This window comes from Numenius arquata, chromosome 11 (genome assembly GCF_964106895.1).
Source record: "Numenius arquata chromosome 11, bNumArq3.hap1.1, whole genome shotgun sequence".
NCBI classification, from domain to species: Eukaryota; Metazoa; Chordata; class Aves; order Charadriiformes; family Scolopacidae; genus Numenius; species Numenius arquata.
In genome coordinates, this window is record NC_133586.1 from 1,623,230 (window position 1) to 1,684,177 (window position 60,948).

General features: G+C 52.3%; 1 protein-coding gene across 1 annotated transcript; it reads left to right on the forward strand.

Annotated features, from left to right (window-relative positions):
• Positions 1-11,742: 11,742 nt before the first annotated feature.
• On the forward strand, positions 11,743-60,654 carry ITGA11 (integrin subunit alpha 11). The gene is made up of 30 exons (XM_074155474.1): positions 11,743-11,883; positions 19,048-19,159; positions 32,066-32,175; positions 34,426-34,517; positions 34,728-34,842; positions 36,381-36,508; positions 37,160-37,308; positions 38,052-38,196; positions 38,946-39,111; positions 40,176-40,246; positions 41,035-41,179; positions 42,918-43,066; positions 43,360-43,500; positions 44,502-44,705; positions 45,167-45,297; positions 45,977-46,143; positions 47,590-47,732; positions 48,862-48,972; positions 49,205-49,290; positions 51,254-51,461; positions 53,147-53,245; positions 54,684-54,760; positions 55,467-55,556; positions 56,782-56,872; positions 56,997-57,110; positions 57,780-57,866; positions 58,081-58,191; positions 58,602-58,697; positions 59,840-59,953; positions 60,210-60,654. Exons 1-30 carry the CDS (start codon positions 11,832-11,834, stop codon positions 60,279-60,281), a joined length of 3,576 nt encoding a protein of 1,191 aa, XP_074011575.1. The 5' UTR covers positions 11,743-11,831; the 3' UTR covers positions 60,282-60,654.
• Positions 60,655-60,948: the final 294 nt, after the last annotated feature.

Below are 60,948 nucleotides of genomic sequence, written 5' to 3' on the forward strand. Positions count from 1 at the left end.
CCCAGCTTTTGGGACAGGCTTGCAGAGGACCAGCAGCAGCAGGACACGGCCACTTTGGGAGGTCCCAGCTGCAGGGGGAGATGGAGCGACGCAGACTGAGGGTGACACACAGCACCGTCTGCTGGAGGAGATGCTGGAGTTTGGTTTAAAACAGGCGAATTGCCAGGAATTTGGGCAGCCCTGGGAATTAAATAATCCCTGCTCTGTCCTCCCCAGTGAGTGCCAGCCGCTGGCATGTCCCTGGCGTGCGCTGGCAGGGAGTTTTCCCTGTTCCTAATCTGTCCCAGGCCCTGGGCTGCTTTGGGCTGAGAAACATCTTTTTCCTGTTACAAGCCAGGGCAGGTTTCTTGCTGATGCTGCGTCCTTCCCCGTGAGCTGGCATTTCTGTGACACTGACTCATCCCCGCCTGCTGAAATACAGTCCCTTCACCACTCCCTGCCTGGCCCTGGGGGCACCATCTGGGGATGGTCCTGGGGCTGTGACCCCCAAAACGGGCAGTGGAGAGTGGGTAGGGGACCACTGGGCAGTGGGGGCTCTGCTAGCCACAACCAGCCATTGCAGGCAGGGCTTCTGCACGTGTTGCAGCTTGGGAACTAATAATAATAATGCAGCTTGGCAACTAATAATAATGCAAAAATAACATGTGGGAAGAGCTAGAGGAAACTGTAGTTTTCCCTGCAGCAAAGGGGTGACTCTTCCTCTGTCCCATTTCATGGCAAAAGCCACGGAGGGAACCAGAATCCAAGCAAAAGGCAAGGAAAAAACTTAGCGATGCTGTCATATGATTTTTAAGCAAGTGGTAGAGTTAAACCTTCAGTGAATTCCCAGACAGAAGCAGGAGCAAGTGACTCTGATGCTGGTGTGGTTTCAGAGCAATCCTGTCCCTGAGACGGTTTTATGGACTGCAGGGAGGGAGAGAAACCACCCGCTCGTTGAGGTAGTCAGTTCCTTAGCCTGAAATATTTCTCGTGTGGATCTCCAGAACCCACGAGACATTTGTTTAGACATTGAGACTGTGTTTTGGGGAGAGCCAGGCTGATGGCTGCAGCGTTACACACTTTCACATTTCCCCTTTTCCCATTTTTCTGGGTTGCTTTCGTTGGATGCCTTTGTCTGCAGAGCAGGAAACACCATCCGATGCTGCATGGCAGAGCCGCCGGTGCTCCAGCCAGCAGCGGCAGCCAGGGGACGGCGAAAAGTAGGGTCAGCCTTCTCTATAAAGAACTGGCTTGCTTTATAGTGTCTTCAACCTCTTTTTTTATTATTATTTTTTCCAGAAAAAAAAAATAATCTGAGAATGTGCTGGCATCCAGCTTTGGAGCAAAACCTCTGGTTTCATTAACAAAGCAAGCACCTTCTTTTGGCTGATCTTGACTTTCAAAATTCTTCTTTGGCAGGAGCAGGAGACTTTGCACTAACTCTAGTATGAAATCCAAATGAGTGCAGAGTGAGAGAGACCTCCTTGAGGATGATGGGGGTCGTTCTGCCTTGCTCGTGGGGCTACATCTCTGCTGTCTCCAATACCCGACCGGGCACTGCTCTCCATGGTTTGGCCATGGCCAAGGTCACATCCAAGGTCAATGTGCATCCTCTCCGCTCTCATGGGAGCAGCAGGCAGGCAGGCTCGTCTCTTTTTATTTAAGCTAATTGCTGTTAAACAGCTGCATTCTCAATACATGGGCACAGATTGCGTTGTGCAAGAAAGCATTTTGGAAACTGGAGGTCCAATGCCATTGGCTTCGGAGGCAATGACCAAAGGGCCACCAAATGCAGCTGAGCTCACACCTCCATGCTTGAAACTCAAGGTTGTTGAAAAGCTTTTGACCTTCTGACAAACGGAAGGAGCACGAAGCCGCTTGCAAGTGGATTCACAAATGAAGAGCAGAGAAGAGACACTTTAAAAGCCCTAAAGGAGCATGTGTGAAGATGTTTGCTCTGTAACGCTAGTGGTGGGGAGGGACTAGAACATCTCTCTGCTGAGGAAAGGCTGAGGGGCTTGGGTCTGTTTAGCCTGGGGAAGAGAAGACTCGGGGGGGGGGGGGGGGGGGGGGGGCGGGAACTTACTGATGCTTATAAATACTTAAAGAGTGGGTGTCAGGGTGATGGGGCCAGTCTTTTTTCAGTGGTGCCCAGGGACAGGACAAGGGGCAACGGGCCCAAACTTGAAATGGGAAGTTCCGTCTCAACATGAGGAGGAACTTCTTTCCTGTGAGGGTGGCAGAGCCCTGGAAGAGGCTGCCCAGAGAGGTGGTGGAGTTTCCTTCTCTGGAGACATTCCAAACCCACCTGGACACGTTCCTGTGCAACCTGCTCTGGGTGGCCCTGCTCTGGCAGGGGGTTGGACTGGATGGTCTCCAGAGGTCCCTCCCAACTCGTGCTATTCTGTGAAAGAGTAGAGCAATTTGGCTTTCAGGAGAGGTCATGCTGAGGACATGAAGCACACCAGGATGCTCTCACAACAGGCAAAGCCCTCTCTGCTGGCTCCTTCACAGGGCAGCTGCTGCCGGACACCCCACTGGGAATAACCTCTCCATCAGAAGATGCTTCAGTTGGTGCAGGTGATGGATCATGGGGCAGCAGAGATCTGCCACTGGTCTCTATCTGTGGCAGAGGCAATATCCCAGGCTGCCACCTTGGCATGGGAATGCAGCCAGCTCCTGGACATCTGTGTCAGCAAGGCAGGGGACTGCAGCACTCAGGAAGGACATGGATCTGTTAAGAAGGACATGGACCTGTTGGAATGAGTCCAGCAGAGGGCCACAGAGACGCTGGGAAGGCTGGAGCCCCTTTGCTGTGAGGACAGGCTGAGAGAGTTGGGGGGGTTCAGCCTGGAGAAGAGAAGGCTCCGGGGAGACCTCAGAGCCCCTTCCAGTCCCTAAAGGGGCTCCAGGAAAGCTGGGGAGGAACTCTGGATCAGGGAGGGGAGCCCTAGGAGGAGGGGGAAGGGTTTGACACTGAAAGAGGGGAGATTGAGATGGGATCTGGGGAAGAACTTCTTTGCTGTGAGGGTGGTGAGAGCCTGGCCCAGGTTGCCCAGAGAAGCTGTGGCTGCCCCATCCCTGGAGGGGTTCAAGGCCAGGATGGAGGGGGCTTGGAGCAACCTGGTCTGGTGGGAGGTGTCCCTGCCCAGGGCAGGGGGTGGCACTGGTGTGGCTTTAAGGTCCCTTCCAACCCAAACCATTCTATGATCCTCTGCAGGAGCACTCGGCCAGTAATGGCCTTAGCAGAGCATGGACAGCAAAGCAGAGCACTCTCCAGGCACCTGGAATCTGTTAAATCTGCCTCCAGAGTCTAAAAAAGGAAGGACGAGCCATTTTTAGAGAGGGTTGTCTAGAAAATGCCAGCGCTGAGTGCCCTTGGAGTCAGGTGAATGGGGAGCTGGGATCTGATTTTGCTGCCTGATGGCATTTCTGGTTTGGAAAGGCATTTGAGCTGCTTGGAGGAAGTGTTTTGCAGAAGTATGAGGGCTTGTTATAGTAACCCAATTGTGTCCTGGAGTGGGTAACGTGCTTATTTTCTGCAGCAGACTGTTCTGGAGAAATAACCAAAAATATTCAATTCCTAACCTGCATCCAGAGGAGCAAGAATTCCCAATAAAAGCGATGTGAGGGCTGGGCTCACCCTTTTGATGCTGCTGGTCTGGAGGGTGGGTTTGAAGCTGGTGTGGAGGTGAGCAGCAGGGAGGAACTGGTGAGCCTCGTGCTGTGATGATCTCGAGCTTCAACCAGATCTCAGGTCAAATATGTATTTCCCTTTTCTGACATTTTTGAACCCCCTCAAAGCTTGTGCTTAGAGAGGCTGTTACATTGCTTTCCTTTGAGGAAAAAAGAAAATCACATTTTTGTTGTCAGTGCAGAAAAAATTCCCATCCCTTTCCTCAACCTGCTCTCAAGGTGTTCGGCAAAACCCCCTGAGCTCTGCAGGAGCTGGCTGGGTGATGCTGTCAGGGCACCATCCCCACCTGGAGCCCATCAGCTATTTTCTTTCTCCCACCCTCTCTAATTAACCCAATTTCCCCCTTTGGTAGGGCCAGTGAAGCATGAAGTTGTGAGGGTGCAAGTGATTCCCCTTCTTCAACCCCCAGGGGAACGTGGGGGGCTCAAGCAGATGGTACAGGGGAGATGGAGGCAGCACCTTTCTCCTGGCTGTCCCCCCCCTTTTCCACACTTTATGGAGGAAAGCAGGTTTGAAAAGTGGTGTGGGTTTTTTTTTTCCTCCTTTGCAAATTATTTTGTGCCCAGAGTTACTTTTACTGTTGCATATTTTCCCCTCCAGGAGGTTCAACAGTGTATTAATCAAGCTTTCCTCTGATGTTGTGATTTTTATGGACTGCCAACTGCACATGGCCAGTTTGGCATCTTCTCTGACAAACCAAGGTTTTTAATGGCTTTACCATTTGTGTTTAGGGCTTAGCTGCGTGTGTCACTTCAGCAGAATTAAACTGGAAAAAAAAAAACCCAACAAAACCCAACCAGAATTCATATTGCGCAGCGATTGCCTCCAGACAGGGAAGAATTGCTACGGACGGGCAAATGGAGGTAGCAGAACCCTAGTGCTGTGGGGCAGGAGATAAAATAGTATTCATAATAGATAGTTCAGAATAGTGATGTAAAAAGGGTTTTTTTTTCTTCTGCAACGGAAAATTTCCCAGGGGAAAGAATCTGTTTTGATCAGGGAGGTATTTAATTTCTTTCTCTGGTTTGAGAGAAGGTCAAGTGCTTGGGGTGCAAGGGCTTTCTCTGGGGTGATGCACGGGGATCCAGCCAACCCTGGACACTTGAGCCTTCCTTAGAGGGAGGAAAAAACCCCAATCATAGGATTTTTTTTTATTTTTTTTTTTTGGCGGGGGGGTGGAAGAGATGTGAGCAGGATCTGAGCTGCGGTACCTGGAAACTCGTCTAGACAGCGTGTGCCACGGGTCAGCCAGGGAATTTGGACCACAGTTACTCAGTATGAGCTCTGCCCCAGGGGATTCATCCTAATAATACATTATCTGGGCAGGGTGGATGTTTCTTCATTCGAAGTAAGAAATAAACAGGGAGAGACTAAATAAATAGGAAAAAAAAAAAAATAATAATGCTAGCTAAGTAAACAAAGAAATTCCTCAGTAGCAAACACTTCTTTTATGGTTAGTGGTCTGTAAATACAGCACTGGGAAAGCTGCTTGAATCATGAAGTCACTGCGGCAGCACCAGGCACCTGGAGAACCTTGGACCCAGGGTCCAGCTGGGAGAGGAGTGACCTTAAATATAGACCCATCTCTCCAGCTCCTTCCTCACCCCCCTGGGGACACTGTGGCTCTCGCAGCTCCCTGCCCTCTCTGTTGGGTCCTGGGGCTCCGGCCACCCTTTTTGAGGGTTTTTAGCACACTTCAGAAAGCAGCTTTCAAAAGTGTAAAGTCATCTGTTCGGAGGTGGATGTTTATAGCTGGGTGACAATTGCCAAGATGTTAAGAAACACCCGAGGAGGAACGCCTCGGCTATTGGATTTTGTATATATTTTTGAAAAATATTGCTGGCCAGGGCTTTGTTGCCTCCCTCAGCCCAGCATCCCTGAGCCCCTGTGAGCCCTGGTTCGGCTACGAAAGCGTTTGGCCCCAGCACGAGCTTGGTGGCATGGAAGGAGAGAAGTGTTTTGGTGAGGGCTAATAAATACAGCTTATGCTAATTGAGTGCTGGGAGCTAAGGGCCAAAGTTCTTCCAAACATGGTGGGGGTGCCAAGTCTCTGCTTTCCGGAGGCTAAATTACTTTCCTCTTTTTTTAAAAAAATAAAACAAAAAAGCCAATTGGTCTCTGCAGCATCACTTCACCAGAGGAGTTTCTCTTGGGTTAGTGTATATTTTATTCCCTGACATTTCTTCTGGAGCTGGGTGTTGCTTGTGGCTGCCTCTTCCTTAGTTCCTCCAGAGAACAGGGTGGATGGGGGGGGTCTGTGCCCGCCAGGGAGGGTGAGTTTGGGTGGAAGGACCCTGCAGATGATGTGGGATGCTGAGAGCAGGAACCCCAAACTGTGCTGCCGAGGAGGCATCGATCTTGTAGCATAACTCAGGATTTTCCTGCTCCCATGGGGAACACTCTGGGTCCTGGCTCAACATCTTCCCCTCCTTTCCCAGGCTCCGTCCCCCCTCCACTCCCCTGGACCAGGCTTTACCCAGGGCAATCCCAGCTGGGACATTGCTCTTGTCCTTGGGGTAGGGGAGACCCTGGGCCACAGAAATAGCCCTGGAGCATCCCAAAGTGGGAAAACTTCAGATTTCTCCCCCCGGGTGTTGTGCTGGCAGGGTGGGGGAGGCTCTCACCTCCCTGGTCTTGTGCCTCTGTAAAGACATAACGTGTCCTGGCTTCGCAGGAAGCTGATAATCTCCGGGAGAGGCTGGCTTTCTGTTTACATCAGCTTTTGTTTTGGACAACCAAGTCTCCAGAGCCCTGAGCTCAGCGGGGCTGTGGGACGGCCAGGCGTGACGGCACCACGTGCTCTGCTGGCCCGCGCTGCCCCTCGGCAGATGGCTTTGAGCTGCTCCCCATCACCCAAGGGTGACAAATCTGTCATACAATCTCTGCGACAAATCATGCCCGCCCAGGGGGTCTGAGCATGTCAAGCTGCTGGTGGTCCGGCTTCTTCCTGCCTTTTCCCTTCCTGCTTGTGGGTGTAATCCTGACCCCAGACCCAGGTGCTGGGTAGAGTTTGGCGCTCCTGAGCTGGGGAAATGTGTAGCCTGGGCATCCTTCCCCTGAAACTGTGGGAGAAGCACCACTGGGAGCATCACCCTGGGAGCATCCGGGACCCTCTGCATCACCATCACCCCGAGGCAGCTCGCGATTAAATCCCCGTCAGCCCTTCCTCCGTTTATACTAGAGAATTAGGGATTTTGTTTTCATTCCTGGCCTCTGTTTACATTCCTTGTATCCTAGCTTAATTCTTCCAAAACTCCAGAAGCAATAGCATCCAATACATGACACCCTCCCAAAGGTCAGGCACAAAGAGGCATCTGCTGCGGAGAAAAGGCTGAAGTTTGGAAAAAATGACCACACGTGGGAAAAACCTGCAGTGAACTGTTGGGATGGCTTCAAAACATAGGGGAGGAAGGTCAGGAGGCTGGTGAGTCGGTAGCACGAGCTCGTGTAGGGTTTGCTTTCAGCTCTGGAGGTGTCAGGGCAAGAGCTTGAGCTGGGACTTGGATGCATGGGTGGAAGTTAAAGTTACTCATAGGTTTTCCTCTTGAAAAGATGCATGAAGGCTTGCCTGGTTCATCCCAGCAGCTTGGGGTCATCCTCGTGCAAGCTGCAAGGGCACGGTCAGTGCAATATTCTCCTTATCCAGACTTTTATAAGAAGCCCATCCAAGGATCTTAATTTGGGGAAGACACGAGATCTTCCCTTTGGGAACAGCTCAGGAATGGCTTGTGTAATTCCCTGACCGGATCAGCAGCCAGATGAACTTGCTGCCTGGGTTGAAACCATCCCTGCCTGCTTTCTCCTTGCCTTTTTTTCCGACTTGCACTGGCATTTGCAGGAAGTACTGATGGTCAGGAAGGTAAAAAGCTTTGCCGGGGGCTCAGGTGCAGGGTTCAGCTCCAAGGTTTTGCTTCTGCTGAAGCGGCGGGGTGGTTTAAGCCCAGTGGTGTTTGGCCACGGAGCATGGATGGTCTCCAGTGTGCACAAACCTTAGTTTGCACCTTGACACTTTTCTTGGAAACTGTCAGGCTTGTAGAGAAAATTCGAGGGTTTTTTGGTCACAAACTTCTGGCATCTGAGCCACGAGCAGAAACTCTTCTCAGGAGCCAGGCTTTTCCAGGGTCGGAAGCTGAAGGCTGCCCTTCCCCACCAAAAGCTGCTTCTTTGATCTGCTTTCAGGAGAAAACTGTTTTGTTTCTCACTTTTTCCACCAATTTATTCCTGGAGGGCTCGATGCCGCTCTCATGGGGTTGTTTTTGCAGCACGGTGGGATGGAACCTGCAAAGCGCAGCATCCTGGCTCGCAGCATCCCTTACTCCTACAGCAAAAAAAAAACCCCAACATAAAGAAAACCATCCCGAGGGCTTGCTGAGAGCCAGGCAGAGCTCACAGCAAATCTTTTCCTACTGCCTTTCCAAGCGCCTGTGTGGGGACCGGCTGTTTGTTTGCAGCAGCAAAATAGAGATATTGGAGATGTTGGCCCTGAGAGGGCCGGTCCTCGTCCCACAAAGATGCTCGCACACGAAACTGCTCCCCTTGCTGCGTCCATTTCAGCCAGCAGCTGGGAGATGGGGGGCAAAAAAAAATTAAAAATAAAAAAAAATAACCCTCCTTCAGCTGCCTGAGCTTGCGTTTCGCCCTGTGGCAGCGTGTGTGGGTCTCCCCGGCTGCCCCTGTCTCCGTGCAGCTGCAGGCAGAGGTTTTTTTGGAAAGTGCTGCACGGGCTGGATGAAACAGCACAGAAAGCGGAGCGGGATCCAAAAATGAAGTGGGAAGGCAGCCCTTAATATGCGCCCAGCTCTTTCCTTTTTACAGGATTAATATCATATGATGGATACATGAAAATTGTTATCTGTAGGCTTTTTTAGATATTGAGTCCTGCTGCTGAGTTTTCTGCTGGATGTCCTGGGGTGTCCCCATAACAACTTTTTGATAGGGACTGAAATACTATTATTTCCTTGGGGTTTTTTTTTTGTTTTCCCATCCATCATTTCCGCTGATGGCTGTTTACATTTTGGAAGTATTACATCAATATTATCACAGCGCAGCTCCTCTCCTTTGAACTCTTGGCATTTCTTGCTCCGGCGAAGAGGCTCGGTCTGACGGGGAGGGCTGATAACTCAGCAGAGGAGGGGTCTGCAGAGCCATGGGAGGGACTGCGGAGTTTAAACCAGTTTTGCAGAAGACCAGTCAGATAAGACCCTGTTCCCCTGCCATCCCCATCAGGTCCAATTTAGACTAACGAGAAACCCCCAGGGACTCGCAATCTCCTTGCAGGTAAAGGGCGATGAAGCAGGAGGGGTTTGATGGACGTTGCTCATGAACCCAAAGCATCTCCCGGGGTTTCTCCTTTTGCTTTGCCCCACAAGAACCATGCCCCGTGCGGAGAAACCTCTCGTGGCCAGTCCTTTGGCAGGAGGGGAAAAGCGAATCCCTGTAAATCCAACTTTCCACTGGTTTCCAGGTCAGGGAGTCTGAGGCAGGAGGCAGCTGCTGTTGCTCAGTTTTCCATGGAGTTTTTCAGCTTCTGAAGTGTTGTGCTTGAGACCCCACTTGCTCAGTTTGGGGAGGGAGAGTCAACACGAGGCCCAGCATCCTTTCTCTGGTGTGATTCCCCCCATCTTTCCTCCAAAACCTGTCAAGCCAGCTGGTTCCAGCGCTCTGCTTCCAAACAACGTCTCCGAAAACTCAATCAAGATGCAAATTTCAAGGTTATATAGGCCTTTTGTAAATTTATTTTATTTTTTTAACACATAAAACTGCTTTGGCTTCCAACTGCATGGGAGAGTTTCATTCCCAGCAAGGGATTTCCCCTCGCGTGCCCCGCCTGCAGCCCCGGGTTGGGAGAAGGAGGAGTGAGGCTACGACTTCTGCTCAGAGTCTCCACTTCTCGGGGATCCCTCCCTCTGTGCTCTCTCTGGTTTCTCTGCTTTAAATTTCATCTGCGCTTCCGGCCCAAGCTTCTTAATATTTCCTTTTATTCCCTAAAAACTCCTTTTTAACTCTCACCAAGCCAGAAATGCGTTTTGTTCCCTTCAGCTGTTGCCGTCCCCTGATATTCTGCTTTTTCCTCCAGAGTTTTACGGGGGGGGAACAGCTGGGAGACGTAGTTAAGAACTGAGAATATCTGTCAAGCAGTGTTTTGCTGGTGGAAGGAGCACTGTACAAACAAGGCACAGAGCATCCGTGTCTCTGCGCCGTTTCGGATCCTACAGCTGCTTTGATCTCCGTTCCAGACATGTGTCCTCTCCTGCCTACAGACCCCAAACGTATATTTTCAGGAGGGAAGAGGGGAGAATGAAAAGAAACTGGATCTCCCAGACACTCTGTTTCATCCGAGAGTGTCTCCAGAGGAGCTTATCTCCCTCCTGCAGACCCCAAACTGTCTGACAAACACTCAGTAGACAGAGACATCGGCGTTTGGAACCATCTCAAAAGATCTTTGCTCTTGGCTGGGTGGGAAGAGGGACAAAAAGCCCATCTAAGACCTTTGCTTTCTCCTCTGCTTTGAGGTGAGGAGAGCTGGTATCGTGGCAGTGGCTGCAGTGGGTAGGTCACTCTGGCTTTGCTTTTCTCCTGGCTGCGATGGACGGTCTCGAGGAGCTTGGTCACTGCAGGTAGCAACTGCACATGGAGATGCTCCTCTTGGCAAACAGGGCTTGGGCTGGAGGGAGGGTGGGGAAGGACTTCCAGGGTCACATCTGCTGTCTGAAAGCAAACCGAAGACTGGATTTATCTTTTCTGCTTGGAAAAGGGGAAGCAAGGCAGTGGCTGGTCCTACCTACCCCAACGGGGCTACATGGTCTGTCCGTGGGTGCTCAGAGCTGTGTCCCAGCCCCAAAGCCTCACCATGGTTGGAGCTGAGCCCCTGCTGGAACCGCCTTCTGGGCACCTCCTCCAAAGGGTGTCCCCAGCCCAGGGAGGAAGAGGATGGAGGAAGAAAAGCCCACCCTGGGGACACTGCTATGCTTCGGGTGCTTTGGGCTACATAGCCCAGCCCAGAGGTGACAGGGCCCTAAATGACAGCGCTGGCTGTTGTGGGGGCATTGGGGATATTGGCCCAGGAGCTGTGTACAGTGGGGACACCCCATCATGCCTGAGGACAACCCTCAGAGAGGAGAAGAAAACACTCATTAGAAGTTTTCCTTCTGCTCCTTTGCTTTTTGCTTCCTAGCCAGGCTCTCCTGGGTGCCCGTGCCAGCCTGGGTAGGTGCTGGGGAAACTAAATGGTGTGACTGGGTGCCCCAGCACTGCATGGTGCCCTGTGGCCTCCTCGGTGCTGTGAGCATCCCCTCCACCCTGGGGGGTGGCATCTGTGCAGAGGTGACACCTGAGCAGAGGTGGTACCTAGCTGGAGGTGGCATCTGAGCAGATGTAACACCCAAGCTTAGGTGGCATCTGAGACAAGGTAGTGCCCAAGCAAAAGTGGCACCCAAGTGGAGGTGGCACCCAGGGAGAAGTGGCAACCAAATAGAATCACAGAATGGTTTGGGTTGGAAGAGACCTTAAAGATCATCTAGTTCCAACCTGCCCTGGGCAGGGACACCTCCCACCAGACCAGGTTGCTCCAAGCCCCCTCCAACCTGGCCTTGAACCCCTCCAGGGATGGGGCAGCCACAGCTTCTCTGGGCAACCTGAGCCGGTGTGTGTCTCACCACCCTCAGGGTGAAAAATTTCTTCTTAGTATCTAATCTAAATCTCCCCTCTCTCAGTTCGATAGAGGTGGCACTTGAGTGGAGCTGGCACCAGAGCAGCAATGGTCAGACATGGCACCCCACAACCATCAGTGACCCCATGCAGTTCCATCACCAGTCCCCGAGAGGGAGAGGAGTCCCCGGGGGATCCCAGCAGGGTGCCACAGGGAGAAGACCGGGGTGCTGCTCAGGCTTGAAGTTCTCAGCCATCACAGCCCTGCTGGGAAGCCGATCCCTAAAGGGTGCCGCGGCCGTGCGAAGGCTGTCCCCTCTCCCGTCCTCTCCTGCTGTACCTCCTACAAGTTTCGCTTGTCCCTCCCACTCCCTCCCAATGCTCGCCTTCTGTCAGGGAGCCGGGAAAGGCTGGGGATAAGGAAAGGGCTCTACGAGTGAGGCTACCAGTCTGGCTGGCTGCCTCCCGCGGATGCTCGGGGCCGGGGAGCAGGGCAGCCAGCGTTCCCATGGACCTCCCCAGCGGGATGCTCCTCGCTTGCTCCCTCTGCCTCCTGCCCGGTAAGCACCCGCTCCCTCTCCTGCGCCCACCCCAATTCCCCAGCCGAGGGGGAAAGCAACCGGGAATAACTTTTTTGCTTATTTGGGAAAGGTGCTGTTGAAAGCCCAGGGTTGTTAAGGCTGATGGAAAAGTTCTTCCCGGGAGCAGGAGGGAGGGAGCGAGGCGGGCGAAGGGGAGTTGAAAGGGATGGAGATCTTTGATGGGCTCCCAGGAATGAGGGAGCAGCGCGGCGAGTTCCCAGCCCCCCTCCTTGGCTGGGCTGCAGTTGGAATGGGATTCGTTAGTGTTTTCCTGAAGCATCAGAGGGTGAGGGGGGAAAAAAGCCCCCCCCAGAATAAAGCCAGACCCTTTTACCTACTGTTAACTTTTGTGACCCACAGGTGGTTTGTCCTGTTGCACATGAGGGGGCTGTGCAGAAGAAAATTGCTTGGGGTTAAATGAGTTAAGAGAGGTTTTAGGGAAGTGTTTGGTTTTGGGAGGCGAGCCTGCAGCTTCCCCCATATGGCTCAATGCGTGCGGGACGAGCCCTGCCGGGGGCTGGGGAGGGCTGGGGGGGATTTATGCTTCTTGCTGGCCCCTGGCCGGCGTGCTCGGGCTCGGCTTCTTGTGGAAAGAGACTCCCCGGCAGCGGTCATTTCTGCTGCAGTTACATCTGGCATCCTCCCGCAGGCAGCCCAGGCTCAGAGCAGCCAGGCTGGGACCCCTCCGTGCTGCGAATGGGGAAATAAAAGAGTTTTTCCCCACTACCAGAAGCAGTGCCACCGGCTCAAGCCTCCCCGCTGGCCAGCACTGCAAACATATTTAAACATCCTGATGGAAAAGCACACGAGGGTTTTGATTTGGTTTTACTTTTTACTGCTTTTTTAAATTTTTTTTTCCCCTTTCTAATTGCACTGTTGCTCGATCCTTTAAAGCCAGCTGCGGCGGAGCTGCCTTTCTTTGCTTTAATAGGGAACATGTGTCTGCGCCCTGCATGGCGGCGGCGAGCGTGGTGGGGCGAGGGGCTGCCTGCGTGCAGCCACCGTGGCCCATCGTGCCACCACGGGGACGGTGGCACAAGCCCCGGCCCTGCTTACGTGGGCCACCGAGCCCGTGGGGCGACCTCCCCTCCTGGGTCTATGTCGCTTATGGTGGAGCATAGTTGGGGGATGTGGCAAATCGGAGACTCCGCCTCGGGATGAACAGAAACCCTCCACGCCAGCATTTCTGCCCACAGGGATCCCTGCCCATGGGGGTTTCTCCCTGTACCTGGAAGGGACCAGCAATGGCATCGCTGCCGTAGCCAACACGAGCCATGTGCCGGCAGGAAGGGTTAATTCTTCCAGCACTCCATGGTGGTCTCCAGACCAGGATGCGTTGTGGCTACCGGTCGATATATTTTGCTGAGGACTAACGCTGGTGTTTTGCCATCTGGACTAAAAGCAAGTTTGCACAATGTGTGGGACACCACCCCCCCCACCCCGAGGCCCTGGGCTGAGCTGAGGGTGCCAGGTTGGGATGTGCACCCTTGGGAATGGTCCCTTCGCCGTGTGGGCAGCGCTGCCTGTCCTGGTGTGTGCCCTGGGGTGCCTTGCCCGAGGTAAACCCCCCTCCTGGCTCTCTCCAGCGGCCCCAGGGCAACCTCCTGCACTCGGCCTCTGTCCTCGCTCTTGCATCGTCCCCTGGGTTGGGAGGTCCTGGAGGCACCGTGGAATCTCTGGCACTTCCTTGGCTACTACTTGTCACCAGCAATAGAGCCAAGGGAGGAGGCAGGAGATGCCAGTCCCCTTCTAGCTGGCACCTTGCAGGGCTGGGGACCCCAACGCCATGCCTCTGTGCACAGCCCATCTTGGGCACAACCCAAGGTGTCCCAAAACTTCGGATCAGGCGAGCTCCTCTTCCCCAAGGCTTCAGTGCAAGCAGGGTGCAGGTCTGAGCCAAAAGTGGGCGAGCCTGGGCAAGGGGTGCTGAGCCGTGGATTGTCCAGGTGGCCTCCCAAAGGACCCTCCAGGCCAGGCTTTGATGGTGGGTACTTAATTTTGGGTGGCTGCACAGCCCCAGCAGTGGGGCTGAGGGACCCCACCTACCAGTTGTCCATCCATCCAAGGCTTGGCCAGGGCAGATCTATTAAACAGCCCCCCGCACCGAGGTTCCGAGAAGCCAACAACCCCCATCCCCCCCCACAACCGACCACTTTCCTGGCATCTCCCAGGGAAAGGGGTGATCAGAGACTGTCCACTATTTATTCCTGATGCCACGTGCATTATCGCTAATGAACGTGTTGCAAATGAATGATCAACACATTCCTCAGCGCTGCAAAATGTGGCCACCAGACAGCTCCCCCCCTGGCTTTTGGGGGGCCAGAATGCTGGAATTATGGAAGCACAAGGTACTTGTGTAGCTAACGCCCCGGGGCTGTTTGTCAGAGATTTTGTGGGTAACCAGGAATGTTACAAGACACGAGCCGGTGATGACTGATCCTCTGTTCATCCTCAGTATTCCCTGGCTCCCCGTCCACCGCTGCAGCAGCCACCAAACCCCAGCTTGCTTCCTAATAGCTGATGACAAACGCTGGCTTTGAGATAGCGACCTGAAGAGGAATTTGATGCTTTCAGCATCTCATTCGGCAAAAAACGCTTGATGGGAATTAGAGGGAAGTGTGAGGACACGTGGGCCACCCTGCTCCTTCTCGGGGCCTGCTAGCTTTTGCCCAAATACCCTATATCAAGTTTAAAGATTTTCTAGTTAAGCTAAATATTTCAATCCTAAGAGAAGAAACAGTAATGTGCGTGGCAGATGGGTTGCAGAGGGGCATCCGATGCCACCAAAGCCCATGTGGTGGTAGGGATGGGGTCACAGGAGCAGAGCCCAGCGCTGGGTGGCCAGAGGCATCCCCAGGGATGCTGAGGATGCAGGAGTTGCAGTGGCGATGCCGGGGTCCACGGACCCGCTGCCCCATCGCAGACATCACCTCTCCTGCCTGGGCTGGAGCGATGAGAGAGGAAGCGGGAGTGAGAACAACATCAAGGCGAGTTTCAAAGTGCCAGACTGAGCCGCTTGACCCCGGCACGCTCCAGGTTTTTGGCAGATGTGAGTTTTCCCCTGGCCACATGCTCCCGGGCTCCTCCAGCAGCTCTCTCGTCCCTGCAAGAAAGCAACATTGCCCATCATGGCATATGCTCTTCTCATGTCCCATCCACACCTTTTTCCTCGAGTCACATGTAGCACCCCCAAATCCCTTATCTCCTCCCTGGGGACCTGCAGCAGCCCAGGAGAAGGCAAACTGGAGAATTTGGCAAGAAGAGCCCGTGCGGATCCAGACACAGGTTCCCATGAGCCCGACTCAGCCGCAGCCTTTGAGATGCTTCTCCCACCCATGTCACTGCACTGTGTCAGCTCGACCTCTTCCTAAAAACACTGTCCCAAGCTGTGACAGTGCCAGAAGCCAGCAAAACAGGCTGGGTTTGCACGATGCAATCAAAAACATTGACTGTATTTTCCTCGCAGTCCAGAAAAAAAAAAAAAAAAAAAATTTTTCCAGCAGCTCCACTGCCCGGCTTGTATGTCCTTAAATTGTAAGGGTTTGGAGGAAAGACAGGGAGCTGAAGCCTCAGACCTCTCATGGCAGCAGAAGCAGCCTTGGGGCATCACAACAAGGGCCACTGGGGTCCCTTTGCCGGTGGTGAATCCCGTTGCCAGCCCGAAGGATGCAGGCAGGAGGCACGGGCAGAGGTGAGGATGGTGCTGGGGCCCCGGGAGCATCCCCCTCCCGAAGGTTTCCCTTACAGGGAGGAATTATTTTTATTCTTTTTGGCAGAAAAGGTGGCTTTTATTCCCAGTATTGTTTCCCGAATGTGTTCTGGTGTGTTTTGTGTGTTTTTTTTCTTTTCAATATTTGATCTGACAAGAATCAAAAGTTTGGACTCGACAGAAACTCCAGTTCGGAAAAGAGGTATTTGAGGCTTCCTGCCTTGGCTGCATCGCAAGCAAAACATGTGGCTTTTGGTCACTTATTTATGACAGTGATGTCACTCCTGACAAGAAAATGAGAGTCGGTTCTTCGGGTTGCTAAATCTCCTTGACAACCTCTCAAAAAGCTCCCATTAGTTTAAGCCAGTTTAAATATCTTCTATTTTTTGGGTTTGTGTTTTGGGTTTTTTTTTTCTTTTCTTTCTGCCTCGAATGCACTCACATCTGCCGGCTTTCTGAAATTCCTCTCCTCTGCCATCCATTGCCTGGAAACTTGGATCATTTTGTTTTTCCAGCCCCATCACCTCCCCCAGTCCCCACTACCTGCCCCAAGTGGGATGCTCCGACACGGTGAGCGGCACGAGCCCCCGATTCAGAGACCTTGGCACTTAATGAAGAATTCGTGCTATTTATTTGGGGGTTTATATGTTGCTTTTCGTGACCAGCCTGGCCGCCTTTTGCAAGAGGCTACAGCTGCACTATGGGGTCCTAAAGCAAGGAGCCATAGGATGGGGGTCCGTGACTTGTCCCAGCATTCCTGCCCCCCTAAAACCTCTGCTTGGGGTTCTGCAGTGGAAAATCAGAGAAACTCTGCTGAACACAAAAAAAAAAATCAGAAGAAAACCCGTCACATCTTCTCTGACACTTGCTCTGCACTCAAGTGATGAGGATGCCTCTGCATCACCTGGAATTGAACCTTGCTCGAAATACTTCTAAAAAAACCCTCCCCAAAGGACCCCCCCTCTTCCAGCCAGGTCCGGGGTGTCATCCCAACTTGCTGGTGGCAGTGATGTGACACCCCAGGGCGCTCCCAGCTCCCCACAACCTCCCCTCCTCCCCTTCCCCATCACTCCTCCCAATGGCCAGTCCTGGCCTCTGTTTCTCCACTGGGTAACAGTTAACTCAGAGGAGATTTTAATTTGTTTTGTAATGTTAAATAAGGTCAGTCTACCACAAAATATGCTGGCTCTCATCCCTCCTGTCTCCTTCCCCCCGCACACTCCCCACCCCCTGCTTTCTAGAATTTCTCTTTGTAGCATTTTAAAGCTCCTTACCTCAGCTCTCCTTGGCGAGACTCCGGCGTTCTCCGCTGACGGAGCCAAACTTGCAGATTTGGTCCTTTGACTGCAAAAAAAAAAATAAAAAAAAATTCAGGTTTATTCCTAACATTCCTACCTATAAAAACACTTTCCATCCTGACTTTTTCTGCCTGGGAAGCGGCATTCCCAGCCTCTCCTGTTGACAACCCCTTTATACTCCTATAAATACCAAACGTGATCCTTCTGCTGTTTTTAAAGCACTCCTCACTAGGAACGCCAGGATCTTTTATTTGCAACCGCGGCTACTTTTCTGCCCAAAGGTGAACAAAGAGCTGGGATATCCTGGCTATGGCATATCCTTCCCTGCAGCACCGTCTCCCATCCAGTTGTTCCTTTTGCTGGGACCTGGGCCGTGCCCCTCTGTGCTTAAGCAAATCTGTGGGGAAAATAATATCATAAATTAAAAAAACACCTCCCTGGAGAAGCCCTTGCACCCACAGAGGGTTTGAACGTGGTGCTGGTCTGAGCTAAAGTGTATGTGTCTCTAAAGATATGCAGGAGGATATTGTGGGCTGATACCTTCTGGCTATGGGACATGGACCGTGGGACGTGGGACATGGGTGGCTGCAGTGTTTTGCAGCCACCAGCAATAGAGGCCCTGGGCACAATTAGTGCTCGTCCCCCCCACCTGGGGTGGTCTTTGCCCCCAGCCAATTTCTCCATCGAAGGCACCCAGGAGGAATGTGGGCACAATTCGTGGCAGGTCCTGCACCCGTGGATAGAGAAAGGGGCATCTCCAAGAGCCCTGAGACACCCCGGTTGTGGGGAGACTCGTTTGATCCCCTGTCTGCACACCCTGCTGCTGGGGCCAGCTCCTGGCAGAGAGGTGGAGCTGCCAGAGTCACCCCCCAGAATTTGCTCCCTGGCAAGCAACCTGCTCTTGGAGGTTGACCCACTCAGGCCGTGAACATCAGGATCCCCAAAGCTGGAATTCTGTGGCCAAGGATCCTGCTCCCGCTGTCCTGCAGGAAGGGCCATCCTCCAGAGCAGCCCTGGGGAGAGGATTTAGCCCAAAAATCACCCAATTCAGGTCTAAGCATCCATCCTTGGGGACATCCCTCTCCAGAGCCACTTCTCCCTTGCAAGCCCCCACGGCTTTTTCTCCCATGGGAAAAGCGAATCCCATGTCTCTTTGGTCCTCAAAACCCTTGGGGATGGCAGGAGGTGGCCCATGGGGACAGCTGGGATGGGTGATGGGCTCCAAACCAGGCACATCTGGTATGGCCACACATTTCCTATGTACTCCTGGCCCGTGGTCCCTCCTGGGGTGTGTGGGGACATGGTGGTGGCCATCTCCACCACAGGCAGCTGCTGCTCCACGGCTGGAGGAGCAAAGTGTTGCAGAGCAGTGCCACCCATCACAGGGGGCTTCAGGAGATGCCAAATGTCCCCATGCCCGCCCTGACAGCCCAACCTTCAGCTGATTCACTCTTACAGTGGTCTAGAAGGAAAAATACTTGTTCCTTTATGAACCATAAACACACTTTTGCTTTGGTAGCAGTGGTGGGCACCAGTTCTGAGGAGCACGTTGGTGCCTGCTGGGGCGAAGCCCCTTTGCAGGTGTGCTGGGGAAGGGGGCTGCCCCCCAGGGCTTGTGCAGCTGTGGCCCCTCAACCCTAATTAAACCTGCTTAAAGCTACAGCCCCAGGGCTGGCTGCTTCCTTGGGGGCTCAGTGCTGGAGAGAGAAGTGCTGGGTGGCTGCAGGTAAGCTGGAGCTGGTGTGCTTTGGCTATTGTAGCCTCCTGTCCCTCATGGAATTCCCTCATGTGGGAATGCTGTGCCACAGAGCTGCTGGTATGGGGTAAAACCACCCCTGTCTTGCCTAGGACCTTCCTGGGGCAGGTTGTGCATTTTGAAGGAGCAGTATTCCTAGGAGGGTTGAGGTTGGAGGCACCTCTCGAGATCATCTAGTCCAAGTCCTGCTCAAGCTGGGTCACCCAGAGCAGGTTGTCTAGGGCTATATTTAGTTGGGGTTTGAATATCTCCATGGGTGGAGACTGTGCAGCCTCTTGGGGTGACCTGTTCAGTGTGTGACCACCCTTAGAATTAAAAAAAAGTCTCTTCTTCTGCTGCCCAGCGCTGTGGTTGATGGGATCCTTCTTCTCTCTTCCCAGGGTTCAGTGACACCTTCAACATAGACACCAAGAGGCCTAAAATCATAGCTGGCTCCAAGGAAGCGTATTTTGGCTACACAGTGCAGCAGCATGACATCGGGGGGAAGAAATGGTAAGTGAGCTCTGCGCCGGGCTCTGAAGAGGAGGGGGATCCAAAGCAGCCCACCCAAAACACCGAATATCTCCTCCTTCTCCAAAGGACAAGTTTGGGGTGGGCAGTGCTCCAGCTCTAAGACAAACCAAGTTTGTTCTTGGTGATGCTGGTGCAAAGCAAGCCTGGGCAAAGTAGAGGATAGAAACCCTCTTCCTTTCAAAGCGAGGAGTTTTAGGTGAAGGATAACGGTATGTTTCGTATTTGAGAAGTGTGAGTGTGTGGATGGTGCTGTGCTCTGGGTCCTGCCCGGCTGCCTCTCGGTAGCAGGTGCCGTGTGTGGGGCTTTGCTCCAGGCAGGTTCATGGTTCCCTGGGGCCCCTCGGCTTCTGACGCTTGCTGGAAACCCATCTGGGTTTTGGGTGGAGGCCATCCTATTTTATATAGTTTCCACCGAGGAGCCGCCATCTGCAGAAGCGCTCAGACCTGCCTGCGGCTGTCGTGAGCGCAAGATGAGACTCGGATGGGCTTTGCTCAGGTTTTGGGTTTCACAGCAGGTTTTGCTCCTCGCCAGGGCTGGTCCCCACTGGGGGATCCCGCACAGATGTTGGCGGAGACCCTCGGTGCTCTCCAAGAGCACATCTGGATGCTGGAGTGATGAGGGCAGCTCCAAAGCCAATTGAATTCCCTGCACCTTGAAGGATCTGCCCCACGGGGAGATCCAGGCTTAAGGCAGCAAGCAAATGTGTAATTAATGCAGATGGATACCTTTGAAATCCAAAATTCAGACCTGTGCTGCCTTTGCATGATCTTTACTGGTGCTGGAGGGGGATATGAGGCTGGACCCTGTCCTGTGCCCTCAAGCTGAGGTGGCATTTCACTGTAAGGAGGAACAGGGTGGTTTGGCTTTAACCTTGGTCTCCTCAGATGCCATCAGCATGGCCTGAAACCTCCCCGCTTCCCTTCTGCTTAATGGAGGGTCAGGGCCAGCTGCCCAGGCACACTGCGGGGAGCCTTTCCGCTGGCTCCAGGCCCTGGTTTCCCACAGGATTGCATGCTTTTCCCAAAAACTGTGCCCCCAGTTAATGGCGTGATGCTGATGTTGTGGTCCCCGTGACATATGGGGGCTGTGGGGGCCATCCAGGTGCCGGTGCTCCCAACTGCATCTCTGGGAGCCATTTGCAATTAGATCCACACTCAGGGTCACTGTTTCCTTCTGCTGTCCAGCAGAAACCCAAGTTAATATTCATAAAGCTTTGAATGGTGGGATAAGGTTCAGCTTGTGCTCTGGGATGGACTGGGAAGGGAGGAGGAGGTTGCCTGGGAGTGCAGCCCATGAAGCTGCCTCTGCCCCATTGCAGAGATGGGTCCTGAGCAGGTATTTTAGCACCCATTGTCCCCTCTGAAGGTCAGAGTCTCACATCTGCATGGCAGCGATGAGCTTTTTCTGCTGCTTCAGCTCAAGACCGAGCACAGGGCTGGTTGTGGACAGGCTGAGTCTCCCCAGCAGAGCATCCTTGCAGGGGGACATCCCTGTGGTCCATGAGCAGGTCTGCACAGAGCAGACAGGAAGCGTTCTTCTGGAGCCGACTCTGCCTGGGGCTGTGCCAGGGATCAGGTGGTCTCTTGGGATCCTTTTCGTCCTCCCTGTCCATGAACCTGTGCTATGGGACTGTTTCCCAAGCAGCCAGCTTACAGTTAACAAGCCAGAAGCCAGAAACATCTGGCATGGGGCACAGCCCTCCACCCTTTCTTTGCTTGAGAATGTGGATATTTACCGAAAGAAATGCTTTTTTTTGGGAGGTAAAGAATTTTGGGCAGCCTGACAGCACAACTGGTTGTGGCCAAAGCCACCGGAGCATGGCATAAACACGGCTGTTGAGTAGTTCCAGCAAATTCCTTCCACATCCCCTGCTTGAGACTTGGGTGGGGGATGGATGATGTTAATGGAGGAAGCCACTTTGCTTGGCATGAAGTCTACCATCCTCATCTCCCTCCAGGTGATGCTGGAGCACATCTGGGCTGCACAGTGTGCTTAATTTCTAAGGGAACATCAGCCCAGCCTGGTGTCTCCATCCTTTACCTGCCCACGGGCAAGGCCTAGACATGTCTGTGAGATGGTGGGATGGGGACCGTGCTCTCCAGGGTGGCTGACCTGATGCTTCAGAGCACGTGAACTCTGCATTTGCACAGACCTCTGCTGTGAAATATTTTTCTCTCAGGAATGGATCCAAAACACCAAGAATTTGGTGGTATTTGCACTGGCCCCTGCAAGAGCCTGTGGCTCCGCAGAGGTGTCTCCCAGGTCAGGGCTAAGCCTAGGAAAGGCTCTTTGGAGATCGTGGTTCTCCGAAGCAGATAAAGAGCAGGAACTGAGTGTCTCTGCCATCACATTCCTCCCTGCCTCTGCTTCTGGAGACTATCCCTTTTCCGTATCTCATTTCATCCTAAACATGCCAAAAATCTCCCCTTGGAGGAGAGCAGTGTAACCAGGTGCGAATGGCACGCAGGTGCCTTGCTCTGAGGTGCTCATGGGCTGCTGTGCTCCTTAAATGACAAAATGACATCATTTTGTGGTGGAAAATCCTCCTGGGACCACACCTGAGCCTTGCTCCAGGGGATGGACCCTTCTTGCCTGCCCCTGGGACATGGATGGACATGGAGGACATGGATGTGGTGGAACCTGTCCCATCCCTTGGCCCATCTTGCAGAGGTCCTGGCCAAGGCATTTATACACACGTGCAATTCCCCCCTGCTCCTCAGGGTTTGGTTTCCCCGCCAGGCAGGGACAGCAGCAGTACACAATCTCTGCTGATCTGCAGAGATTTCTGCCCAAAGCAAGCTCTCTGAGGGAGAGACCCTGAAGAGATTGGTGGAAAACACCCTTTTTTCAGTATTTTCAGCCCAATTGTAGCTAGAGATGTTGGTTTAGGCATGATCCTGGCTGCACCCCAGCCCAGGAACTGCAATTCCCATGCCGTTTGGGGCATCTTATGCTTTTTTTCTCATGCCTTTGAGCTGCCACCGTCACCGATGGGGTGGTCAAGGGCTGGCTTCCCTGGGGACCAGTGAAGGGAGGATTTTGCCTCCTTTCCCGGTAGGACACTGGAGCAAAGACCAGCCCTGGCTCCTTTGGGCCCTTCTCGCATCTCTCCTGCCAACATTAGGCAGGACACAGCTGTAGTTTTCTCCTCTGCATGAAAAAATGGATGTTCTCCGCACAGAATGAGTGTACGTACGTACATAAGTACAGCGTGTGTTTGAATATGCAATTATGTAGTATAAAATGTCTATTAAATATGCGTACACAGTTAAAAAATGAAGCCACCATGACTCACTCTGGTTAAAGGATAAATGACTGAACAAACAAAACATCTATAGTATAAACCAAGGACATACAGAGAGAGGAGGATAATAATCGTGCCGAGCCTCAGCCAGCCCCAGGAGCTGGCAGGAGGCAGAAGAAATGGAGATGATGCTAAGACGAAACCAGTTGCTGGTAAGGCAGGAGCCAGACGAGCATCCTTCAATGCCATCCCAGAGGAGTCCAACAAAACCTGTTAAAATGCAGAAGAGCTCAGAGAAATTAATGGTTATTTCAGGAGTGGGGTTCTTATAGGAGCGATGGTTATAGCAACGTGCAGGGACCCGGCTGCCAAATACCAAATGTGGAATCTGAGGACTTTGGCACCTATCTTTCAGTCTGAGTCTTCTAATGCTGCTTTTGGCTAGTGTGGATGGTTTCAGAAGGGTTTCAAAGCAGCTTTTATATATATATATATATGTGTGTGTGTGTAAGCATTTTTGAGTGTATACAAACTTCTATATAATATTCTCTAGGTATATTTTTGGGTGTGACTGCTTCCCTTTTTCTAACCTTTCAGGGAGGGAGACGGATCATTTGCATACGGGAGCTGTAACTGCAACCTTGATAGTGGAAAATCTGGGAGGAAAGAATTCAAATTATTAAACGCCGGGGCCGGGGGGGGAGGGTGGAACCCAAACTCTTGGATATATACTGCTCGAAAAGCTCATCAGTTTGTGGGGTGGCTTTTCTCTGCTCACCATCTTCCCGAGCAGCGAGTGGCTTTCAGAACTCCCTCTCAACACTTTCTCTCTCTTTTTCATTAAGCTGGAGGTGCAACCCGAGTGTCTCCTCCAGGTCTGTGAATGGAAAAAATGACAGCAGGTTACCGAAACTCATCCCAACGCGCAACAAAGCTCCGTACAGCAGCAGTCGGGCAGCGTTCCTGGTACAGGCAGGGCAAGCGGTACCCGGCATTACAGGGTCTGAGCATCCCCAGTCCCCAGGGCTGTGCATCTCGGGGGAAATCTGGGGGAAATGGGAGCGCCTGTGCAGCTGTGCTGGGGGTAAAGTGTCTGACAGGAGTTTTGGTAGGAGAGGGAGTTACTGTAAGAGCAGAGATGATCGTGGTGTTGACCTGAAGGGGTGACTTGGCTTGGAGCTGTTCCTCTGCCCCAACTTCATGTCATTTTGGGGGTATTTAAGGTACGAATCGCGTGAGTTCGGGCATGCTTGTTGCTGCAGATGGATTTTTCTTTGGGCAAAGTACTTGCTTGCAAACATGGACAGAGTTTCCACAAATGCACGTGGGACTTATGTCCCTCAAACATGGAAACTCCCATCCCCATGGGTGCTCTCCTCATGCTATATGTGGAAGTTTGTGGCAAAAACAGCCTGGAATCTTGAGTTTGGGGAGAAAATATTCTTAGAGGTCCAAAATTGGGTTAAAAAGGGAAAAATTCCCTCCATCTTTCATCACCCCTCTCCCATTTGGTTTTCCTGATGGCTGCCCATCATCCCATGAGCTGGAGCTGTGTCACTCCCTAAGGAAGGGCAAGAGGACCCATTCCTTCCTCCCACACATACACAGAAGGACACACCACCCACCAGCCTCTGCTTTCCATTGCCACCAGACACCCCAGTACAGGAGCAGGAGGTGGAAAGAGGCCCGGGGGACAGGGGGGGTGGTTGTGCCCCCATGGGGCAGACGGCAGCAGCTGTGATGCTCCACACTGGGATTGCTGCCCCATGCCGGCTTCTGTCTGCGGATTGAAAGCTTCCAGCTATGCAAAAAATGAAGCTTGAGAAGAACTGGCTGTGGAAGGAAAGCCCTGGGAATAAACATCCATTAGCCTTCAGAAGCCGTAAAAATAATAAATATAGCATTCCCCAGCTGGCTGAGGCCAGGGCTTCGCTGATGCTGCTGGCAAGGTGGCACAGCTGGGGAGTGGGTCGCTGGCCACGCTGGCAACCGGGTGGCCTTCAAGGGCTGTGGGTATAATATTTGGGGTGCTGGATGCTCTCTAGCTGGTCTCTCCCTCCTGAGCTCATGTCCCATGCTGTCCCAACCCCGCTTTGCACCAAAGGGGTGCTGTGAAGCCTCGGTGAAGGGTTTGACCCTCCTTGGACCACCTCATACACAGTTCCCCACTGCCCTCCAAGAGCTCATCCTCCTGAGCACCCCAGGGCTAACCCCCTCACCTCCCAAGGGTGCCGGGAGGGGGGCAGCCCCGAGCCCCCATCCCCACGGCTGCCCCAGGCACAGACATGACGTTTCCAGTCTGAGCACGGCCAAAGGGAAAAAGGAGGAGGGAGAAGAGAGAAAAATCTGCTGGGTGGATTTAAAGCTATAATTGTGCTGATCTGGAAAAACAGTTAAAGGGTTTGCTATTTCCCTACTACTGCGAGAGGCTTTCTTGGCTGTAATTCTCCTGTGGTTTGGCCGGTACCCGAGCGCTCGGATTATTTTGGTGAAAGGGTACATAACTGCAAAGCATTCCTCCGGCGCGGGGATAATGTCTGCTCCCGGCGCTCCCTCCCACTGCGCCGGGGCTGCAGGGTGCAGGATGCTGTAGCACCCCATCTCCCATCTTCAGGGGTTGTTCCTTTTTTTTTTTTTTGGCACAGTATGGCCTTTTTTTCCCCAGAAAATCCCATGGGCTTTGCTGTTGGCATCGCTGGGCTCTTAGGGGCTGCTCTGCAGGTTGGTTTGCCCCTGTCTGGCATCTTCTCTGGGCACCTTGGAGGACATGGGGCAGTTGGCATCGCTGGGGCAGATCTTCCTTGCCATAAAGCGGCGTGGTTATCACAGATTCTGGGGTCAGTTTGAACCAGCTGCAAGGTTAGGCCCTTTCTTTTTTAATTTTTTTTTTTTTTTTTAAAGAAAGCATTTAGTCTAATTGGGAAAAGAGATGTGGTCTCGTGTTATTGCTGTAGGGCTTGCAGAAGAGAGGGGCTGGCAGGAGGATGTCCCCTTGCAGATAGACCTGGGTTGTGCTCCACTGATGCACTCTTTCAGCCTGCTGCCAACCAAAAAGAGGAAGGAAAAGGTCTGCCACCCCGTCCAGCACAAAAAGCAAAACTGCACTTGGTATTCTAGTTCCGCAAGGGAACCGATGGGAGGTTGCATGACAAACCAGCCAGCGGCTGCCCTGCAGCTTCTCGGCTCCCGGGCATCCCAGCATCTCCATCTTGCCTTCCCCACCTTGAGAGCCTGAAAATTTCCTCTGTCCCAACCCTGCAGGTTTACCCAGGGCTTTCCAAACCGCTGTGGCAGGAGCAGCATTCCCATACCTGCCTTTACTTGCCATGATGCAGGGGTGGGCTTCCTTCTCTGAGGTGAACTTTAGGAAGACACAGGGGAAGCCCATCAACCATGAGCTTTGGCAGCCAGGCCCTTGGTGTAAAGAGGAAAATCATCTCCTTGGAGGTGTTTGGTTTTTTTTAAAGCATCCTTATTGCACCATAGTGTTAGCCTCAGGTGCAGCACCAAGACCCCAGCACCCTTCCCTCTGTGACACCAGGGGAGGCTGGAGGCGGATGGACACCAAGTCCTGCCTGTGCCACCACAATATATGTATGCTGCGAAATATCTATAGCCTCATTTATGAAGATTTCTATGGAGGAAGGGGGTCTTGCTCCTTCCCATCCCCTATTGCTCACCCGTAAAAAGGCCTTTGCAACCACATCTTCATTACTTAGGGTTGGGGGCTTGGTGCCCTGGTCTCAGAGCACCAAAAGAAAGCTGGATGGAGCTGTGATATTGCGGCCAGTGACCCAACAGTGCCTTCAACACAGAAATGCATGGGTGGGGGAACCCCCCCAAATGCCGTTAGCTGGTGATAATGGGTGCCTGGGGAAAGCAAGAGGCACCTGGTGAGAACCAGAGTCACAGATCAATGTTTGCTTTGGAAACCTCCAGAAGAAAGCCAGAGACGGGTCCTGATGGCCACGTGCAGCCGGCAGAGAGCATCCGCCAGCAGCTCCAAAGGCTGCCGTGGAAACCCCCATCCGGGCCAAGAATCACTGTCGGGCCTCGCCTGTAAACACCTCTTTATTACAATATCCCCAAGTAAAAGGGAAAAAATTACACCAGGAAAAATAAGAAAGTATCATTACTGCTGACCACAATATTCTGCGAGCTCCTCAGCCGTGTTTTGCAACGCACCCGTCATCCGCTATTTTAAGGAAGAGCGCTGGTAATTTTGCTTTCTGCCGCGGCCGTGTAGTTGCTGCAGCAGCACGAGGCGCTCGGACCCTTCTTCCCTCCCTCTCCGGTCCCATCTCCTGCTCCCGGGTCCCCTGGGGGCTGTTCCCGTGACGTGGCCGCTTGGCGTTGGGGGGAGATGGCCGGCGGGGTCCTGCCCGGCCACGGGAGGGGTTTGCAGCCCGCGCTGTGGTGGGAACAGGCTGTGTAATTAGGAGCATCCATTCCCGGCTCGGCGCGGAACAGCTGGGTAAATTACAGCCGTGTTTGTGTTTCGTTTTGCAATGAGAGGGTTTGTCATAAAGCAGAGAAAACCTCGATCAGCCTTTAAAAAAAAAAAAAAAAACCAAAACAAACCCAAACAACCCTCGAGGGTGCTTGTGTGCCTCGGTGGGAGATGGACACCATCCTGCAGGGACAGGGATGGGGACCAAGCTCTTGCCCAGGAGCGGGTCTGAGTCTGGACCTGCACTGGGCACTGTGAGGTCAGTGGGACCCAAACCCCAAAACAAGGAGGTCGTGTGAGAGAAATCCCCTAAAACTCACCAAACGTGAGCGGATGGAGCACTGTGACTATTCTGCCGTTAGTAGGTTGTTTATTAATTAGGATGATAGGGGAGACTTGGGAGTGAGGGAGAGGGTCCAATGCCTCCACCAGGAATGCTTCTGCCGAGGGTTGATTTTGGAGGTATTCACCGGGCAAAAAGGTCTCGCAAAGGGTGTAACACTCCCCTGCAATCACTGCTAAATAACGAGCCCGAATGACTCGTCAGTAATGAGTCAGCCAAAAGCTGAGCGCTGAAGAAGAGCCCCTATAGAGCTGCATGAAGGATGTGGGCCCAGAAGCAGTGTGAGGGCTGGAGATGGTCGGGAATGCATTGGGATGAGACCGTGTTCCATGGAGGAGAGAAAGGTGTGGGTGAAACAGCCGTGGCCAGGAGGAGAATGCTCCCCTGGGTGGAGAGGATCATCAGCAGTGCCCAGGGACATTGTCCCTCACCACTGAACTCCCTCTCTGAGTCCATGTTGGAGGTCACCTGGCGCTCGGCCACAGTTGTCTGTCCCAGGTGCATTTTTGTGGTGGCCTTTGGTCACCAACATATGGGTTTTATCTGCTCACGGTGAGCAGAACTGGCCAGGACACCAGTCTGCCCACTGCTGCCCTTGCAATGTGATGGGGTCACCACCCCCAGAGCCATCCTGCGTTGCCTGTGCTCTTCAGTGGAGCTGTCTCATATTTAAAGATGAAAAAATCACCGTAGATTGATAAAATGATTTGCCAGAGGCCACACAGAAAGCTGCTGTCAGATCAAGGACTCTTTTTCAGGTCCCACATCCTCCTGTGCCCCCATCTCCTTGACTCCTCCGCAGTTTCTGCCTCTCCTTGGACTCCCACTAGGTATTTTTTTCCACCGTTGCCAACGTGGAGAAAAACATTTCAAAGTCCATTCCTCTGTCACACTCCCTCCAAAGAGCCCCGATCCCATTTAAAGTTTTCCACAGCTGAACTTTCCCTTTCCTGAACCTCCTTAATCACTTCTTCATCCAGTTCCATCTTGAATAAATTAACCGCGAGTGAATTTGCCTTGCAGGAGATTAAGTGTCCCATTGATTGAAAAATCCTGTGAAAAGCATAGCTGCTTCTCCATTCCTCCCTAATCCCCCGCATTCCCGCATCACCAGCTAGACATACCTTCCTTTCCTGATTTCTTTCCATTTAATCAAAATATTTTAAGGCTCAAAATGAGCTTTGCAACCTCTCCGCAATGTACCCAGGGAGCCTGCTGTGCCAGGCAGGGGGTTATTCCCTTAAAAAGTCAGGAATTTGCTGGATGCAAAAAGGCTGAGGGGTCTCTGGGGGCTGGGATCACGGTGTGTATGGGGCAAGGGGCTGGGGAAAAGATGCTGGTTAGTAAAGTGCAGGTAAAAGCCAACAGCACTTCAGGGGCAATAGGGAGAATTTAAAAGTTATGCAATAGAGAATAATAAATGAAGATAAATTGGGACTAAATAAACGAAGCAGAACCAGACCCAGGACTGTCGCAGGTGGCTTGATGGTGGTAGTAGACTCCTCTGGGAGGGGATGCTGGGGACGGGCACGTCCCTTTGGATCAGCGCAGGAGCCTACAGGTACATCCAAATGGCCACCAATTTTTAAGCGCTGAACTCTCTGAGAAATTTCCCAGGGAAACGCTGGCTCCTCCATCGCCTGATGCCTTCAAATCAAGGACGGATGTTGTTCTGGGAGATGTGTGCTCCAGCCAAACGCCATTTATTGGGTTTAGCAGCGAGACAACTGGCAGGAATTAATTTCTGTGACACAGGGAATTTCACCCGACAATGTTTTAACTATGGGGGAAAAAATAAAAATACCCCAATAATTCAATCGCTGCCGAGAAGCTGTGACTGTAATTGCTTCAGACACTGAAGCACGGCAGCGTTTGGGGGTTTATGTTGCCCTGCCGTGCTAGAAGCACTGTGCAGGCCACTTGTGCACGTGTAATGAAATAAAAAAAAAAAAAATTGCAAACTGAGCTTGACACATCGTTTTGGGGTTTGCTGTGAGCCTGCGGTGACAGAGAGAGTCATCCCGTCCCCAGCCCGGGCAGGACACGGGGGAGCAGGACCCAGCCCGGCTGCGGATGCCGGTTTGCTGGCAAAGCAGAAATTCAGTTTCCACTCCCCTCACTGCACAGGCAGAGCGGAGGCTCCTCGGGTATTTCCACCAACAGCCTGGTTTTCCTTTTTTTTTTTTTTTTTTTTTTTGTGGTGTTGTTTTTTCCCAGGATGAAAGTTAAAAATATGTCCTCAGACATGTTGCTCTGAGCAGTCTGCGCTTTTCACATTTAATCCCTTTGCTTTGCTTTTGTTTTCTCCATAAGGAGCACATGAAAAGGAAGGCGAGGGCGGGCTTGTTTGGTTCTTATTTTCTTTTAAAGCTTCATTTATTAGCCAAGCCGTGACGCAAGGGCCTGCCGCTACGCTCTTTGCAGAGGGCTTTGCTTGTGGCCGGAGGGGGTGGGGGAATTGCAACCCTCCGGGGAGGGCTGGGGGGGAGATTTGGGGTGACCCAAGGGTGCACGGGGAGGGAGAAAGCTGGGATGGAACAGGGGGTGGCTCCCTGGAGGATGCTCCAATTGGATTTGGGTGATTTGGGATGGGACTTTTTTTTTTTTTCAGGGAAAACCAAACCAAACTATTTAGCGCGCAGGTTTATAGACCACAAAGTAAAGGAAGGGGTTTGTAAGCAACCTGTGAGCAGCATCTCTGAGAGCCGATGTCAGGGAACACTTCACACATCCCTGCGACCGGCACCTTTCAAACAGCTGGAAAAGCCCTTTCCCGAGCTGCCAAGTTTCCATGAGAATTTGACAGCTCCAGCTAACTAATCATTTAAATTTAACCGAAAAGGGAAAACAATGCCATTGTCTCTGGGAAACAAAAATTCTGTTTTCTTGAGCTTCACAACCCCTCTGCATTCGTGGCAGAGTCTGTAAATATTTGGGCTTTTCTTTGAGCTTCCAGCCCTGACGTAGGGCAGGGGAATTGGGGGAATGGGTGGTTCATCCTCGTCATCGTCTCGCCTTTGAAAGAGATTCCCCTGATGTCGGGAATATTAATGGCTGGTGTGATAGTATTAATATGTGAATATTAATTAATGGGAAAGTCTCCGCTGGGATTTTCCTGCTGTGGGGGATAATCAAAGCGGAAGGGGGGGATTAAAGTGGAGCTGCACTGAGAATTTCATGTTAAATTCTGTCTGAGTTAAATTCTTCAATTGGAATGAAGAATTTAAAAATGAGAACGTCATCTCCTGAGATGTCACAACCTTTATTTCTTTTAACTTTCGAAGTCTTTTTCTCTCCCCCTCCCACACCCTTTCACATCCCCCACAGTCCCCCCCCGTCTCTGACCACGAGCGAATGGGCATCGATAGTGTGGCAGAGGCAGAGGGACACGAGAAAACTCCTTGTACAGGTCAGGGAGAAGGTACCAAATTTCCCTGAGCTTCTGGATGCTATTGAGGACCATTCCAGATGGTTATTATTTTCCCCTAATTAATCTCCTTGTTAGCAATGAAGCTGTAAGACAGGAAGTATTTCCATGAGAATCTTTAAACGCTGCTTAGATTTTCGGAGGTTTTAATTTGGTGAGCAATTCCGTTTTATAGCGATGGAATAAAAGAAAGAGTGTTTAGTGCCTTTGCAGAAGCAGCGTTTTTTTTTTTTTTAAAAAAAAAAAAAAAGACCATTTCTGGTGTAACAGGGAACATCTGTGCCGGGGATGGTCGCTTTGCCGGGTCGGGGCGGTGCAGAACTAAGGAGCTCCTGTTTATCTGCCGATCCGGACTTGGATGGTTGCATCCACCGATAGGACTTTGGTGCAGATTTATTTTGGGCTAACACATTGGGAGCAGAAGACGCCAATAACCCGTGGTTCGGAGTATTTTTGAACTAGCCTGTAAGGAATGGTCACATTCCTCAGGTCCTGCTCTCTTCCTCCTTTGGTTTGCTGTTTTGTACTATTCTGGTCAAATCCGCAAGAAAAAGTGAGAAAAATGCTTGCAATGTCCCAGATACATCTCAACTAGTGGCCTGCACCCTTGGTGGGTGTATGTGGGTTTTTATCAGCTCCTCTTATTTGAAAGAACAGATAGATGCCCAACATCCTCACTCACCGCTGAGCTGGGGGTCAAAATGTATGGCTCTGGGCTGCTTATAAGAGAAAACCCACATTGGAGCAAAACTGGAAATTCACTTTTTCAGCCTTTTGGTGGGGAAAAGTCCTTGTGGATCCCAGTGTGATTTGCAGTTACTGCTGTGCCAGCTCCTAGGTATTCCTTGGGGAATTGTCCTTCTTACACATCCATGTCCTGAAGATACTCTTGGCATGAAAAGGTTCCTACCTCAAGGTTCCTACCTTGAGGGGGGGGGCACCTCTGTCCCCCCTTCCCAGGGGCAGCCGTGGGGACCTCAGATGGATGCTGAGGGTTTCTGTGCCATCCTGGTGAGGTGCCAGCCGTGAGCTGACGCGGTGATGGGGGTCCCCCACTCCTCCCCGTGCTGCCAGATGGTTTTGGAGACTTTGCTCACTGCCAGGCATTCGTTCGCCCCCATTCCATCTGATGGCCATTACCTCTAAGCAGCAGTGAGTCATCATCCCTGGCTTATTGCTGCCTGCTGTCGTGGGAAGGGGAAGTCAAAATAGTCAAAATAGTGGTTTTGTTGCTTGCACTGAGTCAGGTCGGGGGAATGATGGTGTCCTCCCAGCAAGAGACCCTCTCCTGACACCTCCTGACCCACGTACCGGGAGCTTGGGCTGGGAATCATTTTATTCCCCACCAGCAATGGCTGTGGGTTTGCTTCCACACCTCCCATCCAGCCTCTGGGCACTGACGGACCCCTCTTTCCTGCAGGCTGGTGGTGGGAGCTCCCTACGAAACCAACGGCCAGCAGAAGACGGGAGATGTCTACAAGTGCCCGGTGACCAGCGACACCCACAGCAACTGCACCAAACTCAACCTAGGTACCGCACACCCCCGGGGCAGCCAGGGGAACCGGGCATTTTTAACGCGGTGTTTTTTATCACTGCTTCAGTCTGTAAAGAGGCACCCTCTCGTATTGTCCAGATTGTCCCCAGAAGCACGAGGACTGCATGTTTTGGGAGAATTTTTAGTTAAGGAATTATTTCAGGTGTTCACGCTACTCCCAGTGCTGAGCTTTAAGCAACGTTCAGGTAAATCAAGTGAATTGGAAGTAAAAAAATTATTTTTTTAATAGAGCTTGAATTGGTTTGTTAAATGATCAGGATAAACTTATTGATGGATAATGGTCCCGCTAGGAAATACCTGACTCCGGTCTGGCAGACTTCCCAATCCCATCTCCCTGGATGGAGGGAGCGAGCTCTTTCTCAGGGTTTCTCGTGCTGGTCCAGCCCCAACCGTGCCAACAGCACAATATCACGATATCTGGACGTGCCCTCCCTGGGTTGGGGTAATGCAAAGCACAGGGGGGACAAGTCCCCTTTGCTGCTCAAGGTGGGACACCCGATGGGTACATCCCTGTCTCAGCAGGGAACGTGAGAGATAGGGACTTTCTCATGGTCCTGAGGAGCATCGCTGGGATTTGGGGGCAAGGTCTAGAATTTTTCAACACTGGAGCATCTGGAGCAGCTGTTCTCACTTTATTTTTCATCATTATGAATCTGAACTGTCCTGGGTTTCTATAAGAGCTGATAAGAGAGGAGGAACTTTGGATGAGCTGCAATGTTTGATTGATTGGCTCCAAATATTTTCTTTTTTTTTTTTAACATTGTTTTCTTTTTTCCTTTTTTTTTTTTGTTTGTTATTTGCTGTGAGAACATTGAGATTCTTCAAGGAAATAAATTTCCTGTGTGTGTAAATTTGAATCTTGCTAAAAAGCAATCTTTTTTCCATTGGAAACGAGTTTCAGATGAAAAGATCAGTGCCACAAGCACATCCTATTTCATTTTTTTTTTTCCCCTAATTAACTTGTCTAGTTAGCACAATCCACTGAGGCCCTTTGAGTAAAACCAGACGCGCAGCTGCCCTGGGGGATGTCAAGCTGACAGCGAGCCTGCGGCAGAGATGACCGTGGCGTGGAGAAGGATGAGCTGTCGTGGGACCCGGGGCTCTGCCCCTGCCCTTCCCACACCGAGGGGGCAGTGGATGCAGGAGTTGGCGGGGAGCATCCTGCTCCCCATCCCAGGGCCACGGGTGCAAGGTGTAGCCTACTGGGTACCAGAGCAGGACAGCGGGGTGTCAGCATCCGCAGCCGGCATCCTGGAGAGTTTATAAAGTGGGATAAAGCCCCTTTTTCTCAGGCTTTGCATGGAGACAGGAGGTCAGGGCAAGCTCAGGGTGCGTGGGTGAGAGGGGGCTGCAGGGGGAGAAGCGAGGGGCTGCTGGAGGCTGCTCAGCATCAGGCTGGGCTCCCTCAAGCTCCGACTTGTGGATCTGGGTTTACACCTGGGGGCTGAGCTTCCCTTCAGTTTAAACCTCAGCAAGAAACTTCCCAAGGCCATAGGCAGAGAAACCAACACCCCAATTTTACCATTTACTGCCCAATGTCCCCTTTCTCGGTTTGATTCTCGGTCAGGACAGCAAAAGGGGAGCCCTGGGTTGTGGGGAGCTGCATTGCCTAGAACCCTGAAGCAGGGAGAGGGTGGCTGGGGGTTGGCATGGCTGGACCCCCCCAGGCAGAGGGAGATTTGATGCCCTCATGGAGCTGAGCTGGAGGAACGAAGGGCTTAAGCAGCGTTTGTGTCACAGCTAAAGGATATTAGCATTATTAGCACTAACAGAAAGACAGGGCTGCCCCGGGGACCGTTCCTGGTCTCTGGGCTGACATGGGAAATGAAAGATAAATCAGCCACTAAATGCCTGCTGGCCTGGCAATAAAAGATGAGATGCTGGAGCTGCTCAGAGGGGTTTCTTCCTAAATATTGACTGTGTAAGAGATGCTGTCTCTGACTCACAGCTCCAGTCCCCAGCAGACGTTCCTCTTTATTGGTTGAAAGAAAGAAACCATTGTCGGTTGGTAAGAAAAAAAACCCAATTCTCATCTTGACAGCTCTTTCCAAAAAAACCCAAAAGCACAAATTCTGCAGCATAAGCATGCCCAGACAGCTCTCCTCTGGTGTTGAGCTGGGTTCCCTCTTGCTCCAGAGATGCCGAGGGGCAAGATGGGGACATGGCGAGGGGGTGGCTGGCATCCCCTCCCAGCGGCTGTCTCTAACCACATCCTTTCTCTAAAGGACGGGTGACGCTCTCCAACGTCTCCGAGAGGAAGGACAACATGCGTCTCGGCCTCAGCCTGGCCACTAACCCCAAGGACAACAGCTTTCTGGTGAGAAACAGGGGGCTTTTGGCACAGCCGGCATACAAATACCCCTCTCTGTGTATTTGTATATATGCTGTGTGCACAGCAGGGCTCAGAAACCTCACCTTCCATGGGGAAAAAGATGCCAAAGGAGAGGAGAGCCCTTGCAAAGCAACAATTAAAAAGTGGCAATTTTAGTCTCATCCCTGATGGTTGATTTTTCTTCCCCCCCCCCAGGCCTGCAGCCCTCTCTGGTCCCACGAGTGCGGGAGCTCCTACTACACCACGGGCATGTGCTCCCGGGTCAACTCCAACTTCAGGTTCTCCAAGACGGTGGCTCCGGCTCTGCAGAGTAGGGGAAACAATCTGCCCTGCAGCTCTAACCCCGCCTTTGAAGTCGGAGGGAATTTCTGTTCTCTAATCGCTTCAGTCCCATTGAGAAAACAAAGCGATGTCAGTGTTTGAGCGAAGGCAAGAGAGCAGAGGAAATGGTTGCAGGGAAGTGATTCAAAGGGGGTTACGTACACAGACATCTGGTAAACATTTTCCTTTTGACTGACACCCAGGGAGGACAAAAAATACCTTATTCTTCCAAAACCAGAAAGAAAAGTATCCAGAATATTTTATCAGCACAGCTAGGAAGGCAAAATAGGGAAAGAATTCAGACCTTGGCCACAGAAAAGAAAGAGCTCATTGATGGAAAGCTAAATATTTTGGCCCGAATTTGTAAATTCGGGTACGTGCTTTTATTTTGAGGTATTAAATAAGCTTCCTGGCTTCCCTGTAGGTGGTAAGTAATTGCAGAAGCCTCTCCTGCCCCATCAGGGCTACCAGAAGCTCCTTGGCCTAGCCGGGCACAGGGTGCGATGCCCCAGCTCCATCACCCTTTTGCTGTTGATTAATTCTCACAACATGGAGCAGGGCATGTGAAAAGGGGACTTTTGGGGGGCAGAGGCAGCAAAGGCAGAGCCCACCACAGAATTCTCAGTGTGCTTTCCCTCTTTATGGCCGGGAGATGCTTTTAACCCTCACTGCAAAGGGTAATTGTTTTTTTTTAGAGAGAAGCTGACTAACGAGCCGAGTGTTATCATTCAGCAAGTGGGATGTGGGATGGATGCTCCTCTCCCTGGGTCCCGGGGTGAGCGGGGGATCGAGGTGGTGGCACACAGATGAGGACCACAGTGATGGAGAGACTCATGTGAGACCCCAGTCCATGGATGCCTAACCCGTAAAAGACTATAGAAGGTGGAAAGAGCAACCAATAGATATTTCTCACTGGAAAATTCAGCATCTTCTGGTTTTCTGCAACTTTTCTAAATTATGTTATAAAATATAAGCAAGCTAGAGAGGTGATGCTGAGCAATTTTCAATGCTGAAAACCAGTTGACTGCCTGAATCCTTCATGGCTCGTGCTGTGGAGCTGAGTCCTGGGGTCCCCGCTGGGGTTCTTGGCTGCCTCGTCGCTGGAGGATTTAACGGGAAAGGGGAGGAAATGCGTTATATGGTGAGTACAGGCAGGGCTGAGGAGTGACTCAGGGGTAAAGCATGGCTCTGCGGGAGGACCGGAGGCTGGATCCTGCCTGCAGCGGGCCACTCTTTGAAGTATGCAACTATATTAGACCAGATAAAGGTCCAAATCTGAATCAGAAAAGACCTCGCTGAGTGTTATTCTTAGAAAGTTATCCGGTCTTTTCTCGGCAGAGAGGATGCTTGTGGCTTCTCTCCACCTTGTTGAAGACCAAAGGTCTTTATGAATGATTGAAATGAGATATATTTTTTTTTCAAAGAAATCATAAGAGCACGTACCTGACTGTGAGGAATGAAGCCATAAATCTCCCCTTTACAAGCGTTGCCAAGAGCTTTCAATAACACACTGCATATTTTTCACAGGATGCCAGACGTACATGGACATAATCATAGTTCTGGATGGATCAAACAGCATATATCCTTGGGTTGAAGTGCAGCACTTCCTGATCAACATCTTGAAAAAATTTTATATTGGCCCCGGCCAGATACAAGTAAGACCCTGCACAACTCGTGGGTCCCCCCGTGTCGGGCAGAGTCCCCTGGCCACGCTCACGGGGTTGTTTTAGCATCCCTTTTCTGCCAATATGCTGGAATTTGGCACCCTGCTTGTTCGTAATAAACTTTCGGTGTGTGGATTTTAAAGCTGAGCCCATGGAAATAACACTCACATTAATGCCCCTAAAGGAGGGATGGAGAGAGCAGCACCCGCACCCCGAGCAGGCACGGGGAGGATGAAATCATACGGAAATATAGAAATATTGCCGTGTTCTGAAGCAGCTTGTTGCAGCTGTGAAGAGCTCTCCATCCTCTCCCTATTAATAACCGTGGGGTGATTTGGGCAGGGATTTGGGCAGGGGTATCCTCAACAATTTGCACAAATAACCCCCGTTGGGTCCCGTCTCGAGATGCTGTGGGCTCAGCATGTCTGTGTCACCCCAAAACCTTTATAGCAGGGCAGGGGTGAGAGCTGTCAGAAAATAGAATCAAAACTGAGCATTATCAGTGGTCTCATAGAGGGAAAACTGGGGCAAATCGGGACAGAGTGATTGATTTAATTCTTAATTTTCAATGCTCATTGTGTCGCAGGCCCCGGCTACGCGGCGGGTTGCTGGTGTCCTTTGTGATATTCCTTTAATCCCTAGGTCGGAGTTGTTCAGTACGGAGAGGACGTCGTCCACGAGTTTCATTTAAATGACTACAGGTCTGTAAAAGATGTGGTAGCGGCTGCCAGTCACATAGAGCAAAGAGGAGGTACAGAAACCAGGACAGCTTACGGGATAGAGTTTGCTCGGTAAAAATCCCTCACCTTCCTCTTCCTCTTGATAACAAGTTTAAAATCGCTGGGGTTTTTTTTTGGTGGTTTTTTTTTTTCCTTTCCTCTCCTCCCCTCCATTTTCTCTCACTGCTTAGAAAGCAGGGGATACCGCCAGGCTAAAAATGCTTTTTTCAAAACCGCTTGGTCTTTAATTGTTGCTTTACAAACCATGCTTCGTAAGAACCGCTGGGTCCTCGGCGGCGGCTGGACCAGAAGGAGGGCGCGGAGACGGGCTCTGAAAATGTTATCTTCTTGCTGAAAGCAGCCAAAGCTGAGGTCTCAGCCCCCAAATGCTACCCCAGATGCCACCTAGCCCAGGCTACCACCGCTCAGCCCCCCCGTTGGGTCCCAGGGAGCTCGGCACAGACCCCACTCACACCTTCAGCTCCTCCGTTATCTGGGATGAGCCCCCGCTCCTGTCCATTTTTACAGCAGCCCAACCTGCTGCAGATTTAGGGCGTTTTGCTGAATTCAAGTCCCCTCTCCTGCAAGGCTCCGTCAGTGGAAAAAAACCCTTTTAAAGCCCTAAAATGTTTCCCGAGGGTCCTGCACCCCCTTGCACCTCCCCAAGGGCTGGTAGCCCACCCGATGCCACTTGGGGCTTTATGGTGTGGGTGATGGGACTTGTGGCGGTGGGAAACGGGGTGGGTTTGGCGGTGGGAGCTGGGACCGGACCCCTTGGCGAGGCTGAGCAGCCCAGGGCATCTCTTCAATTACAGCTCGGAAGCGTTTCAGAAAGGTGGCCGGAAAGGGGCAAAGAGAGTAATGATTGTAATCACAGATGGAGAGTCGCACGACAGCCCAGACCTGGAGAAGGTGATCGAGGACAGCGAGAAGGACAATGTCACCAGATACGCGGTGGCGGTACGTCTCGGGGGGGAGCATTTCAACAGCCAAACGGCTGCAAAAGCCGTGCAGAGCTCAGCTCCCAGCGTGTTCACAGGGGTCCTCGCTGCTGGTTCTGCTTTTGCAGGAGGCGGGGGGATGCTCGGCTGTGGCTGGGGACAGGCAGGACCCTGCATTGCGCCAGGCACCTGAATTCCATGAGGGGAGCCCAGCCTGGGCTGCCTGGAGGAATTACGGCAAATCCTGGTTTGCTCCCGCAATGGGGTGTCAGAGGCCAAGGCTGTCAGGCTCCTTCCACATGACAGGCTGAGAGAGTTGGGGGGGTTCAGCCTGGAGAAGAAAAGGCTCCGGGGAGAGGCCCTAAAGGGGCTCCAGGAAAGCTGGGGAGGGACTCTGGATCAGGGAGGGGAGCCCTAGGAGGAGGGGGAAGGGTTTGACACTGAAAGAGGGGAGATTGAGATGAGATCTGGGGAAGAACTTCTTTGCTGTGAGGGTGGTGAGAGCCTGGCCCAGGTTGCCCAGAGAAGCTGTGGCTGCCCCATCCCTGGAGGGGTTCAAGGCCAGGTTGGAGGGGGCTTGGAGCAACCTGGTGTGGTGGGAGGTGTCCCTGCCCAGGGCAGGGGGTGGCACTGGGGTGGCTTTAAGGTCCCTTCCAACCCAAACCATTCTGCAATTCTCTGGTTCTATGACACCCCTCAGGTGCTTTGGGATGGCTCTACCCAGCACATGAAACCCCCCTGAGTCTCGCCTTTCTGTTTCAAACCTAGGTCTTGGGTTATTATAACAGAAGAGGAATCAATCCCGAAGCCTTTTTGAATGAGATAAAATTTATAGCGAGCGACCCAGATGACAAGCATTTCTTTAACGTCACTGATGAAGCAGCACTCAAAGACATCGTGGACGCGCTGGGGGAAAGGATATTTAGCTTGGAAGGTGAGAGATGCTGCTCCCTGACACATCCCATCCGGCCAGGCTTTGGTGGATTGCTTCAGATGTGCTGTTGGTCCTCAACTTGGTGAATTTGAACAGATCACACCGGGGGTTTCCCTAACACCTCTTTGATACAGAACCTCAAATCACACTTTGAATATCTCCATATGTAAAGAAACATCTTCATTTTGAGTGGTTTCCATCCCTCAAGCATCAGGAGCACAGATGCCCTCTCCTCAAAAGGTGACCCCTCATTCTTGCAACTGTTATTCGCAGAGCTTTGATGGCCCTGTCATTTATAGCAAACCTTGGAAATTTGGCAATGGGGGTCATCTGGGTGTCAGCGTCTTTCTCACCCATCAAATTCCACTCAATCCCTGCCGGGCTATAAACAGGCAAAAAAACCACACACCGTTTGCCAGAGACTCCCTGGAATGTCAGGCATCGAGGGTTATGGGAATAATATGAGGGGTTTTTTTGGTTTATTGGCTGAAATTAAATATCAAAAAATATTTTTGTTCAAAATGACAGCACTTCTGTCTGCCTTGTGACAAGTTTGTCGGTCTCCGAAACTAAATTTATCTAAATTTCATAGGAAAAGCACATCCTGGGACGAACAATTGAAACAGAAGATGGACAGCTTTCACTGGAAATTAAACATCTAGGGATTTGGGGGAATTTTGGTCAAACCAGCTCACAAACTCCCCACCAGTTTGCCAGTTGTCTCAGTCCAGTCCACCCTGAGAAGCCCAATGCTTCTCAGCGGAAGAAAGCTTCCCTGGGCGAGAAGCTTCACCTAGTTGCAATTATGAAGTGAAATCCTCTAAATCCACATTTTTGTGTGGCCTCGCAGCTTGGAAAGGAGAGAACCGCACCAAGGCAGAGCTCCCAGTGTCTATTAATGGCACAAATTTGCGTAATTGTGGTGATTTAGGGAGAAACAAGCACGTTTATGGCAACTGAAGTCCTATGTGCCCCAGGTGGGGTGGAGGTGGACACTCAGCCCCTCCAGGAAGGCAAAGCTCTCCATTAAATACAAATTCCTTTTTTTTTTTTTTTTTTTTAAGGAACCAACAAGAATGAAATCTCCTTTGGACTGGAAATGTCCCAGACTGGATTTTCATCGCATGTTGTGGAAGTAAGAGAGTAAATGTGGGGTTCTTTTTTTGCTTTTTATCGTTGTTGGCAGCTGCGGGGCGGGGGGGGAAGATGGGTAGTTTGGGCAAGTTATTAATCATGAAGCTAAATTGCTAACAGGAGAATAAAGAAGAAAATGCTGTTGCTGGTGGTTTATCCCATGGGGAAGGGAGCTGCTGGGAGACCTAAAGGTGTTGGGACGTGCCATGGGGGAAGGTGCTTGTGGGTGGTGGGATGCAGAGGATGCTCAGCCCCCTTCCGCCCACGGGCTCTGCGGGCTGGCAGGTCCGAGTGAAAAGCCAGGAGGAATTTCTGCTTGGGCTTTTCCTGGGTTATTATAACGGAAGAGGAATTAATCCTGGGGAGGAAAAGCACACTGGAAAGACAGGAACGGGGTGGAAATGTCATTCCAGCATGTTTTAAAATCTCCATCTTTCCAGGTGTGCTTTGGAGAATGGTTTGCTTGATTATCTTTTTTTAATTATTATTATTATTGATTATCTTTTTTCTTTTCCATCTGTGAGATTTCTCCTCTTTTTCTGTAAAATGTGAGATTTCTGGGAGGGACCATTTTCTGTTTTTCTCTTCTGCACCCTGCAGCCTCCATGAAGTGTATAGTGGAGGATTTGGGCTTTGAGGGACCCCCATACGTGTTCTCACGCAGAACCAGCCCATCCAGTCCCCTCAACCATCTCAGCACGAGTCGGCTTTGTCCATATTGGGCAGTGGGGGGAAGAATTGCCTTCACTCGGTAAGAAATATCTTCAAACCACTCCTGTTCTCCCACAGGATGGGATCTTGCTGGGGGCTGTGGGTGCCTATGACTGGAATGGAGCCGTCCTGAAGGAAACCAGCAGCGGGAAGATCATTCCCTTGCGGGAATCTTATCTCCAGGAGTTCCCGGAGGAGCTGAAAAATCATGGAGCCTATTTAGGTGAGAAAGACGAATGAGCCTCTCCTGCCAGGGCTGAATTCATGATTTTATGACTTAATAATAGGAAGCACAACATATTTCTCAAATGACTAAGAGCAGCCAGCACTCCCAGCGTAGGTCGTACTGTGCTGGGCTGTTTGTGAGCTCCCGTTGGCGTTGTCCCTTGCTCGGGGATGCCACGTACGTGAGCATCCTCGCCTGGGAAGAGCCCAGTGTCGACCACGGCGTTCAGCCCAAAAGCAATTTAAATGCAGAAGTAGCTCAGACACCGGCCAGCCCGAGGTCATCTACAGTGCTTACTGGAATGGTTTTTTTTTAAGAAAACTGATGAAATTCCATGCCTAGGGAGGAAATACCTGCTGGGTTAATCCGTTCCATGTGCGGCTGCTGAAGGCCTGGAGTAAAAATATCAGCCTGGTTTGGGAAATGAAGCCTCTCGTCAGAGACGTGCGTGCCAGGCTGAGCCACCCCATGGCAGGGAGGGGGGTGGGATGCTGTGGGGTTGCCCACCGGTGAGTCGGGGCTTCTTCCTCCACTGGGGACACAAACAGCCCCTGGACACATGGCTCATCTCTTGGGGTGACAGCAGAGTGTCCCCCGCGCTCGGCTGCGAGCTCCTGGAGCAGGGACAGCTGCGGTTGTGCAAGGGGTATCCATGGCAGTACCCGGGAGCTCAACTGGGATCTTTCTTTCCCATTATCTGGAGTAAAAAATCCAGAAATATTAAGGAAACGCCGGTGCATCTTGCTGTTGAGCAGCCCAGCTCACTCAGTGCCAAGACCTGGGGGTTTCAAGGCTGATGCTTGGTTTAGGATTATCCCCCCCAGGAGGGGAATATTGAGGGAGACAGAGACCCCAGGTAAGGCCAATGCCCAGGGAAAGGAGTGCATAAATCCCAATAATCCCTGGAGATACTCAAAATTCAACTGGATATGACCCCGAGTGATCTGATCCAGCTTCACAGTTGGCCATGCTTTGAGTTTCTAATAATTTAAGTAGCGTTTAAAACTGACTGTGAACACGCAGGAACCCGGAGCTGGGTTTGAAAAATAGGATTTTGCAGCCCCAGCGTTACATTCCTACATAAGCTCATCTGCAACCGCGGGGAAGTGTCACAGCCTGGCATGCGACCCGTGGGGTTGGTGATCCCGGCATGGAAAATAACCCTTCTTGGAGGGAAAAGAGGGATTTCTCAGGGTCATTTGCTCACTCAGGGTTATTTCCATAAGGACTCAGATCTTGATTGATTTGTGGCTTTTATTGGGCTCTGGATGTTAATGTCAAGCATCAGCAAAGTCTTTCACGCCTGGTTTGGGATGCGGCATAGCCGGGGTCCTGACGAAGCAGTGCAGGCTGCAGGCTCCCGGCATGCACACACCTTGCTAGCATTTGATGTGAGCCATGGAACAAAACACTTATCAGGTTGGGAATTGGACTTGTGTTGATTAGAGAAGGATTTTTCACGGGGTTTGCCAGCTGTGTTCAGCATTGCCAAAGCTCTGGGTGCAGCTGAGCAGCTCAGGGTGTAGGTAGGATCTGAGCAGGTGGCTAAAAGCCCAGGGTCAGGGCACTGGGCTTCATTTGAATGACTCTTATCTTTGAAGAAAATCTGGGTTTCTAGCTTCCCGACCTGGGAGGCGGCCAGAGTTGTGTCAGCAGCTGGGGGCTAATGGAAAGCAGATCGCTGGATCAGGAGCAGGCAGGGAGCCGCTCACCCTGCATCTGCTTCCACATCCAGGTTACACCGTCTCCTCCGTCATCTCCACCGAGCACGAGCGGATTTATGTCGCGGGAGCGCCCAGGTTCAACCACACCGGGAAAGTCATCATTTTCAGCATGCACAACAACCGAAACCTCACCATCCACCAGGCGCTGAAGGGAGAGCAGGTAACGTCGGGGCCACATGCTGCCGAGGATGCTGCGTGGATTTTTTTTCCACCTCGGTAAATCCTCCCCCTTCATTTTGCAAATCATTCTGTTTAAATGGCTCAGCATCCACAGGCAGCTGGGGATGTTCTGGTCATCGCTGCACCCCCAGCTCCGAACCACGGGGAGGGAGAGGGGGATCCCTGTAGCAGGGATGGGGCTTGGAATATCCCTGCGGTCCCCACTGGGGGGGCTGTGGCAGTGCCCCTGCACGCTGGGAACATTGCTCCCATCACCTCCTCTGTCTCCTCCAGATCGGCTCCTACTACGGCAGCGAGATCAACTCCCTGGACGTCAACGGCGACGGCGTCACCGATGTTTTGCTCGTGGGAGCCCCCATGTACTTCAGCGAGGGCAGGGAGAGGGGGAAGGTCTATGTCTACACCCTGCGGGAGGTACATGGCAGCACGGCGGGGCGAGCTGGGGAGGTTGCAGGGGCCAGGGTGCTAGCAGGGGAACTCTGTCCCCTCGTGTCACGTCCCTGGGGTGGCTTCAGGCTGCGTGCACCCACCAGATCCCGTCAAACATCATGGGGCACGGCAGCCCGGTCCAGAGGCTTGGCAGCATTTTGCTGTTGTGGCTGCTGAGAGACTCGGGGAGGATTTGTCTGTTTTTCTTGTTTCTAAACAGTCCGGGGGGCCGGGGGGGGGGGTGTTGCTCGTTGCCAGCGAAGGATGTCCAGCCTGTGCTGAAGTGGAGCCACCTCATCTCAAGGCTTCTCTGCTTCCAGCCAGGCAAGATCCCTGGCCCTGAGAAGGTGATGCACAGGGTGCATGGGGTCTTTGCAATGTCTCTCTGGAGAAACAATCTCCATCCACTTTGTTTCCCCCAAAACCATTCCCTCCAAGAGCACCCTCCTGCCCAGGGTCACAGGAAACAGAAAGATCGGTCCCCCCACCATGGCTTCGGGGCACAGACAGGACACGTGCCACCCTTGTCCCCTTCCCTGGCACCCACCAGCGCTCTGGGGCAGGACCAGCTTTCCTGCCTCCCTCCAAGCTGGCTAAAAATACAGTTTCTGAACCAAATCCATCAGGCTCTGGGGGTGTCCAGGGCAGCAAGCAGGTCGTGCTTTACATCCAAGGCTGCAGAGCCCACCCGGAGTGGTCCCAACATCTAAAGCACAACTTTTTATGCAATTATTTACATAAGTTGCTATAAAAGGAAGGCAAAGCAGGTGTGGGGCTGGGGAGGAGCTCATCCATCCCCAAAGACATGCTGAGTAGAAAGTCCTACAGCCCCAGGAGGACTCTCACCTCCTTCCTTAGAGAAACAGCTTACACATCACCGCATCTTCTTTGCTTGCCTTTGAGGGTTTTCTCCTCTTGCCAGGCTTGCTGCTGATCGTTTTGGGGTGGGTTTTTTTTTTGCCTTTTCTCTTTGGCTGGCCCGGCAGAACCGCTTCGTTTCCAGCGGTGCCCTTGTAGACCTGCAGAGCTACCAGAACTCCCGCTTCGGCTCCTGCATCGCCGCCGTGCCCGACCTCAACCAGGACTCCTACAACGACCTTGTCGTCGGGGCACCTTTGGAGGACGAGCACCAGGGAGCGATATACATCTTCCTCGGCTTCAAAGACACCGTCCTGAAGAAGTATAAGCAGGTACAGCTCTCGGGTGCTTCAGTTGTCCTCATTTTTCATCAGAATAGATGTCACTTGTGTCCATTTTAAGGACTGATAGAGCAGGATCGATTCACATGCAGTACTGCGTTGTTAATTATTATTGCTGGATATTTTCCCTTGTGAGGAGTCCAAGACAAAGAAAACACAGGGTATGGAAAATATGCTTGAAATTAGGGGCAATGCATAGCACTGAGTGCAATGGATTACTGTTGATAAAATATTTCTCACACTTGTGAGAGACAGAGTAAACATACAGAGTAAATCAGCAGAAATCTCTGGATGGTGTCTCTGAAGAGAAATTGCTGCCATTCCCTGGAACATTACATTCGGTGTGATCGCTTGGAAAGGGGTATCTTGGAGGTCGGGGTGGCAAACCCCTCCTTCGCCGGCAGGGATGCTCCGGTTGAAAACCAGCCTGGATTCTCCCCTTTGCTTTCCAGCGGATAGCAGCTGCCGACCTCGCTCCCGGCCTGATGTATTTCGGATGCAGCATCCACGGGCAGCTGGACCTGAACGAAGACGGGCTCGTGGACTTGGCTGTCGGCTCTCTGGGGAACGCCGTGCTGTTGTGGTTAGTTGTATCTCCTTTGGCACCCTCCTCTGCCCAAGGCTCATTGCAATAGGCTGTCATTTTGATGGGGGAAAAGCTGATCCCCCGACAATTTGGCCCATCTTTCTGCAATAACGACCCCCTGTCCATGGGATTTCAATGCACTTGGACCCTAGGAGGACATCAGAGTTGGTTTTGCATCGAATGTCATCATTAGTACCCCAAGAATTTCAAACCAGCTGATTCATTTGTGGTGATTTGCCCGGGCTCCCTCTGGTCTTACTTAATAAGAACAATTTAATATTTGCAAATATTGATTAATGTTTGGAAAGTCCCTTGAAGCTGTCAGGGTGGAGGGTAGCCGTGCCCAGCAGAGATGGGCCACCCTGAGGTCTGCCTTTGAAAGTGCTACTTCCATGCAGGGGCCAAATCCTGCTCGTGGTGCTGAGCTACTTCATTGTCATAAGCAGGAGGCAAATACGTGCAAGAGAGTTTATTCTTCAAATCCTACATAAATGAGCTGAGAGTAGATCTACACGCTGTGGTGGCCTTTGGTCTTCCTCAGCACCTCCTTGATGTTGGGAAAAAGGGTGAAAAAGTGTGAAAAGGGTGAATCTGGAGGCTTTTGGAGGCTGCTGCTGCTGCTGTCTGTGAGCATCCCCTGCCCCAGCACATGTCCTGAGCCTTGCTCGCCCCACAGGTCCCGCAGCGTGGTCCAGATCAACGCCAGCATCCGCTTCGAGCCCTCCAAAATCAACATCTTCACCAAGGACTGCAAGCGGAACGGGAAGGATGCCACTTGCATGTCGGCCTTCATCTGCTTCACCGCCGTCTTCCTCTCAGCTCACTTCCAGACGGCCAGCCTGGGTAAGCAGCACAGCTGCTCGCACGACAAAAAACCCAATTCATGCCTCGTTTAGGTCTCCAGCCCCAGGGGAGCACCCTGCTTCTGCCAAGGGAAACCATCCAGGAGCTTGGCATGTCTGGAGGAGAGCACGTTGCCATCTGCCGCATCCCTTTTTACCCACAGTTTTGTCCCTCTGCTGGCTGATGTAGCAGGGACGGTGGCTCTGCCATTAAGCAGTGCCAAGAAACACTCCAAGAACTCAACCTCACCTATGTTTAACCTTTCCTCTCACCTACACCCTGGCACCAAGCTCTCCTGCAGCTTGCTTTGCTGCGGTGCGTGTGACGGGGATGTCACCACCACCTGGCTGGGCAGTGGGACAGGAGAGGACGTGCCCGGACCACATCCCACGGAGCTCATCCATCCTCCCCGCTGCAGTGGCAGGACGCAGCTGCTGGCCAGATGTGCATGTTTCCCTAATATTCCGGGGAATCTCTGTGAAGTTATTGGGCCAGCTCTGCTTTTAAACTCTTGCGTGTTGCTGTGACCCCGAGTCTACCCGGCGGCTGCCCGTGACTCAGCCGATAGAGGCTCAGCCCCCTGCAACCGGAGGGAGATCGGGTCCCAAGTGAAGCCAAAGGAAAAGCTCCCAATCCCCTAGAGCAAGAATTTTGAGTCATGCTATAAAACCTAGCGTTTTCCTCCCAACCGCTGTCATTGCAGAGCTTGCGGGACAAAAAGCCGAGTGGGGTCCCCTTTATTTATTTACTTTTACACTTATTTCTACCCAGAAGAGCCACTTGGTGGATGGTGTGTGCTGGGGCATCACATCTTGCCACATTTTGCTGTGGCAAAGCGTCTGGGAGAGGAGAATGTTCTGGAGTACAATACCTCCAGAACTGGTACAGACCAGCATGTGCATATATGAGTCAAATAAGTGTATACCCTGCACAGGTTTTACACAGTGTCTTTTTAATAATGCATTTTTAAAGTTCCTCATTTGACCTGGAGAGTGGATGCTTTGCCCCAAGGAAATGTCTGTTAGAAACAGGCAATAACAACTGTAGCCCCATTTTCCCAATTTTCACTTTAGCGTGCTCCCTGCTACACTCCTCCCATGAGAGTAGATCATCATGCCGTGGTGGCCTTTGGTCTTCCTCAGCACCCTCTTGATATTGGTAAAAAGGGTGGAAAAAATGGGAGAACTGCGAATCTGGGGGCTTTTGGAGGCTGCTGCTGATGTTTGCAGGTGTCCCGTGCCCCAGCACATCTCCCTTGCTCGCCCCACAGTGGGGTAATAGGGGTTTGGGTGCACAAAAGCCCATTTTTGCCCCGGTGTGGCTACATGGCGAGTGGAGAAGAGTGGGGAGAAGCCCTGATGGTGCTGCTCTCACAGAATTACAGAATGATATGGGGTTGGAAGGGACCTCTGGAGATCATCTAGTCCAACCTCTCTCTCCTTCCAGGGCTGCGGTACAATGCCACCATCGACGAGCGCAGGTACACGCCGCGGGCTCACCTGGACGAGAGCGGGGAGCGGCAGACACAGAAGGGGCTGGTGCTGCTCGCTGGGCAGGAGCACTGCGACAGGCTCCAGTTCCATGTCCTGGTGAGTGCCAAGGAGGACAAGGCTGGGGTCTCCTCCTCTGCCAGCCCCCAGGGGAGAGACGGCCACCCAAACAGAGACGCTCCCCACCATGCGCAAAGTAACGATGCGCCGGGACGTGGTCAGAGGAACTTTGTTGGCTGGAAATGAGCCTCGTCCTCCAGCCCAAATTTCTTCTCACTGGGTTTGATGTGGTCAGGAATGGAGCTGCCGGCCACGGCAGCTGCTGGGTCCCCAAACGCTGACTTCATCGTAGCCCCGGCTTGCACTGTCCACGAGCCGTTAGCCATGCCCTCAGGGAGGGCGTGCACTCTTGATGCCCGGGTCAAGCTGGTCCTCCTGCTCCAAAATCGGTGAAAACTCATTTTTTTTCCATTGGGGAACCAAACGTCTCCATGCCAGTCCCCAGTGCTCTCACCCTCTGCATCCTTCTGACCATCAGGGTCCCCCTCTCTGGGTGCAGAAGCCAGCAAAACCCTCTGCGTTGCTCACAGAGAACAGCTGATGCACAAACCTGGCCAAAATCAAACATTCCCAGTGAATGATGAGAATAATTGTGGAGGCCAGGGAAAGCCGAGTTGCCAGACTGGCCCGGCCCCAAGCCCTAGACTGAACTGCCGTGAACTTCTGGGAAATTTGAGTCTGGAGCTCAAGATGGAGCTTGTGATTTAGCCCAAGAAGCATCTCGCTTCAGAGCATCCAACTGCACCCCGTGCGGCTGGGGCAAGGTGTGGAAGGAGCTCATAGAGTTGCAGGAAATGTGCAGCTTCGATACCAGCTGGATGAGCCCCAAGTCATGGTTCCATGACAGCTCTGTGTCCCCTGGGAGCCTGGCTCGAGGCGAGTGGCCCTGGAGCACCCATCTTTTGGAGCCAGCATCTCCAGGGTGCAGCATTTCCCGCACCATCAGATGGGTGTTGAGTAGCACCACTGAGTTCGGGTTGTCCCTGTCCCTAGGGAAGGGTTTGCTGGAGAGAAAGGATGCTCACACACCAAGTATATGAGACTTCAAAGCTCTTATTCCATAAAATAACCACACATGCGTGTAGCTCTGCCTTACCTTGCTCTCTGATGCTGCCCCTCCACGAGCAGGAGCCCTGTCCTTCTCAAGGGTGCTTTCTGTCCGCCGCAGGACACGGCTGACTACGTGAAGCCGGTGACATTCTCCATCGACTACGAGCTGGAGCACCCCGAGAACGGTCCTATGCTGGACGATAGCTGGCCCACCTCACTCAAGGTCTCGGTAGGTGGCAGCACCCACCTCCCAGGGTGCCGTTTATCGGGCACTTGATCAGCAGATTTATTGCCAAATACAACATTTTCTTCTTTATCTTTGGGCTGTTGTCCCTGATCCCTCCCGTAATGGCGATGTGTTTGCATTCGCTGCAGCCTGGGACCACTGCCCGTGTCCCTTCTCCTTGGAGTACAGCCTGGGGCTCACGGCGTCACCGAGCTGCTCTTGTCATCCCTCTCAGGTCCCTTTCTGGAACGGGTGCAACGAGGATGAGCACTGCGTCCCTGATCTGGTCCTGGATGCCAAAAGTGATGTGCCCAGTGCCATGTGAGTAGGTCACTCAGAGCATCCTCCCAACCGTTGTCGCTGGGGGCTCCAAAACCCACCCCCAACCCATGCTGGCATCGTGGCTGGTCCTTCATCCAGCACCACCACGAGGTGCTACTCGGCACCTCCGCTGGCAGTGGGTCTCTGAGCCTCTGCCTTCTCCCTGCCTGGAACCAATCAGTGGTTTTTCAGGGAATCCACAAAACAACTAATATTTGATGCCATGGTGATGAGCCCCAGGGAGACAAATCAGAAAATAACAGGGGGGAATAAACGCAAGGTTGGCATTACCCACTTGGCAATTACAGGCTTGACTCACACAGCAGAAATAATTATACGCTGCATCTGATCACTTAAAGAGCTTTAAAGGTTATCTAGGAGCACAGGAGTCTGAACCTCCACCTCCCATCGACAGCAGCGGCCCCTGGACCCAGGGCTGCTCCCTGGAGATTACTTGCATCCCGTAATCCGGCATTTATTGTAAAACACTGTAAAGTTTTTGGTCCTGAGGCTGCAACCCAGGACATGACTGGTTCTGTCTGGGCTGCGCTGCGGGAGGTTGAAGTGAGCTGTAGTAGGGGATTATTTATGGATTTTTGTGACTGGAGTCTTACAAATAATCATGGGCAGACACCAGGGGCCAGACTTCTAGATCAGTTCCTCCTGAAGCCCATGGAGCTTTCCCAATGGCATCAGTGGGCACCAGGTTGTTCTCTGCAACAGCAGCCGATGTCGAGGTGATTTCTGCTGAGAAAACCACTTTTGAGGTGGTTTGTTGGAAGGAATAGAGCTATTCCTTCAAACCAGCACCCCGGCTGCCCACTGTGGAGCTCTGAAGGTGGCACCGTCCTACAGTTTCCTTTCCTTTTTTATTTTGCATAAAGGAAATAAATGCCCAAACTCCCGTCAATTCTGTAAAAGCAGACACTGCCATTGCAGAGTTTGTGCTGGAAAACTTACTGGGAGGTAGATCTCAGCCAGGCTGAAACTCAGTGCCAGCTTTACCCTTTGCTAATGGTATGGGATCTATTTTTCCCTTACATCCCAGCTGTACTAAGAACTCCTACCTAGGTCTGAGACAGCTAGGCACCGTTAGCCAACAATCACAAGCAAAATGATCATAGAATCATGGAACAGTTTGGGTTGGAAGGGACCTTAAAGCCTACCCAGTGCCACCCCCTGCCCTGGGCAGGGACACCTCCCACCAGACCAGGTTGCTCCAAGCCCCCTCCAACCTGGCCTTGAACCCCTCCAGGGATGGGGCAGCCACAGCTTCTCTGGGCAACCTGGGCCAGGCTCTCACCACCCTCACAGCAAAGAAGTTCTTCCCCAGATCCCATCTCAGTCTCCCCTCTTTCAGTGTCAAACCCTTCCCCCTCCTCCTATGGCTCCCCTCCCTCATCCAGAGTCCCTCCCCAGCTTTCCTGGAGCCCCTTTAGGGACTGGAAGGGGCTCTGAGGTCTCCCTGGAGCCCTTTCTTCTCCAGGCTGAATCCCCCCAACTCTCTCAGCCTGTCCTCACAGCAGAGGGGCTCCAGCCCTCCCAGCATCTCCGTAGCCTCCTCTGGTCCCGCTCCATCAGCTCCATGTCCTTCTGATGTTGGTGGTCCCAGAGCTGGAGACAGCACTGGGGGGGGTCTCCCCAGAGCAGAGCAGAGGGGCAGAATCCCCCCCCTCGCCCTGCTGGCCACGCTGCTGGGGATGCAGCCCAGGGTGTGGGGGGCTTTCTGGGCTGTAAGCACACGTTGTCAGCTCGTGTTGAACTTCGCATCCACCAACACCCCCAAGTCCTTCTCCTCAGGGCTGCTGTCATGATGGTCCATGGGAGGAATTTGTGATTCCTCTTTCCGTAGCAGCACAGCAGAGGAAGAGCAGGGATTTCTTTGCACTATCCTAAATTCCCAGGGCCAGGGCTTGGCAGGTGTTTGGCAGGGCTTCCCTGCAGTGCTGCCCTCCTCCCGCAGGGAGTTCTGCCGTCGGGCTCTGCGGAGGCCACCGCCGGACTGCTCGGCCTTCAGCCTCTCCTTCGACACCTCCGTCTTCGTCATCGAGAGCAGCAGGAGGAGGGTGGCCGTGGAGGCGGCACTGGAGAACCGAGGCGAAAATGCCTACAGCACGGTCCTCAACATCTCCTTCTCCAGAAACCTCCAGTTCGCCAGTTTAATCCCCAAGGTGAGGCTGCCGGGGGAGATCCGGGGCTTTCCAGAAGTGCTTCTAATCCCAGCCGGATGAGAAAGCTCTGTCCTAAACCAGAGCCCAAAAACGTCTCCATCCCTCATAAATCAGACATGTTTATTGGCTTAGTTTCTAAGCACTTACAGCCCTTTCAGCTCTTTATTTTGGAAATACAAAAGCATTTGAATTTTAAGAGCCTGAAAGAAGGTCAAATGCAGATGAAATTATTTCCCTCTTTATTTTTATACTCCAATATAGCTTAAAAATACTTGCTGCACGTGGCCAAGTTCCCGTCAGGGATGAATTTTTGCAGCTGAGATATAACTCCTGGAGGTACGGGCTGATAGCGGGAGCTCAGCATCGAGCCAGGAGATGTCACTTCTCTACGGCTGTCCCCTGGATGAGCCCGTCCCCAGGCCATGGGTCCCCTCCCCAGTATTTCACCCCCACCACTTGCTCATCTCCGTGCGACTCCTCCCTTTTCCCAGCGAGGTTTGGGAAATTTGCTGATGCTGCTGAGCCCTCCTCATTCATCCCACCCCCCCACACACACCAATGACTTCATACCCGCCCGCAGATCCCATGGCCTGCCTTTGTTTTTCTATAAAGCCGTGCCAAGGGAAAATTGTGGGGCACGCTGCCCACAAACTAAGAAAAATGCATTTTCTGAGAGATTACTACAAATTAAGTGAGGGGGGAAACCCTGCGATGCTCAGTAGCAGAAAGCACCATGCAGCGGCAGCTGCAGGAAATATTTGTAGCTGCTTATAGAAGCATCACTCTGCTAACGGGCTCCTTGCTGCTGCTGCTTATAAATAAGCAAATTGCCAACCAGAGAGGATGAATGTTAGTGTCGAAGGCTGTCTGGAGACCTAAATAAAAAGTAGCTGTGGTCCCAGAAAGTCCACAATCTCAGCAGATGAGTGGGAGAAAGCTCCAGGCTGTTGCTGGCAGCTTCAAGGTATTTTCTCTACAGCTGGTGCTGGGTTGTTCCACCTCCTGGCTAGGACTTGTCCTTACAGGCTCTAATACAGGGCCAAAAATTGGAATGGCTCATCATCTCATGATGGGCATGGACACCACCTGCATACAACCAGGCTACAACCTCTTGTGGGGTTGCTACAGCTTGGCAGCCAAGGAGGAAGAGCAGGGTCGGTGTCTCCCATCCCACCCTGGGGCTTTGTGATGGGCAGGAGCTTCCCCAGCCTGGCTGGTGAGATGGAAGGTGGTCAAGCAGCAGGGACCTGGTTGTTGAGATGAGGAAAGTTAACATTACTCCTTAGCTGGTGGCCACGCAGATTAATAACTCATGTTATCTCTTGATGCTTCCCTGTGACTCTGCAACACAGAAAAATATTCCTCTTCCCAATTATAGTGGCAAGAATAATCGGGTTCATTCATTCACTGCTGTAGTTAAATTTCTAAAGAGGATTTAAATCAGAAAGCTGGAGGCGAGGAGCTTGCTAGAAGTGTCTGTCTCCAGGAACAGCCCTAGAAATTCAGCTGCATGGGGCGGATTCCCAGCCTGCAGCAAGTGGGGTTGGTTTGTTCGGGTTGGTTGGTTGGTTTGTTCCAAAAGTTAAAGCCTGTTTTGAGCCCCACGGGTGCATTTGCTGCTTTCATAAAGAGCCAGGTCACAGGGCTCATGCCCGGTGCCATGGACACGTCACGTCCCGTTTTAGGATGACACGGACATCAACATTGACTGCATGACTGAAGACAAGCACCCCAACAAGAAGGTGTGCAACGTCAGCTACCCCTTCTTCCGAGCCAAGGCCAAGGTAAAGCTATTCCCTCCTGCTCAAGTGAGGCATCACCCATGGGACGGGATCCCTCTGTCCCCGGCACGGCCACGGGGCCACAACCGTCCATCCTTGAGCTGGGCAGCTTTGAACAAGATTTTTAAGGATAAACATTTGTGTTCTTCCCTTTCTCTGTCCGTTGCTGGTGTTTGAAAGGTGCGTTAGGGAGCCAGGGATGGTCAGGTTGCTGCCTTGATGCTAGGAGGCCACCTGGCTCCTCCAAGTCAAAGAATTTGACTCCAGTCCTTTGGAGAAATTTAATGTTGGCTTCAAACCACTAGTCAACTAATGTTGACTTCCCTGAGCTCCTTCCTCACAGTACCCTTTCCTGAGAGATTTTCCTTGCTCCGAGCACCCAGGGCCCATCCAGACCCTCCTCTGAGCCTGCCCAAGCCCCCTCAGGCTGGTGGCATCCTCCGGACCACAGCTCACAGTGGTTGCCAGCACTGGGCATAAGCCCAGGTCCAGCAAGCACCACGTTTTAAATGCCATAAAACCCTTTGGAAACGTTACGTGCAGCATTAAGGTAGGGAAGGGAAAGTGAGGAGATGCAGGACCTCGCTCACCAGGGCCACTCTCTGCAGTCACCTTGCGAAATCCCGTCTGCCCATCCTGTGCTCCCGTGGGAAAACGGGCCAAGACAAGCAGGATCTAAAGAGAAAAATCCTTCCAACCGCTGTATCCGTCTGAAGCCTTTCCTTGTCAGAAGCTTGAAAAATGACAGACGAGCTCCAGGCACCTCGCTAGGCTTTAAAGCTCCCAAAAAAGCCCTCTCAGATGCCTGTGGCCATACACGAGAGTGCAGCAGCCCAGCTCCCCATGACCTACGGGGGCTGAGAATGCATCTGCGTGGCATCAGGTAGTCCAGGTCCTGCCAAAACAAAGACAAGCTGGAAATGGAAATTTGGCCCGAGAGCAGCAGGGGCTTTAATATTATACTCAGCTGTGCAGTCCCAGACAGTTTGAGGTCATTGCCACAGCTCTTGCAGATGTGACATTTATCACATTTTATTGTTGTTGGCCCCTCTCCGGCTGCCTGCCCCCCCCCCCCCAGCCCACCCCGTGCCGCAGATGGGAGCGAGCGGCCTCTCGCTGCAGGTCCCCCGGAGGCTTTCTCTTCCAAAGTTGGGGGGTGGAGAGGGGAGGGGGGCTGCTCGCTTCCCCAGTCTCAGAGGGAAAAAAAAAAAAAAATAGTATGCGGGGGCCAGAGCAAATCCTGCAAATCCCCAGCGTGGCCTCTTCTCTCCCTGGAAAGCTGAGGCTCTGCCCAAAGCCCGGCAGCATCTCCCGATGGGGGCAGGGGGATGCTCTCACACACAAAGCCCCCGCATCGCTCCTGGCCGGCACTTAGGGGTTTGTTGTTTGTTTTTTTTTTTTTCCCCTAATGTTTTCTCCAATCTTCTTCCAACCTCTGCAGGTAGCTTTTCGCCTGGATTTTGAATTCAGCAAGTCGGTTTTCCTTCAGAGCATGGAGATCTACTTGATCGCCAGCAGGTGAGTGGCTGCTTTCTCCCTTGCACGTGTTTGCGAGGTCAACGGGACGCTGCCCGCTCCGTCCGGTTGGGTTTCCTTCTTCCATTGCCTTGGGTGATGCTGGAGGCTTTAGTCGGGGAACAACCACAAGGAAAACTGATTGCCATGGGTCGTTGCAGAGTGTGCAGCCCCGTATCCACAAGCCAGGCTGGTTTTATTTATCTATATATTTATATCCATCATTTTTTTCTGTGTGTGCGGAGGCTATGCCGTCGCTGGCAGGCTCTGTGCGGAGCAGAGGGGGGCTCTGGCCATGGCTGTTTTCTTACCCACCTTCACAACTGCACATACTCCCAGGAAAAATATCTCCTGACAGCTTTGCAAAATTCTCCTCGCTCATTTGCCCTGCATAGGTAAAGTTTTCTGGCAGCCAAGTGAAATCTCGTTAGGGTTTGGGTTTTTTTTTTCATTTTCATCAATTATTAGCGCAGCCGAGGATTCGCTCTGCTGGGGCTGCTGCACTGCTTTAAGGCTGCTGGGTGGGAAACCTTTCTCCAAATGATCTACTTCTATGGCCTTGGGCTAATAAAGTTACAGAATAAAATTGCTTCTTTTTACACTTTGACCAAAAAGCAAAAGTTCAACCCTTTCCTACCTGCTTCCCATGACCCCCCCCAAAAGAAATCAGGGGGGACCCAGCTCCCACCTCACCCCATTGCTGTTTCAGTGACAGCGAGGAGAAGGAGAGCACCAAGGAGGACAACTTTGCCCACCTGAATTTCCACCTGAAGTACGAAGCCGACCTGCTCTTCACCAGGTGTGTGTTTCGGAAGGGGCTGCAGCTCATGGGGGAGACTCATATCCTTTGGGAAAAACAGTGCTGGGCCCATGGCAGGGAGCGCTGAGCTTTAATTTGGGGAATTTATCTAGAAAAGGGGCTGAAGGAACCATAAAACCAGGGGCATCCTGCTCGGTGGGTCCTTATAAAAATCAACAGCAAGAAGCAACGAGCTGCTGTGTTCTCATGATGTTTAAATGCACAAGTGTTACTAAATAGGTGTGAGGGCAACTTTTTTTCAAGGGGAAAAAGTACTTATTGTAGGTAATAATGTTCATACCATGTGTCACTAGCCAGTGTCTGGGCTGGTAGCCATCCCACTAAAAATCCTCCCACCAGAAGCTCAGCTGAGGGATGTGCATGGAAGGGTTTGGGCATGAACGGTAACTAAAGCAGAGAGAGCATCCTCGGTCCAAGGAGAGCAGGGAGCTAAGGCACAGATGATAATTTATTAACCTGATTACAAGAAAAAAACGTGGATCCCAGAAGCACATTCCCTGGCACCGCTTGCTGTAATTCTTAGCAGATTTTTGAGACCTTCAGTCATCTTATTTTTTTTTACGCTAGGCAGCAGGGCGCTGAAAATAAAATCACTTTAATACCTACAATTTATGGGAATCAGGGGGATTCTCAATTTAACAAACATCAGAATCACCCTTATGGGGGAAGGGAGAACTTGGAGGAAAAGTAACAGCACAAAAAATTCAGATTTGGGTACCTTGAGGGGGAATAAAAGGGAAATAATTTCAAAGAGTTTTGGGAGTTTTGGGTCCTGTGCCCCATGTCGTGACACTGGCGAGCGTGTATCCCATCACGGGCGCTCCTTGCTGGGCTCCCACGAGAACCCATCACATGCTCCTGGCTCCTTCCCTCCTTTCCAGCTGCGAAACAGGGATGTGATTTACCTCCCGAGATTTATACGCGACATTCAAACCGCCAACCAGGGCCTTGGATGGCTCTGTTGTATTAAAAAGGCGAGAAAAACTCTACAAAGAAAGGGAAAATGCTGCAGAAGCAGAATAGCGTGAAAACCCCCCCTCATTTTTGCGCAAGGTGGAGCCAAGCGATGCTTTCCATCCAAGATGGGGCCAGACAGACCTCAAGTGCTCTCCTTGAGGAACCTGCCCGTGGAGGGGCTTGAGGCTGCTTCGTGCTCTGTTTGCTCTGAGCCCACCTCGTGACTTGTCACCCTTTGTCACGACAGGGCGTCGAGCCTGGACTACTATGAAATCAGGTCAAACAGCTCCCTGGAGAGATACGACAGCATCGGTCCCCCCTTTCATTGCACCTTCAAGGTAAGGAGGGGGTTTTAAACCGGCTGAGGGACGCCCCCAAGCACTGTCCCAGAGGTAGGGCGTACCGCTATCACCCTGCTCGTCCCCATCCCTTGGGACACATCTCTGTCCTCTGCCCTCGCAGCTGCAGAATCTGGGCTTCTTCCCCGTGGAAGGGGTGACCATCAAGCTCACCGTCCCCGTGGCCACCCGGGCCGGCAACCGGCTCCTGCTCCTGACCGGATTTGTGGTGGACCAGGTAGGAGGGGGTTTCATCCCCATTAAGTACGTGTGGGTCCCTTCTGCCCCGAGGGGGATACCCCACCCCATCCTTTTGCAAACCCCCCCATGCTCACACCTGCACGGACGCTCTTGGCTTGTGTCCAGGCTTTTCCCTTTTGCATTCCCTTGGCTGGAAACATGGAAAATGGTAGCGGCCAAAGGGTTTAGTCCAAATATTTCCCCAAGCTAGACCTCCCTCCAGTATGAAATGAATTTTTGAGGGTCTTGAAAGTGTTAGCGGTGCCTGGGGTCAACTGCAGGCTTGAGTGCCCGTAGAGTGGGAACAGACCCTGGGACATCCCGAGCCTCCCATTGACCCTGCAGCCCCGCACGACTCTCGTGCCAGTGGTGGAAAGAGCCTGGCACAGGAGACAGAAGGTTTATGAACGGATTTGGCCTCATTGGGGGTGCTTTGTACCGCCAGCGCTGGCAAAGTCCCCGTGTCACCCGTGACACGCCAGCGCACGTGGAGGGGGCTCTCTGCCAGGCTGGGGAGAGGCTCAGCCCCCAGCACCAGCAAAGCCTGGGGGGGTGCTGCGGTCCCCCCACTTCCACCAGGACGGGTGCTGAGCACGGGGCAGGACATGGGGTGGCAGCCGCCGTGGTCCCTGTCCCCGTGCTTGGAGCCCATCAGCTTCTCCCACAGGAGAACACGACCTGCAACATCTGGGGAAACACCACCGACTACCGGAGGACGCCTGCCGAGGAGGACCTCTCCCGCACCCCCCACCTGGTAGGCGCCTTCATGGGCCCGATCCTGGCCCTGGGCTGAGCCAGGTAGCCAGCCACCAAACCAGAAGGAAAGCCCTCGGGATGTGGATGCCCCATGGCCACTCCACCAGGGTTGGGATCTCACTCCCCTCGGTGTGTGCCAGGGGAAGAGACCAGGGGTTTTTGTCCCCTCCTCGGCGGTGATGCTCCCACAGCACAAACTTCTGCCCTTGCAGAACCACAGCAACTCTGACGTCGTTTCCATCGACTGCAATGTGAAATTAGCCCCCAACGAGGAGATGAACTTCCACTTGCGTGGCAACCTGTGGATGAAGTCTCTGAAAGCAGTAAGTCCTCCTAAAGCAGGTACATGGCTTTTGAGGAGAAATAACCCCAAGGAGCCCTCACACCAAGAAAACGTGGGTGGCATTTTCCTCTCCTGTGATTGCCCTCCCTCACAGGCAGCCCTGTGGGGTCATTTTTCTTTTCAAATCCCACTTATTCTATTGGCGTGTGCATCCAACATCCCAGGCAGCACCTTATTGTGGGGAATTTAATGGCGAGCAGTTCTTTTTGCTGCAACTTAGCTGCACTCCCTATTTGCTCTGCATCGTCCTCCCCCGTGGACGCAGCACACAGCATCCCCAGCAGGGAGGCAATGCTGGGGGGGCGGGTAGCAAAGCCGTGGGGGACACCTTGCCGGGGTGCTGGGTCCTCTCCTGTAGCCAATGCTCACATCCAGCATCTCTTTGCACAGCTGAAGTTCAAGTCACTGAAGCTCACCTTGAACGCCGCTCTCCAGCGACGCTTCGGGAGCCCCTTCATCTTCCGCGAGGAGGACCCCAGTCGCCAGGTGAGTCCCCGGGAAGGATGGTCACACACGGACCCGGCAGCTCTGGGGATGCTGCAAAACCCTGCTCTGACCCCATGTCGTGGTTTTGGCTGAATTTACCAAAACCGGACCGGCAGATGGCCCTTCCCCCCCCTTCCCCCCCCTAAAAGAGGAGAGAGGAGGAGAAAGAGATAAGGAGATTCAAAAGTTTAGAATGAACTAAACTACTTTAATGAAGAATTAATATTGAAATAAAAATAAAGAAGAAAAATAATGAAATAGATACAATATATACAAAACCGTATCAAGCTCCCAGGATGACAGTCACGTCACCGGCAGGCACTGGGGAAGTCCCAGACTGGACTCAGTGACAAATGGGAACTGGATTCCAGCTCTGGAGTCAGGAACACACGGATCGGGATCAAAGGCAGATGAACAGACAGAGTCCTCTCTGGACGTTGGCCATCGCAGGAAGGGGGTTGACCCTTTGATCCCTCAGCCTTTATACTGAGCATGGGGCAGATGGGATGGAATACCCCAGTTGGTCAGGTTTGGGTCACCTCTCCTGTCCACTCCTCCCCACCGATGTGACCCCTCTACGTTTTTTCCGTTTCCGACCCTCTAAGGGGGCAAATAATGAAATTGGCTGCCCTTGGTTGTTACAGCAATAAGTATAAGCAAGGGCCTCTCTGCTCACCATCCCTTGGCATGGAGCACAAACATTGGTCTCATCATTCTGAGAACGAGCAGTTTTCTCCACAATATGCCGTTAATTTCAGAGAGTTAGAGGAGGCCTAGCTAGGATGTAAAGTTACAGAACAGAAAATTGGTTCGGTTTTACTTCAAACCGGGACACCCCAGCAGGAAAAGCCCCGTGGGTGCAGAAGGAACAACCTGCACCGGGCACTCTGCAGAGCCTGGAGCAACTCGGTGCAGTTGTGGCTGGAGCCAGACCCCTCTGGTCCCAGTACCACTGGATTCAGCAGGGAAAACCCGAGCCAAATGACTGGTGTGTGGGGTGGGCGTCCTCCCCAGCAGCTCCAGCATCCTCCCAAAGGAGGGATGCTCAGCATCCCTACCATCGCGCCGTGCCCCCCCGGCTCCTGCCCACCCGGTTCTCACACCCAGCGGCAGCAGCGGATTTTGATGCTCTTTCCTTGCAGATAACATTTGAAATCTCCAAGCCGGAGGAGTCACAGGTCCCCATCTGGATCATCCTGGGGAGCACGTTAGGAGGTCTCCTGCTCCTGGCCTTGCTCGTCCTTGCGCTCTGGAAGGTGAGAAGCCCTTGAGCCACACACACTGGGGGCTTGGTGGAGACCCCCACGTGCGGAGGGACACCCTGGCCCCCCAGCTCCATGTCCACAGCCCCATCGGGCATCACAAAAAGCTCCTCTAACCTGTTTCCGCTTCCATATTATTTATATTCGGGGTCTAAACCTCCTGGCAGCATCCCCTTAAAAGAAAGACACATCCCAGCAACCAGCTGGAGTAATGGTTGGGTTTTCTTTTGTTTCTCTTTAATCCCCGCAGCTTGGATTTTTTAAAAGCGGGAGCCGCAGGCGAGAGGCAGAGCGGGAGCGGAGCACCCAGGGGCTGGAGTGATGCTGCCGGGGGGCCACCGGGCGGGTCCCCCCCCCACACCTCATCCCCTTCCCAACCCCTCGCCGGCCACGGGGCAGAGGTTCACCTCCACGCCGAGGGATTTTGGGTGCTGAGCTCGGGTTTGCGTCGAGACGAGAGTTACACCCCTTTGTGTGAAATCACCTAAACAGGTCCAAAAGCCAAAAAAAAAAAAAAAAAAAAATAAAATACCCCTACACATACCAGAAATCGCCAACCTCAACCCCCTACTCGTGGCCCCAGCAAGAGGAGCTTCAAACTGGGTTTGCAGGGAGGTGGCAGCGGCGCGGGGACAGAGGGGCCACCAAAGCAACGTGCCCCATAACTTGGGGCAAACTACAGGGCTGCAAAAATCATTAAAAAATAATATCCTTAAAAAAAAAAAAAAAAAGGCTGAGCTGTAGCAACCCCCTGGGCTTTGCTGGCCCCAGCTCTCAAACTGCGTTGCATTCGTTAACCAGAGCGATTGGGTGGAGATTTTAATTTGCCTTCTTCTTAATGCACTGAATACAAATGATAGCAAATTAAAGCACCTTAATGCAAATCTCCAGTGTCCAGCTGTACATACTTATTTTAAAAATATTTACCTGTTTAAGCAAAGGAGAAAAAAAAATAAAAATTGAAAAAAAAAAACCTTTTTAAAAATAAA

Coding starts and splice junctions, on each gene's coding strand:
- ITGA11 (XM_074155474.1), top strand. CDS start 11,832: ATGGACCTCCCCAGCGGGATGCTCCTCGCTTGCTCCCTCTGCCTCCTG. Junction 19,160..32,065: donor GACATCGGGGGGAAGAAATG/GTAAGTGAGCTC, acceptor TCTTTCCTGCAG/GCTGGTGGTGGGAGCTCCCT. Junction 58,192..58,601: donor GGATGAAGTCTCTGAAAGCA/GTAAGTCCTCCT, acceptor CTCTTTGCACAG/CTGAAGTTCAAGTCACTGAA.